Below are 71,437 nucleotides of genomic sequence, written 5' to 3' on the forward strand. Positions count from 1 at the left end.
ATAAGACGTAGCCTAAGCCCCTGCTCCCTGGCAGGTGATCTGCTGTACTCTATGGCTACAGTGTAATTCATGTGTGGCTTTGAGGACAACTGGTTCAGGTGGTAGAGGAGAGGACTGCTGGGAAAGGCCACATTGTAGGGTGTCAGGTTCTTACATTCAAGCCTGCGGAAGCATAGGAACTGCGAACTCCAGGTGGCTTGTCCAGGGAGAAGAAGCTAACCCCTAGGCAGGGAGGAAGGCACAGAAGATGAGAGAGCTAATTGGCTATCTCAGCACATTAGCATGAACACCACTTCCACGGATTATGCTCTTTATTGCACAAGCAGTAAAGACTCCCAACTTTTTAAAGAAGCTTTTGTTTATTTTTTTTAATATGTGCATTACAGGAAACAAAACACAAGAAGGCAAGAACAAAGTCACTCAGTCTCAAGCAGCTCGGCTTGATGTGTCGTTCTAGATCCTGCAAGCGTACATACACTTGGGTAATTGAGATTATATGGTATGTACCATGCTTTCCCCACATTGTGAATATTCACCGACTAAAAACTACACAAGAATTTTGATAACCAAGAATACACCATGCCATCTCAATCTGTCAGACAAAATTGTAATCCTGTCTTCTTGGCAACAGAAATTTCATAGAAGACAAAAACGGCAGCAGGCCTCTAGATAGATGTACTGGCAACGTTACAATTAGATTCTGCATTCACTCAGTCTCAGCTCACAAGGAAACACAAAGCAACAGACCACAGGAAGTATAGCATTCCTAAGCTTATCATCACATCTACACACTAGCATATGTATAAGAAGGGGTGTTCCCACTCAACAACTGTATTCCCAGGAGCAGCTGGGAGATGCACCTCTGGCAGGGGCTCTCAGGATGTCAGTCTCAATACCCTGTGAACCTCTCTGCCCCTCCAGTCAGCCTAGCAACATGAATTTCTCATACTGTCCAGACATGATTTAACAGTTCCATGTCCAAGAGGAACCCTTTTGTCGATCCTACCATATCCACTCACTCTTTTAACCATGTTCTCCTTTAGGATGTTAACAGATGACAACTGTGCATAGGGAACACGAGTATTTTACCAAGATGCACATAGGGCCCCTGGGTACAGCTGTCCTCTGGATGTAGTGGTACTAACGATCTTTCTCTCATCCATCCTCTTCCCTGCACAAGTCCTAAATGCAGATGATGCAAGTGAGAGGATTATCAAAGGCCACGCCCAGAAGACAGCCCTCCCCAAAGACTAGCCTAGCCTTTTGCTACTTTTAACATCCTTTAGGCACTGGGACTTACTACTTGGTGACATTAACTGAAATGCACACCTAACCAATGGCTAGACAACCTGAACCAACCAACAGCTACAGTGTCTTTTCTGAGCACTAATCTTTGCCCTCGCCCACCTCCATCACCTGGTAACAGTATCTGCTCAAAGGCCAAATTTAACCTCCATTTTCCCAGTGTGACCATTCCTATGAAAGAACAAAATCCTTAAAAAGTGGTGTCAGCCCTCTATTTTTACCATGGTGTACATTTTTATATTTATGCATTAGTGTATGCATGTGTGCACACACATGCCACTGCACTTGTGTGGACGCTTAAAGACAAGCTGTGAATTACCTTTCTCCTACCAAGTGGATCCTGGAAATCAAACTCAGGTCACCAGCTTGGTGGCAAGACCTTTACATGCTGAGCCACCCTACCTGTCCATTCGGCAGTTCCTGTTTTGAGAAAAAGTCTATATAGCTCTGGCTGACCCAGAACACAGAGATCCACCTGCCTCAGCCTAAAGGCATGCATTACCGCATCAAGTCTAGTATGCACTTAAAAGTCTAGTATGCACCAGATGTTGCGAATAAGCATTTGGGTTTCCCCAGCAAGTCCACTGCGGTGAGTCCACTGCACACCTAACGAAGGCTGTGGTTAGAAACCGCCTTCTAAACAGCAAGGTTCTGCTCTAGCCCTTCTTCCAGTTCTCTCCACCCAGGGGTCCTGTGTATGCATCTGTCATGTTTTTGTGGGATACTAACAATTTCACTTCCTAAGTGGTTTTAAGATTTTTTTCCCTACAAATTTTAACATAATTTTCACCAACTGTACTTTGTCATGCACTGGTACCTCTTTACTGTCTAGGAAGACTGGGTGCTGCAAACTTGTACATATGTTTCCTATACACTGCAAAGTAAGATGCACATACAAGGAACAACGGATAACCTTGCATTACCAAACTTGCATTCGCATTAGGCCCTTCGTTTTCTTTCTTTCTCCCTCCCAGACCCTCGCAAGCAAGGCTGCATTGCTCAGAAGCGGTTTCTCTTTCTAGTTCCAAAACACAGCACTTCACCAAGAGTCTAAACAGGACAGTCTACAACACGGATTACTATGTCTACTGTTAACATACTTTGTGCACTTCTAAACACCTAGGAGGACTAGATGTTTCAGATGGGGACATACATTTGTCCCCTATATACATAGTAGTGCTGAAACCACACACACGAAACTAGTTAGATCTCAAAGTGTCTTCTGGTGAGAACATTCTGGTGACGCAGGCACCTGTCACTTGGATGATACACCTTCACAACTCTTCAGAAGACAACCCTGCTATGACCTAACCGAGTATACAGAATGTGTGAGTTTACTAACTACTTTTGTCATACATTGGCAACCTCTTTAATAACTAGAGACTAGATGTCATAGGACTCTTGTCCAGTATGTACAGTATATACAGTATAGTGTAATACCTAGAGACTAGATGTCATAGGACTCTTGTCCAGTATGTACAGTATATACAGTATAGCAATGTTATATAAGATGCACACAGCACACAGGGTGATGGGTAAGCTAGAAATGTCTAGCACACTAATGGAATCATTTTGCAGTTTCTCCCCTCCCACCTCCTCACTCCACTGAACAAGCCCAGCCAGTACACTGTTCTCAGAGGTGGGTTAACAATTCTATTTCTACACACGATATTCCTCCAGTTTAAAAAACTATATACACAAAATATTATTCTACTACTTGTACCTTTAAACATATCAAGCACTTTCAAATATCTAAAAGACTAGCTGTTTCATGTAAGAACTTAACTGCTCTTGACAGGGCACTGGTAAATAAAACTATGCAAAGCAATGGTTGTTATCTGAGGTATCTTCTAAATATAATCATTTGGGCTTCCACCCACTTTCATCTCCCTTCAAACCGGTAGACAAATATAGGCATGTGTAATGCTCAGAAACAGCTGAACAAATTCCTAACCCCGAGCCGTTTACACAACATTTTCTATGAATTTTAACGTGTACACTATGTGCTAAATTTACTACTTTGTCATACATTGGCAACCTCTTTAACATCTAAAGTCTAGATGTTGAAAATTTAGACATTTGTCCATTATATACAGTATACATACAGCAAAACAAAATGCAAGTATATAGAAATGGCGTCTGGAAAGGTCCCATATACATTACTACATGACCGCTGTCACTGCCTCCCAGCACCTCCTCCAAACCCCTGAGCAAGAACACACAATTCTGCTCAGAGGGGCTCATCACCCCGTTCCCAAGAGACAACAAACAGTTCATGAGTTTTTGCAAAAAAGATATTTACAAAGTGATATTTTACTACCTCTACATTTAACATACGTTGGGCACTTCTAAACATCTAGATAGACCAGATGTTTCAAGTAAGGACTGTTGGTCACTATGTACACAGCAGTCCAGTAAACGGCACACATATAACAAAAGTAAATAAAAATTCTTTAACAGAAAATGCAAAAAAAATTGTTCTACTAACTCTACTTTGTCATACACTGGCAACCTCTTTAACATCTAGAGTAATCAGATGTTGTAAATTAGGACCCCTTTGTCCTTTCCATACACTATGTACACAGAGAAGCCAAGCAAAATGGGCTCCTGGCTCCTTTCCACCCACGGACCACGTGGCTTAGGGATCTGCATTTCCTTCTCCTGGGAACCAGGGCACAAACACAGTGTGGTCAACTCAGGAAAGGTTTGGCTATTCCTCTCCAAACACTATTTCAAATGAATCCTAACGAAAAGGTATTTACAGAATGTTTTACTACTTATAAAATATGTCAGGCACTTCAGAGCAGCTAGAAAGACATTCCCCAAAAAACCTGGCATTTTCAAACACACACACAGGCACACAAATACAAACTTGGTGGTGGGGGTTAAGAAAAGAGGAATAAAATGCATACACAATACAATAGAATAAAAGAGAGAGAGAGAGAGAGAGAGAGAGAGAGAGAGAGAGAGAGAGAGAGAGAGAGACGTCGTCTTCACACGACCAATCTGGCTCCGGACCTCTTCCTCCTCCTGCTGGATCCTCTAAGCTACGGAACAAACAGGGTCGAGTGTCGCTCCTGGATCTTTCTAGAGGCGACCTAAACAATTCCATCTCAAAGTCACTTGTAGAAGACGTGTCTACGATCTTCTTTTTATGGCGACTGGGTACACAAGTGATCCCCTACCTCTACTTTGCCCTGCTTCGGCAATCTCTTACAGCTAGATGTCCAGATTTAGCCAAAAGTCTAAAAAGGGTCGGGGGAAAGGTTGAGAGCAGCTTTTTCATATTATATACACAGGCCTTCTACGGCGGCAGGTTAAGTCTTCGCCAGCGTTGCCGACTGGCCGCAAGCGGTTGTCGCGTCTCGGCTTCTCTTGGGTGGAAGGAAGACTCGCGACCCAGCAATCGATCGTTCCTCTCGCCGCGATTCGGGGCCCCGCTCACCTTCGTCCAGGCCCACTGAGGCCTCTGTTCATCCAGGTCTGAGTGCTCGTCCATGGGCGGCCCCTCCCGGCGATGGCCGATGTTCTTGCGCAGACCCGCCGCCTCAGGCCGCAGATGCCCCGAAGGCCCAGCCTTGGCCTTCAAGTGGCCGCCATTCTTTCCGCCATGCCACGCTCGCCGCCACCCGGAGATGTCCACGAAGGCCTAGCTAGGGCTTCTCTGTGAGTCGGACCCTGGAGAGCAAGGGGCGGGTGGAGTCGTGGAGGCCGCGCACAGAGGCCGCCGCCATCCAGACGCCTCGTTGGCACGGAGAGTCGCTGTAGAATGGCCGCGTGGCCCGGCCGGTGGCTGCGCGAGGGCGAGGGCTCCTAGCGTCCGCAGGACAGGGACCGAGGCTGTCCCCGGGCCCCCCGGCTCACCCGGCACAAGCCGGGGCCGTGGGGGGCCCGGGTGGAAGAAGGCCGCACCACCGAGCTCGCTGCGCTCTCTGCCGGAACTGACTTGGCAGTTCTTCTCGCCCAGGCAGGAGCGGCACCGGAAGCCCCACAAACACCACCGGAGAGCTACCGTTCCCCAACTGCATGGTTCCGCCAGGAGCGGAGTGTCCTTTGCAACACTAGTGGAATAAGACGCGATGGGGGTGGGGCGCCTTTTATTTTATTTATTTATTTATTTATTTATTTATTTTTTTGGCTCTTTACAATCTTTTGTAGAGACCATAAGTCCAGGGGACAATAAAAGGCCAAAAGTGAAAATGAAAGGAAAAGCCCAGACTAGCAGACCCAGCAATTTGTGATGCATTATAAAAATAATTATAGACAAATAAGGGCCTGATGTACTACACTAGGAACAGCTAGTCTCACTAGAAATGATGTTATAAACTACCTAGTAAGATAATGAACTGCCTGCCTGCCTCTTATGTACTCAAATGCAACCCCATAATATTGTTCCACGAGGCTAAGAAAGCGAATCAGACCCCTCCCCCCACGTCATCCCTCTCACATTATTTCTGCCCACAGTGGCGTGTCTGTCTGTCTGTCTGTGTCTGTGTGAGACTTTTAGATGTCCTGGAGCTGGAATTACAGTCCTGGACAGCTGAGCTGAGCCATCTCTCCAGCCCCATGGAACAAAGTCTTGAAGGAGGCAAGGAATAACCAGTCACAGAGTGTGGGTGAAGGGCCTCCCTATCAGAAGAGCAAACAGTTAACAGGCTACAAAACTGCACCACATAGACCTTACCTGCTCCACACAGAGGCCAGGGAAGAGAGAAGGGTTGGACCTGGTCAATGTATACAAGACAGAAATGAGAGCTACTGAAGGGCTTTGAGATGTATCATGAAAGACAGCTGAAGCAGGGACAGAAAGGAGAGACCCTACAGCAGATGGTGACGTATGGTAGGGGCTTATACAGTAGTTCTCCCGACCCTGGTTTCCCTTTTCCGTTTCCGCTCCTCAGAGGTGAACTGTGCCCAGAGAGGCACTGTGTAAGTTTGACCTCGCCCACAGTTCATGATGCAGTGCTTCTCTGTCCCATACCATCCTTCCAGGACGTGACATGTCCCGTGTCCCATTGTTTAGTACCTCCACTCACTGGCCACTTAGTCACCCACCAGTTATCCCACTGACTATTATCAAACCACACAGCAAGTTCCAAGTCAGCCAAGGCTGCATAATGAGCACTCCCCTGTCTCATAAAACACACCACCAACAACACTATCCTTGGGCCAGGAGAAGGGGCTCAGCCGTCAGTACTTGCTGTATCAGTGGTCTAGAGTTTGGATCCCAGCGCCTACATCAGGAAGCACAAGATTCCTCTATAAGGAATCCAAAGCCCTGTTCACACTCACACATGCACACACACATACACACACGTGTGTATACACACACACACACTCGAAGGCTGGAGAGATGGCTCAGCAGTTAAGAGCACTGTTCCTCCAAAGATCGTGAGTTCAATCCCCAGCTACCACACAGCTCACAACCATCTATAAATGGGATCTGATGCCCTCTTCTGGTGTGCAGAAGAGGTGTGCATGCGGATAGAGTACTCATACATAAAATAAATCTTTGGGAAAAAAAACCAAAGACACACACAGAGAATAAAATGTCATAAAACTCATCTTTTATTTACTTTTATCCAAAGTATAATACTAGTGGTGTTAGCAAGTTAGATATTAGGAAAAAGCTATGAAGTGCTTCCTGTAGTGAAAATGGTGGGGCGGTGGTGGTGGTGGTGGTGCACACCTTTAATCTCAGTACTTGGGAGGCAGAGGCAGGCAGAGTTCTCAGTTCTGAGTCCAGCCTGGTCTACAGAGTAAGTTCCAGGATAGCCAGGGCTACACAGAGAAACCCTGTCTCAAAAAACCAAAAAAAAAAAAAAAAAAAAAAAAAAAAAAGAAAAAGAAAAGAAAAAGGTGAACTTTTTTATTTACTAAGGAAAGAAAAACCATGCATGTTGAGGTTGAAGAGAGTTATCATAAGAATGAGCCCTCCCCAACTCCTGTGCTGAGGACAGAACCCACAGCCATGGGCGTGCTTAGGACTTGCTCTACCACTGAGCCACTCCAGTCTAAACTTAAGACTCTTGGTGTAGACATACACAGGATCCCAGACAGTCAGAAAGACCTTTCTGATGGGAAGCTGGGAGAAGACCATGGACTCTTGTCTACCGTGATGACAAGGGCCTGAGACAGGGGAATGACTGGAGGGCTAGAAAACTGAAGCAAAGGTCTCTAGCATTGCAAAAGAAGTGCCCGGACTTAGCACCTGCAGAGCAGGAGTGGTCCCACAGGTGAGACTTTCAGACATGAGGGAGGACTGGGGGGGATAAGTGAGCACAGTGACACATCAAGGAATCAGCCATTGTGGTCCCTTTACTGAGCTCTGGTTTCCCCAACAGCCAAGCAAGCTGGTGTTCCAGGCACCCAGAGATGGCAGTCACACACATTTCCTTTTTGTGGTGATTTCTTTAAAAAAAAAATTATTTATTTTATGTGAGTACACTGTTACTCTCTTCAGACACACCAGAAAAGGGTATTGGATCCCATTACAGATCATTACAAGTCACTGTATGGTTGCTGGGAATTGAACTCAGGGCCTCTGGAAGAGCAGTCAGTGCTCTTAACCGCTAAGCCATCTCTCCAGCCTCTCCAGGCCTTGTAACAATTTATTTTTATGCACTTTATAGGCATTGGTGCTTTGCCTGCATGTGTGTCTGTGTGAGGGAACAGGAGTTATAGTTATGACCTGCCATGTGGGTGCTGGAAATCAAATCTGGGTCCTTTTAAAGAACAGCTAGTTCCCCTACCTGTTACGCCATGGCTCCAACCCCTTTGTTGATTCGTTTAGACAGGTTCTATATTGTCCTGGCTAGCCAGGAACTCACTATGTAAACCAGACCGACCTTGAACTCACAGAGACCCACAGGAGGATGTCTCCTAAGTGCCCGACTTGTGCTAACACACACCTAGCAGTGGTTCTTACACAGATAAATTAATTGAGCCGGACAGTGGTGGCGCACACCTTTAATCCCAGCACTTGGGAGGCAGAGGCAGGCAGATTTCTGAGTTCAAGGCCAGCCTGGTCTATATGGTGAGTTCCAGGACAGGCAGGGCTATGTAGAGAAACCCTGTCTCAAAAAACTAAACAAACAAATGAAAAAAATTCATTGGACTTGTACTGTGGGCCAGGCACCTTAATAACTGAAGACTTTATTTTTGTTTTATTTGATTTCAAAGCAATCCTGTGAGCTATGTTGTATTACTCTCCTTACAGTGCAGATAGGAGGCTATGTAATCTGCCTAGTTGTCAGGAAAAGCCTGTAGTCTAATCCAAGTCACCAGGCCCCAGAACTCCCTGGAAGCATTAAATATTTCAAGGCCTGAGCAAACACTTGCACACAGAAACTCACAGTTTAGACTCAAAGCAGGCAAGCTAATAAAAGCCTTTGAAGGACTTTCTATCTTGGACCAGGCTAGAGATAATGGGATGCAGAATTCTGCTCAATTGGGAGACAGCTTCGGGGCTAAATGTCATTCAATTCTGATTGTCTAAGGCCGGGGCACATGAGTCCAGAAACTCTGGTAAAGATTCTGAGGTCACAGGTGAGTCAGTTCTATCCATCCTGTCCTTGTGGCTGTCTCACATTACAGAGGATGACACGGGAGAAAGGGTCCTGAACGAGCACAGTGAATAACACTAACGCTTCTCCTTGGGAACCATCACATGTCAGCCCTGTGACACACAGCGGTGTTTATTAGGGCAAAAGCTCTAAGCTCATTAGCACAAAAGAGTGCTGAGCTTCAGGCCACCCACACAGCTTGCCAGAGAAACAAACAGTACAGCCTTCCCTGGACCTAGACACGCAATACCCACCTCCTTATCAACAGATCTGCACCCAGGCAGAGGTGTGGGGAGGTGTCCGTCAACTACCTGATCATATCCCTAGCTAGATCATTGCTTGAATTTAGGAATTTAATCTGTTCTAGCCCAGAATTTCTCCAGCTTCAATCATCCCCCAAAACAGCTTTAACAGTGTTCTGTGTGCCAGTGTTTTAGCCCCTTTAGGCTGTTATGAGAAAATATCATCAATTCTGTGGCTTATAATCACTGGAATTTGGCCAGGCATATGATGGTGTATGACTTAATTCCAGCACTTGGGAGACAGAGGCAGGTGGATCTCTATAGATTGTCTACCAGCCTGGTCTACATAAAGAGTTCCCAGGACAGGCAGGGTTATGTAGAGAGACCCTGCCCCAAACAAACAAATGAAACCCTCCATGCAACAATAGAAACCTACTCCTCACAATTCTAGAGGCCCAGGTGTCTGGAATCAGGGAGGCAGTAGATTTGGTATCTTGTGACTTGATTTCTGGTTCATAGATGGAGTGTTCTGGTTTCTGTCTCATGTGGTAGAAGGTGTCAAGAGTCTAGAGTCCCTTTTATAGGACATTGGTCCCACTCACAAGAGTTCTAGCTTCAAGACCCAATTTCCTCTCAACTTCTCTGCCTCTAAGACCCTGAGCAAGGAGAGTTGCATTTCACATGTGGATTTGTAAGGTTCCCACCTCTACTTAGAATCCCTTTGTCCATGTGAAGTCACAGTTGACAGGCTAGTCATAGTTTTCTAATATACACTGAAGTAAATATATATATTTTCTTCCTTTTTTTGGGGGGGAGGGTTCCCCTCCACAGAATTTCTGTGTGTAGCCTTGGAACTCACTCTATAGACCAGGTTGCCTCCTGAAAGCTGGGATTAAAGGCATGTGCCAGTACTGTCTGTCATAAGTATATAACTTTTAAAAAAAGTTTTATTTATTATATATAAGTACACTGTAGCTATCTTCTGACACACCAGAAGAGGGAGTCAGATCTCATTACAGATGGTTGTGAGCTACCATGTGGTTGCTGGAATTTGAACTCAGGACCTTTGGAAGAGCAGTCAGTGCTCTTAACTGCTGAGCCATCTCTCCAGCCCCAGTATATAACATTTTTAAAAGAGTTTTTTTAAAAAAAAAACAAAACAAAACAAAAAACATTTCTTTGGCTTGCATGTTAGTGCACATGCCTACAAGTGTTGTGGTCAGAGGACCACTAGCAGAAGTCTCTCCCTCCATCATGTGAGCCATAGGATTGGACAAGGGTGGCCAGCAGGCGTGCCAGCAAATGCCTTTAGTTGCTGAGTTATCTTGCTGGCTCAAATATACACTTCTTGAAAAGGTCCACCGACATCCCTTTTGAGATCAGGTTGTATCAAAGGGACTTATGAGACATGATTAAAGAGCTGCCAATGGCTGAAGGACCACCCGAGCAACGAAATAAACATCATAGTGCTGGAGAACAGGGCGAAGTATAACTAAACATCCACAAGTCCATGTTGACACTGATTGAGTAAGTAAACATATACAAATTTTATGGAATTTTATTCTTTTAGATTTTTTTTTATCAGTTTTTTGAGACAGGGTTTCTCTGTATAGTCCTGGCCGTCCAGGAACTCACTCTGCAGGCTGGCCTCGAACTCAGAAATCTGCCTGCCTCTGCCTCCCAAGTGCTGGGATTAAAGTCATGTACTGCCACTGCTCGGCTTCTTTTAGATTCTAAAAGATGTTGTTTTATGTTCTGCCAGCATTCCCTAGGACTGGAATTATGGGTGCTTTCGAGCGTGGGTGCTAGGAACTGACCCTGGGTCCTCTAGAAGAACAACCAGTGCTCTTAACTGCTGAGACAACTCTCCAGCTCAGGACAAATTATGCTTGTATAAGACTCTCTGGACTGGAGAGATAGCTCAGCAGTTAAGAGCACTGATTGCTGTTCTGGAGGTCCTGAGTTCAAATTCCAGATGGCTCACAACCATCCATAATGAGATCTGATGCCCTCTTCTGGGGTGTCTGAAGACAGCTACAGTGTACTTCCATATAATAAATAATAAAATCTTTTTTTAAAAGTTTGAACAAAGTATGGGTTTAAGTTAATTGGAACAAACATCATAGAAAGATGAGAGAGGAAAGTGACCCCCAAGGACTGGAACCAGATGTCTTTGGACAGCCATTACATAGCCTTCTGCAACCTGCCTGAATGGAACTGAGGAGTCTCCTGTCAGTAAGCCTCCTCTTCTTTTTAAATAATAAGCATGGTGTGGCATTTAAAACATTCTTTCGCTGGGCAGTGGTGGCGCACGCCTTTAATCCCAGCACTTGGGAGGCAGAGGCAGGCGGATTTCTGAGTTCGAGGCCAGCCTGGTCTACAGCGTGAGTTCCAGGACAGCTGGGGCTACACAGAGAAACCCTGTCTCGGAAAAAAAAAAAACCAATAAATAAATAAATAAATAAATAAACAAACAAACAAACAAAACATTATTGCAAGTTCGACCTGAAGTCATGTTGGTGTGGGTGTGACCCATGGGACACAAGTCGCATTTTGCCAACAGTTGATACTGGAGTCTGGGGTATCGTTCAGGCTGGTGCTGATCTGGGACTAGGCACTGGGCTCCATCAACAGTGACAGTAATTGTGGGTTGGGCAAAGGAGACTGCTCTGAGGTGCTGGAGGGTCTCAATTTGAAACCAGGCTCCACCTCAATCACCATGTCCCTTGAAGGGCCTTCCCTCATTGGTCTGAGAGGAGCACAAGGCCCTCCTCAGAGGAATGCTCTCAGAACTGCTGTACTGTGTGGCAGATGCCCAGCCAGCCTCCAGTCGGCAGCTTTTTCTTTCCTCTCCATTTATAGACCATGCTATACTTCCCATGTTTTCTACAGACAGAAATGTTTGATCAACATAAAATTTCACAGTGAGATGAAGTCTTCCTTCTTATTATATATATGGTGGAAATCAGACTCTGTGTTAACTGACTTAGTCAGCACTGCCTAACTAGAGGGCTAGAGATAGTGGGTGACTGAGGACATAACTTATTCATTCATTCATTCATTCATTCATGAGGTCTTACTATGTACCCTTAGCTGGTGTGGAATGACTCTGTAGACACAGGCTGGCCTTGAACTCATATAGATTTCCCCAGCCCCTGCCTCTCTAATACTAGGATTTAAGGGCTACAATTAAAGGCATATGTCACCACCCCTGAGGCATACAGCCCTTTAGATGGAGCGGGCTTGCTGGTCTGACCCTTGACCCATTGTGAAATCTCTTTACCTCTGTAGACATTTTCATTTATGACCATGTGTTCCTAACTCCTGCTTCACACAGCTAGAGCTTGATCACAGGTATCTGGACCTGGAGCCATACTCTTGGGTATCTGCAGTGACAGTGTGCCCACTCAGTTTTTCAGGGGCCCCCGATCTCATAGGCTTCCCGATTTTAGAGCCTTGCAAGATCGATTTATAAATTGTTCCTGATTTAACCTGAATTCCCAGCTTTTGGGTTTTGTTTTACTTTCTGGTGCCAGGGATCAAACCTACGGCCTTGTGCATGTTGGGCATAGTGCTCTACTACTGAGCTGCATCCCTAGCCCTCAGTTCTTCATTCTAATAGGCTTTTATACTAAGTTCTCGAGGCAGAGGCATGCAGAGGATTCAGCAGAGGGTCAGGGATTCTGGAGCAGAGCAGAGACCTGCTAATGGGAGAGTCGCGCTTTCAGGGGGCAGGCTCATCAGACAGGGTTTCTCTGTGTAGCCCTGGCTGCCCTGGAACTCACTCTGTAGACCAGGCTGGCCTCGAACTCAGAAATCCACCTGCCTCTGCCTACCAATTGCTTGGATTAAAGGCGTGCGCCACCACTGCCTGTGGTGGAGTTTTTTTTAACTTCTTTTTGAGTTATGGTGGTATGTTGCCCATGACAGTCCCTAAAGTGTAGTCTAAGGTGATTCTCTATCCTGCTAGTCTCTACAACCCAGCAGAATTTGGTTAAGGATTCACACCTCGACAGGTCAAGGATTGGGTGACCCCTCATCCTGTCTTGACTCTTGTACTTTGGGGCAGATGACCTTGTGCAAGACATGAAGCGCTGTTGTGCTTGATTTCCTCATCTGTAAAAAAGAGTCACTGTGGGAGCAATGCCACATCAAATGCTGTATGAAGACGGCTTTCCTCACAGGTTCGACACTCTCCCTTGTGGTAGAGCCCAGCGTTCCCTAATCACACCTCGGGCTGTTCTTGTGGGCATGTCCTCACTGTCCAGAGAAATTGGATCGTCCCTGGAGACAGTGCAAGCTCATGCTGTGCATCTGGGGGTTGGGGGTTTCTGCGTCCCTATCCTTCTTGTGGCGTAGCCTTAAGGGGGCCATTTCTAGTCATCCGCATGAGGGTAAAGAGATGCTAAAGTGGCAACCTGGTAGTGGAGACTGCTGTGCTACCTTCCGCCCCTGCACCAGTAGCTACTGCTATTGTGCAGTGCTTTGTTCAGGCTCTGGTGGTGCCGGGGCCAGGGAAGAGAATTCGGAACCAAGTAGCCCTGAGAGCAAGAGTAGAGAAGCCTGGTACAGCTGCAGGCTGAGATCAGGCCCTGGCTACCATGGCAACACAAGGAGGCTGCTGGGAAGGCACTGTCTTCAGGCCTGACAAGACCAGGCCCCGCCCTTATCCAGTCAAGGCTCTGCTCAGAACACAAGGAACCTGAAGCCTAGCACTTGACTGGATGCAGCCTGACTGGCCACAGCTGACTGGCCACAGATGCCGTCGTTGCCTGATAATCCAAGTGTGTCTGGCTGTCCCACTGAACACTGATTTCACCAGGTGCCTGACAGACCGAGGCAGTTGGCTCTGTCCATCCCTACCACAGTTGACTGACTTCCCTTATTTGGCTTCTCTTCTGCAGGAGGCTTTTGTCTGAGGTGATCTAACTGCAGCTGACCAACCAGACCCTATCCATGCTTGACAAACTGCATCTGATTGGTGTCAGCCACCTGTGTCTGAATGGGGCAGGTTACTGATTGAGTTCATCTGTGCCAACTGCCTGACTCCGCCTCCCCCTTTCACCTCAGCTTTATGAGATCAGATGGGCTGGCCTAGACCACGACTGGATCTGAGTGCCCTAACGGGCTTCGGAACTACAATCAGGCTACCCCTATGGGCCTCTCCACAACATCGAGATGGGTCAGTTGACAAAACCTTCAGCCTGGTTGTCACGGCTGCTGCTTCTGCCTCTGAGTGGATATGTATGTCATGGGCGGGGCATTCTATGTGACCTGATATCCTACCATGGCTACCTGTGTCTGGCCCAGTTTGATTCACAGCATCAACTACACCGGCCTGAAGGTCATAACGGCTGACCACTCTGGCTGGGTCTGTCGCTTATACAGTAGCCATTCAGTAAGCAACAGCCCAGTCCCACTGCTTGGCCAGTCAGCTGCATGAGGTTGAGTGGGCCCATGACACTCGTCCCCATGACTCACGATGGACGCCTGTCATTATCGATGTCCATGAGGACTTCTGCATGTTGTTTGTGCAGGGTCTGGGACCTGAACATGTTAACCACAAGACTCAACCTTGGGGGATCAAAACAACAGGGAATAGGGCTTAGAAAAGCCTGAGATGGAGCAGGCCGCAGGCGTAGAGTCCAGGACAAATGGTGGGCGGCTGCATAAAGCAGCAGGGCTGGAGACGATAAAGTGTCCAGTTCTACCTCAGGAATCTAATTCCGTGCCTAAGTCAAAATCTGGAGGAGCTGTTTGGATGTGTGAGTGCCTCCAGTAAACATGTGACCCAGTGTCATTTGCCCCTTCAGATATGGGAAATCTCTATGTGATCCTGCTCTGCGTGCGGAAGGAAGGGGCTTCCTGCAGACCTCCCAAATTTAAATCTTCCCTGCCATGTCTGTGCGCGCCTGCCGGGCTGAGCCCATGAAAAGGCTTCGTCTCTGGAAAGAAGCTCTTTGCTGTAAGAGAGGAGGAAGTACTGGCTAGAGGGTTTTATTTTTTTCAGTAAGTGTATCGATTGCATGGATATGCTATGAATTATATCTATTGCTATTAATGCTAATGAAATGGGCACATCGGACAACCTATCGTCTCAGCGGAACTCTAGCACGCTGAGATGTTGTCTCTCCATTAATAACCGGGGCCTGGCTGCCTCGCTGACTTCATTACAAGCCAGAGGAGTGTGATGGGCGGAAATGACCAGCTTTCTCCCCGGGGCTCTCAGAGCGTGACTTTGGATCTCAGCCAGTGTAGGCAGTGGGCTTCCCCAGGGGGGCGAGCGGGAGGAAAGGGCGACAACAAATTGGACAGAGCGCTTTGTACCCCGATTGTTCCTACATTCACTCCGCACGTATTTAAGGACTGCATGCCAGCTTCGCTCGAGATGCTCCTGCCCGGTCTCTGCGGAGCTTATGCATGGGCTCCGGGAAGTCTTTCCGGTGGGCCTGATGCTGGTCCCACCAAGGTTAGGCGCAGAGTACCGGCCACTTGCTTTCTGACCTACATGAACAGAGTGGGAGAGGTCAGAGAGAGCGAAGCTATCCAGAGTGTGTTTGCAGCATCAGGATGGCCTAGGAACTAATTGAGATACAAATCCTTGGGCCCCACAGTAGGTGACGGAGAAACTCTTCAGGGCTCGCCCTAGTCCTCTACGTTTATAGCAGGTCCTCCTGGTGATGCTACCACATGAGAAACGCTGGTGCAATGATTGAGTTCGTCAGCTCTGGTGTCAGAATTCCCAGAATGCCTCTCTGGGAATTTCTATCCCACTACATAGGAACTATGTGACTTGAACCTACCTAGTTGTGGAGTCCTTTTATGGCTTGATTCTCCTCATTTGTACAATTTGCATAATCATAGTTGCTTTAAGTTGTTATATTAAGTAATATAAAGGACTTGGCATGTAATTTCTATTCTGGGATCATATCCTGGAGACGTATCCCTGCACATGCCAAATAACATATGCACAATAATATATTGTTTACCATAGAAAAGAGACACCCTAAATATTCAACAGTAGGGGTGAGGGTGTTCAGCATTGTTTTGCCATATAAAGAGTAAGATATCTTTTTTAGTTCTTACTTTTAAGCTACAGATCGCATTCAGGACCTTGGGAATGCTACACACAAGGCTTACCATCTTTAAACAGGTAAGTGTAATGCTCATATTGCTTGATAATACTCATATGAAAAGAACTTCCAAATAAAATTTAAAAAGAACAGCTTGTGTTTGCAAAAAATAATAATAATAATTACGGGGGTGAGGTGCTAGGGAGATGGCTCAGAGCGTGAAGCACTTGCCATGCAGGCGTGAGGACTCAGCTGGGATTTCCAGCGCCCATGTGCAAGGAGAGTTACAAAGATGCGTATCTGCTTTTTTTTTTTTTTTTTTTTTCTGGTTTTGGTTTTTTGGATTTGTTTTTTTCGAGACAGGGTTTCTCTGTGTAGCCCTGGCTGTCCTGGAACTCACTCTCTAGACCAGGCTGGCCTCGAACTCAGAAATCCACCTGCTTCTGCCTCCCAGAGTGTTGAGATTACAGGCGTGCACCACCACCCTGCTCATATCTGCATTTCAAACACTGCAGTTGGGGAAGAGGAGACAGATAGGATCTTTGGAGTTTGCTGGCCAACCAGTCTAGCCAATCCAGGAGCTCCAGGGTCAATGAGAGACCCTTCTCAAAAGCTAAGACGGAGCCCACATATGAGTGTGCGCACCTGTGTGCAGAAGGCCACAAAGACGCAACAGAATCTTAAAATGTTTAAGCAGCTGTAGGTTCATATACACGTATATTCTCTCCGAAATGAGAGCTTAAAAACTGATGATGGGGGCGGGGAGGAGGCTGGAGAAATGGCTCAGTGGTAATGAGTATTGGTTGCTCTTTGGGGACCCAGCACCTGCATGGCAGTTCACAATTGTCTGCATGTAGCCCCAGTTCCAGGGGATCTGACACCTTTACATAGACATACATGCAGGCAAAATACCACTGCTCATGAAATAAGAATAAATAATTTTAAAAAAAAACTAAAAACTAATAATGTTAGAAGAGATGTGTAGCTGAAAACAACTAAAGGGAAATATATATCTCTATCCCTATCTATCTATCTATCTATCTATCTATCTATCTATCTATCTATGGTTTTAAAAATCCGATCTTAGCCAAAAGTCTGAGAAGTATTGAGAAATTAATTTTAAGGTACACATATCTTTTTATGACCTTAAAATTTGGCAAATATGCATGCATTTTCTATTCACAAAAAAATCAAACTTTAAAAGGATAAGAGTACTTAGCATGGGGGAGTGGGGTGGGGTGGATGTGTGTCCACGCCTTTAATCCAAGCACTCGGGAGGTAGAGCTAGGCAAATCTCTGAGAATTTGAGGCCATCCTGGTCTACAGAGTGAGGTCCAGGACAGCCAGGGCTACACAGAGAAACCCTGTCTCGAAAAACAAACAAACAAACAAACAACAAGTAAACTAAGTGTGCCTAGCCTCGTGCCTGGGGGGCCAGGGGTAGTTGGGATGTCTTTCCCACAGTTCAGCACAGATGAGTCCATGCAGAAGACCAGCCCAGAGTTACTGGGGTGCGACCGCTTTCTAAGCTGCTCTGCCCCTCTCCTCATTTGATATGATCTATGCATGTCCATATCAGAGACAGAAAGGGGTTTCAAGGTTTCCTCTAGTGTCCAGCTGGAGGGATGGCTCTGGGGTTAAGAACACTGTCTACTCTTCCAGCTGGTCCTGAGTTCAATTCCCATCAACCCCATGATGACTCACAACCGTCTATACTGGGATTTGATGTTCTCTTATGGCTTGCAGGTGTATCTACATGCAGATAGAGCACTCATATACGTTAAATAAATCTTTGTGTAAAAAAGATCTTCTAGTGTTGTCTTTCTCTTTTATTTACCTTTCTTGGCACTGGTGACTAAACCCAGGTTCATCACTGTTTGGTTTTGATTGTTTATCTAGATTTATTTTATGTGTATGCGTGTACATGCACTATGTGCACTACATATGTGCCTGATGCCTGTGGAAGTCAGAAGAGGGCAGCAGATGCCCTGGAACTGGGGTTGTAGACACGGGTTGTAAGGCTGACTGCTGGGAACCTCACCCAGGTCTTCTCCACCAGCAGCAAATGCTCGTAACTGCTGAGCCAGCCCCTACTTTTATTTTTTTCTTTTTCTTTTTTTGGTTTTTTGAGACAGGGTTTCTCTGTATAGACTTGGCTGTCCTGGAACTCACTCTGTAGACCAGGCTGGCCTCGAACTCAGAAATCTGCCTGCCTCTGCCTCCCAAGTGCTGGGATTAAAGGCCTGTCCACCACTGCCCGGCCAGCCCCTACTTTTATTTTTTCATTTTATGTCTGTGTGTTTCTGTGTGTGCTGTTTAAATGTTATATATTCTTGTATGTACATGAATACAGAGGGCAGAGGTCCACATCAAGTGTCTTTCTCAAGCACTCCAGTTTTTTTTTTTCCAAGACAGGGTTTCTCTGTGTAGCCCTGGCTGTCTTGGAACTCACTGTGTAGACCAGGCTGGCCTCAAATTCAGAAATCTGCTTGTCTCCGCCTCCCAAATGCTGGGACTAAAGGCAGGCGCCACCACCGCCAGGCCACTTCATTTTTTTTTTTTTTTTTTTTTTTTTTTTTGGTTTTTTGGATTTGGTTTTTTCGAGACAGGGTTTCTCTGTGTAGCCCTGGCTGTCCTGGAACTCACTCTGTAGACCAGGCTCTGGCCTTGAACTCAGAAACCGCCTGCCTCTGCCTCCCAGAGTGCTGGGATTACAGGCGTGTGCCACCACCGCCTGGCCACCACTTCATTTTTTTGAGACAGGATCTCTCCCTCAACCTGAAGGTCACCAGTTAGCTAGACCAGCTTGCCAGTAAGACCCCAGAATCTTCTTATTTCACCAGCCTGTGCTAGGATTACAGGCACGCCCACCACGCCTAAACATTCTCATGGGTGCTGGGAATCCGAACAGGCCTCACGCCTGTGCAGCAAGTGCTTTGCTGAGCACTTGCCCAGTCTTGAATACTTTTATTTTAAGGATGAAGAAGTCCAGCCGTGGTGAGAGTCCATTGCCTCAGAGAAGACATAGGTAGCCCCAGGCTCTCCAGAGAAGCAGGGGGTTAGTCTAGAGCTTTTTCAGAGTATCCTACATTCTCTAAATTTCTGCTTTCACCTCATTAATTGCTTTGCTTAGGACTCCTCAGCTGGCTCAGACTCCCTGTGGTTTAATTCCCAACCAAACTTTCTAGACTAACTTATCCTGCCTTATGAGAATTCTCTACTCTAACTTGGGGTCACCTGCTTTCCCGAGGCTGCGAGTCGCCTGTGCAGCCTGCCTGAGATGCCTTCCTTCTTCTTGTCATTTATGAAGACTAAGTTTATGTTCCACTCTCTCCAAGAAGTATTCCCTGACTTCTCCAGCTCACAAGACTCTTTCCCCATCTCTGAGCTAATGCACCACATTCATGTAAAGCCCTTTGCACTTGACAAGAACGGCAGGATGGTGCCGTGTGCAATGTCAAGTACCAGGGAGGGTTTATCTCTGGTTCGCCAGTTCTGCAGCCATCCAGTCTTGCAGATGACCGCAGCCTATAGCTGTCTTTATTGTCTCGGGGACGTCCTGGTGAGCGAGCTCTGGGGCGGCCTGGAGCAGCGGCGAGCTAGTCTGCACAAACTGCTCTGCCTGTCCCTTCCCTGATGTTTACTTGGCCCAGAGGCCTGGGTTCATGAAACCCAGCCCTGTTACTGAGCACCTTGGGAGGCCTCCTTCTAGGCTCCCTCTGTGCTCAGACAGTGACCCTTTGTGGAGGAAGGGGAGTGGATTGAAAGAGGAGACTCTGGAAACCCTTCCCTCCCCCTGCCCCCAGCAGCCTTCTGCAGAGGCTCTGAGCTACCCTGGGCCTGGGTGGCCTCTGCTTCAAGCTGGAGGCTGGTGAGGTGAGGCAGGGCCTCCAGGCTGCCAACTAGGCGGGGAGAGTGAGGAGGGGTCCCACAAGGGATGGCCTATGGAGCCAAAGCCTAGTTTAACTCTCTGCGGGCTGCTTCCTCCAGGCTCTCTAAAGAGGATTCTGTCCCCACCCCTACAGGCCAGGGGGACACTTCCTCATCCTCCCAGAACCGGGAGGCTCCCAGGATTCTGGCTAGTGTTGGTATTCTGTCTCAGCTCCACCCCACACTTACCTGGCAATAGCCAGGTATGCCCCACCCCATAGACCTGGCCCACTACAAAAGGGGCTACTTGCCCCTCTTCTCTCTCTCTCTCCACTCTCTCTCATCCTACTTTCACCTTTCTGCCCCTTGGGCTCTCCTCCCCTCCCCCCTCTCCACGTGGTCATGGCTGGCCTCCACTACTCTCCTCTCTCTCTCTCTCTCTGCCTCTCTAACTCCTAACCTCTACCCTGAATAAACTCTATTCTATACCACGCCTGCGTGCGTGTGGTCCCTCAGGGGGAAGAGGTGCTTGGACATGGGCCCACCTGGGCACCCCCTTCCCCCACACAGCCATGCCACATTTCTCTGAACCCCCGCCCCCTTCTCTCTTTTTAAGCCCCCTTCAGCTAGGATGGAATGTTATGCTTTGTCCCTTTTGTCCAAACCTTAGGGACTCCTATACCCAGAAAAAAGATGGGGAATCTTACCATGGAATGCCAAACCTGGTATAGTAGGAGTCAGAGAAAGGGGGGACCCCAGTGTATTGGCAATGTGGTAGGGAAAGAAGAGCCCCCAGCCAGGTGAGGTGGCAGATCCACAATCCGTATCCTAGCACTTGGCAGGTGAGGGCAGAAAGACTGCGAGTTTGAAACTAGGTTGTGTCACAAGATGCTATCCATCTCAAATCCCCCCCCCCCCCCCCACACACACACAAAGGGCCAGAAAAGTGGCTTCGAGAGTAGGACCACCAGCTGAGCAAGAGCAGCTACCTGTGTGGAAAGACAGATGTGCTGTTAGTGTACATCTCTAATCCCACTGGAGAGAGGGAGAGAAGGGAGGGGATGGGGGAAGAGGAATGATCTAGGAGTACTCATTGAAAGAGTGGGAACAAGAAAAACCCCGCCTCAAAACAAACCAAAAAGGCAGAACTACCTTCCCAAAGGTGTCCTCTGACCTTGAGTATACACACACACATACACGCATACCATCTACATCACACACATTCGCTCATGCATGTGAGTGCACACACACACACACACACACACCTACGCACCACCACAACCCACAAACAAACAATTAAACCAAGCACAAAAGGATCAGTCAGAGACTTGGATTCCAGTCCCCGCTGAGCCACTTTCTGGGTGACATCAACCAGTGACTTCCCTTTTCTCTGCCTCAGCTTCTCAATGCAGAATCACAGAGGTGGGGGAGATGGTTATCAAGGATTTTTGCAACCCTGATTTGTTTTCCCCTTAGTTCTTTGATCACTGGGAAGAAAGGGAGGAGCAGGCGGGCTGGAAGCAGGTGACTGGCTGTGGATGCCCCGGGGATTTGCCAGCGGTCGCTAGGCAGCCTGGGCTCTGTTGCTGGGATCCCCTCTCTCTCCAATGCTCCCCCTCTCCTTTCCAACCCACTCTGAAGGCTTCCAGTAACGAGGCCTAGGAGCTGCTGGGTTTACATTTGTCTTATTCTAGCTTTTGCTCCCACAGAGAGGTACTCTGAACAACCATGGGCGTCATTGACAGGTCCTGGGTGGAGTGGAGAAAGGAAAGGAATCAAGAAAATGAGGAAGGAAGGTAGGATGGGAGAGGAGGAGCCTAGGGAAGAAAGAAAGGAATGTGAACAGGGAGAGGGAGGGGCAAAAAGAGCCAGGTGTGGCCATACACAGAATTTAGGAGGCAGAGGCAGGAGGGTTAGGAATTTAAGGCCAGCCTCGCCTACTAGTGAGTTTGAGGCCAGCCTAAGCTAAATAACATTCTGTCTCAAAAAGGGAGAAGAGCTGGCGACTGAGGAGATGGTTCAGTTGGTAAACCACTTGCTTTGTAGATATGAGGATCTGAGTTTGATCCCAGGACCCATGTGAAAAGCCAGATGTCATACGTGTTGATAATCCCAGCACCAGGGACGCAGAGTCAAGTGCATCTGTGGGGCTGGCTGGCCTAGAATACTTGGTGTACAACAGACCCTGTTTCCAAAAAGGGGTTGAGAGTCCCTAAGGAACAATACCTTGAGGTGTATACACACACACACACACACACACACACACACACACACACACACACACGGGGGGGGGGGGGGGAGCACACACCCTGGTGACACGTGCAAGTAAGGGCAGCTTGGGCTGTTCCAGGACCACAAACAATTCAGTTTGTTGGAGATGAGGGTGTAGACAAAGCCACCACTAGACTATAGGAAGTCAGCAGTTCTCAACTGACAAGTTCAAATCTTTTATTTTCTTCTGTTCACATCCAAGAGTTAAACTTGGTAAATCCCAGAGGAGTATTTTTATCCATCCAAACCTTCAACGAGGGATGGCGTCGCCTTCAGCTCCACATCCCCAGAGTGGGACACAAAGTCCGCATCTAAGAGGGAGTCAGTAAACACTGAGTTCTCATGGGAAGCCGCTGCCAGGACCTGGCCTCAGAGAGTCAAAAGCTCTAGGTTCTCTAAAAGAGATCCTTAAAGGAAATAGAGAGCCAGGCGTAGTGACTCCCACCTTTAATGCCAGCCGCTGGGAGGCGCAGGCAGCTGGATCTCTGTGAGTTCCAGGCCAGCCAGGACTACATAGACCCTGTCCCAAACAATAGCAAAAACACCAAGGATTATGGGAGACCAGAAGAAAGTAGAAGAGGATCTCTGCTGCTTTAACCAGGACAGCTCAGGTGAAGACTGTGGTGTCAGTCAGTCTTAGTCGCTTGAACAGATCCCAGTGGCCTGGAGGAGAGCTTCACAGGGTTCTGTGTGTGAGTGAGATGCGAGGTTCTCTAGAAAAAGGGGATCCTTACTAGAAGAAGGGAAATTGACCTTTTGGTATTTTAAGCAGAACTTTTAGAGGATTATCTTATTTAGAGGATATTCTTGTTTTATGTGTGTGGTTGTTTTGCCTGTGTGTGCATGTGTGCACACGTGTGCAGTGCCCACAGAGAAGAGGATCTCTGGAACCCGAGTCACAGATGGTTGTAAGCTGTTTATATGGATGCTGCGAACCAAACCCAGGTCCTCTACCAGAAAAGTAAATGTGCTTAACTTCTGAGGCACTTTTCCAGCCTCATGCTTTCTTTTTATTGGTGACAGGGATCCAACAACCCAACTCCTGGACTCAGACAATGAACATGTGCTATACTGGATATTTTCCTTTTTTAAATTTTTTTTTGTTTTTTTTTGTTTTGTTTTGTTTGTTTTTGTTTGTTTTTTGTTTTTCGAGACAGGGTTTCTCTGTATAGCCCTGGCTGTCCTGGAACTCACTCTGTAGACCAGGCTGGCCTCGAACTCAGAAATCCGCCTGCCTCTGCCTCCCAGAGTGCTGGGATTACAGGCATGCGCCACCACCGCCCGGCTGCTCCTTTTTTAAATTTTAATTGATGCTAAGGACCAAACCTAGGACTTTAGATACAGGAGGCAGTTGTTCCACCATTGAACCATAACCCCAGACTGGAGAAAAGGATATTACAACTATGGATTCTTCATCCATCCAGGGCGGAACAAGGGAGGCTTGCATAGGAACAAGGAATGTAAGGATGGGTTTAAGAGGAGTATGAGGACTGGAGAGATGGCTCAGTGGTGAAGAGCATTGACTGCTCTTCCAGAGGTCCTGAGTTCAATTCCCAGCAACTACATGGTAGCTCACAATCATCCGAAATGGGATCCGATGCCCTCTTCTGGTGTATCTTAAGATGGCTACAGTGTACTCATATAATTTAAAAAAAAAAAAAAATCCTTTTTATAAAAAAAAAGAGCAGTATGGGCTGAGGCTAGAATGTTTACACAAGGCCCTGGGTTTGATTCTCAGGTCTGCACATATGCGCTCACACAGAAGGTGGGAGGAATGGGGAGCAGATGTGGCACAGATGTGGAGCTGTGGCACAGAGAAGCCTCCAACTATGGACACAGGGTTTGCTCTTGAATTTGATAGGCTCCTTGCTGGAGCTGTGCTGTGGAAGAACCAGTCAGGATGCAAGGTATAGAAGGGACAGAGGATTTTCTGTTTGCTTGCTCATTTGTTTTTTGGTAGTGCTGGCGACAGAACCCAGGGCCTCACACACGCTAGCCCATGTCCTTCTAATGGGCTCCAGCTCTAAGCCTCCCCGAGTTTCAAATCTAGGGGCAGAACTGCTGTGCCAGAGAACTTTAGCCACTTCCATAGAGGGTGCTTCATGTCTATAGTGAGGCGGAAGGGTGGACTGGCCTTTTTATTTTTATTTATTTATTTATTTTATTTTATTTTATTTTATTTTATTTTATTTTATTTTATTTTTTGGTTTTCCCGAGACAGGGTTTCTCTGTGTAGCCCTGGCTGTCCTGGAACTCACTCTGTAGACCAGGCTGGCCTCGAACTCAGAAATCTGCCTGCCTCTGCCTCCCAGAGTGCTGGGATTACAGACATGTGCCACCACCACCCAGCTCGGACTGGCCATTCTTACCTCTATTTCTGTGAGTTTCTTGTTCATATTCTTTGCCCATTTGCTTCATATCAATGATTAGGAATTCTCATACATTTTAGATCCTTGTCCTTCGTCAGCCAAAAGCATCGATGACCTTTCCTCCCAGTTATCGACGCATCTTTTGTTTCATGACATCTTTTGATGCATAGAGTTTCTGCATGGAGTGTAGTTGACTCTATAGGTCAAAAGATTTGAATTTGTGATGGCCTTTGTGTGTGTTAGTAGACACATGCTCACGTGTCAGAGCACTCACAGAAGTCAAGGAGACTTGCAGGAGTCTGTTCTCCTTCCCATCTATGGGGCCCGGGGATGGAACGCTGGTCTTAAGACCAAACACTGTTACTTGTCAAGCCATCTTGCTGTCCCAACTATATAGTTCTTTTCATTTCATGCAATGGTGAATTTAATGTGTCAGTTTGGCTGGGGTGCCTGAATATTTTGGTTTTTCCAAACATATATGTGAGTCTGTTTCTAAATAAGAATGATGAGAATCTATTGGTTGAATAGAACAGATGGCCCTGCCCTGTCCATCAAAGGCCCAAAACAGAACAAAGGGTGGTGTTAGGAACACGTCTTTTTTCTGACGATCTTTGAACTGGAACATTAGTTTTCTTCTGACTTAGGGTTTTCCCTTGGACTAAAATTTGGACAACTGAATCTCTTGGTTCTGATGCTTTTAGGCTCAGCCTGGGACGAAGCCACTAGCTCCCCCGCCCCAGTCCCAGTCTGCAGCTTGCTGGCTGGAGATCTTTGGACACTGTGGAGTAAGTAATAGTATGTGCCCGTTGTTTCTCCAGTCCCTTTGTGCCATGTAACCCACGGAGGGCACCAAATTGTTCATCTTCATGTCCATTATAGGAAATATGAGAAATATAAGAAATATCTATCTCTCCCATGTTTCTTTGGAGAATGCAGAGTAATAAAATTTTTAAATGAAAAGATTTGCTCTTCTTGATGTCTTGGAGATAAATTTTTGTTCTAAAAAAGGATTTTTTTTTTTTTTAAGATTTATTTTATTTTTTCCACGAAATTCTTAGGACATGCTATATTTTTCCCCATTAAAAGACACGGCAATTTCTTAAATGTAGTAAACCTCAAATGTGTTTCTACAGAAGCAAGTGAGTATTGTATAGTAATGCTAACCCTCAACTTTAAGAACTAGTGTTACGGCCTCACACTGAAACACGGTGCTGGAGATCTATAATCAAAAGGCAGGATGGCACAGTTGAACCATGCAGTGTGTGACTATTAAAAAACAATCCACGCTACTGCCAGCTTGGCACTGGCCGGCGGTCTCGGTCTGTTCCCAGCACAGAACACAGCCCAGGACCAAGACAGCGTGTTTCCCCCAGCAATGCTTTTCCCACCGATGCTGGATCTGCCTCTCCAGAACTCTGAACTAGCAGCTCTCTTGGTACCCACGGGCAGCTGGGTGTGCTGTCTCCAGCCCCTGCTCTGCTGCGGTTACCTTTCCCCCTAGAGCTCAATCCTTGCCCAATCTTCCCGTCCCAAAACCTGGCTGAATTCTGCCTCGGCTACGTTCTTTCCCTCTGGCCCACCTGAGGTGTTGTGAAATGGAAAACACCAGGCAATTTTAGCTTAGAATCAACAGATAACACAACCTCTGGGTGCAGAATCTATCATCCTAAACTCATCAACTATTCTAAATTAGAAATCTTCTGCCGGGAGGTGGTGGCACACGCCTGTAATCCCAGCACTCTGGGAGGCAGAGGCAGGCAGATTTCTGAGTTCCAGGCCAGCCTGGTCTACAGAGTGAGTTCCAGGACAGCCAGGGCTATACAGAGAAACCCTGTCTCGAAAAAACCAAATCCAAAAAACCAAAAAAAAAAAAAAAAAAAAGAAAAAAAAAAAAAGAAAAGAGAAAAAAAAAAGAAAGAAAGAAATCTTCCCGTGGCAGATTCTGATGGATTCATGCACCAGACCTAACAATTCCCAGTCTATATTTTTCCTGCTTTTGCTCCCCTCATGGTCCAAAATGAAGTGCCCTCCTTCTGTGTTCTTTCTTCCTATCTATTTTATTTATATGAGTACACCATTGCTTTTTTTTCAGACACACCAGAAGAGGGCATCAGACCTCATTGCAAGATGGCTGTGATCCATTATGTGGTTGCTGGGAACTGAACTCAGGACCTCTGGAAGAGCAGTCAGTGCCTTTAACCATGGAGCCATCTCTCCAGCCCAATTTGTTTTATTTGATCTCTCTCTCTCTCTCTCTCTCTCTCTCTCTCTCTCTCTCTCTCTCTCTCTCTCTCTGTGTGTGTGTGTGTGTGTGTGCCTGACTGAAGTTGCCTCCAGAAGAGGGTGCCAGATACCCTAGCCTTACTGCTGGTTGTGGGCTGCCTGACAGGTGTTGCAGGCTGAACTTGCATCCTCTGCAAGCACAATTCACACTAGACCTCCAAGCCATTTCTCCAGCCCCAATTTTCCTGTTACTTCTAAAAAGTTTAAAGTTTTACTTTCCAAATTTAGGTTTCTAATACAACTGAAAGTTATGTTCATGTTACAAGGCAGGATTCCAGTTTTATTTTTTTCCAAATGAATACCAATTGTTCAAAATTATTTTTAAAATAATCCATCTGTACCAGTTTTTCAGGGTTGACATAACAAATTAGTACCAACTTGGTGACTTAGAACAATTGGAATTGATTTTCCCATAGTCCAGGAGGTCAGAGGTCAAGGTATCATCAATGTGGGTCCTTTTAATGAATCTGAAGGGAGACACACCCAGTGGTTCCCTCCTGACTTCTGATAGTGGCCGCCATCTTGGCATTCCTTGGCTTGTCTGTGGATATGCCTTCTGAGTGTGTCTCTATCTTCACATTGTTTTCTCAGTGTGTCCCTTTTTCTTCTGAGGAGACTAGTTCTTGGATTTAATCTTTTGCAGTCCACCCTAAATTCAAGATTTGTTTTATTTGTTTTTATTGTGGTTTCTGAGACAGTAAGAAACAGTCTCATTAGCAGGGTAGTGGTGGCACATGCCTGTAATCCCAGCACTTGGGAGGCAGAGGCAGGTAGATTTCTGAGTTCGAGGCCAGCCTGGTTTAGAGAGTGAGTTCCAGGACAGCCAGGGCTACACAGAGAAACCCTATCTCGAAAACAAAAAACAAAAAACAAAAAACAAAACAAAGAAAGAAAGAAAGAAAGAAAGAAGGAAAGAAAGAAAGAGAAAGAAAGAAAGAAAGAAAGAAAGAAAGAAAGAAAGAAAGAAAGAAAGAAAGAAAGAATCTCGTTATACGGCTAAATTGGCCTCAAACTGGTCTTAAATCAGCAATCCTCCTGTCTCTGCCTACTGAGTGCTGTGACATGCCCTTACTGCCATGCTCAAATTAGTGCCTGGGCACACTATCCATAGAACCCTTAACTAACTGCATCTGTAAAGCCCCTGGCTCTGCTTCGTTTCAGAGGTCTTGCTGTGTAGTCTGGGCCGGTCTGGAACTCGGTATGTAGTGAGTGTGCCACAGTTCTCTGGCTCCCTCCTCCTAAGTGCTCAGATTCTAGGTGTGAGCCACCGTGTCCAGCTTAGACCCAGTTACCAAAGAAGTTAATAATTTTAGTTTCAGGGAGGACACGAGCTGGAGGTGACACTACTCAATACATTGTCACATCTTTTACTGCCCTTTTGCAAATACCATTTCAGCCACGAGAGAGGGGTGGAGAGAATCACATACACACACACACACACACACACACACACACACACACACACACACACGGAGGTGAGAGGCTAGTTTTCAAGAGAACTGTCTTTCCTTTTACTTTGTTGGGGCAGGGTCTCAGGGTCTCTCTGGTCATTTCTGTCACTCTGTCCCCGAGGCTGGCTGAACCTCAAGCTTCCAGGCAGTTCTTGTGACCCTACCTCCCATTTCACCTTAGGAGTGCTGAGATTACAGATGAGGCACCACATGTGTCTTTTTGTATGCTCCAAAGCCAGAACTTAGCATATCAGTCTTGTGCATTGAGTCATCTTGGCCCTGCCCTGTCTTGTGTTTTGAGCGAGGGTCTGTCTTCCTGTGGAAGACCTTGGCCTCCAACTCTGCCTGTGTTTGCCTCCTAGATGCTGGGGTTGCAGGCAGAGGGCCCTTGTCACACTAAGAAGCTCTGATGAAATGGCTTTACATTTTTCATATGCTAATCTTATTTAATACTTGCAATAATACTTCAAGGTAGATACTTCTAAAGCCACCCTCATTGCAAGGGGATGTACCTGTCAGCATTTGCCAGCTTATGATATGATAGCAAACACACATTCCCAAGCCTTCAGTGGCTTACAACAGTTTTCGTCTTTGAGTCCACATCAGTGGCAGGCGGTTGCTGGTCTTCTTCAGCTCTCTGCCCGGTGTGTCTTCATTCCTGGTGCAAATATAGGCATGGCTCCTATACAAGATGTGTTGTTCCTCTGGCAGAAACAATTAAGAGTAAGATTTTAGACCCAGGCATGCCTTGGCCTTCTGCTCTCCAGTTCCTATTTCACTGGCCAAGGCGATTCTTGTGGTCAGCCTTGACATGGGCTGGGGAAGTGCAATCCTCCTAGAGAGTATCTGAGTCACATGGCAACTCCTAGACCATTTAAGCCATCCCCTCACTGGAAAAGAGAAAGGGTAAGGGATGAAGAGGAATACTTGACTGTAGGGGTTGGGGAGGCAAATGGGAAGATGCAGAGTCTGGATTCACACCTGGTCCTCTAGAGCTATGGTTTGCACAGTTTCCGCTGCCTGCTGGATGGGATGAACCCACCATGTAAGATGCAAATGTGCCCTGGCTCAGCCTCTTTCCTTTCGTGGGTGCTGAACTTACTCTTTGAGGCACCAGATGCCAGAGGTTAAGAGCACCGACTGCTCTTCCAGAGGTCCTGAGTTCTAATCCTAGCAACCACATGGTGGCTTACAACCATCGGTAATGAGATCTGACGCCCTTTTCTGGTGTGTCTGAAGACAGCTATAGTGTACTTACATATAATAAATAGGCCAGGCAGTGGTGGTGCATGCCTTTAATCCCAGCACTTGGGAGGCAGAGGCAGAGGCAGGCGGATTTCTGAGTTCGAGACCAGCATGGTCTACAGAGTGAGTTCCAGGACAGCCAGGGCTACACAGAGAAACACTGTCTCAAAAAACAAAAACAAAAACAACAAAACAAAACAAATACTAAATAAATAAAACAAAAACTCAAGCAAGCAAATACACATAAATAAAATAAATCATAGATCATTAGTTACTATTAAAAAAAAAAAGGCACCAGCCCATTCTCAATTCTTTTGAGAGAATTATTACCATGTGCTACACAACTCTTTGTAAGCATACTGTCAGCCCCTCGGATTGGGTGGGTGGGTGGGTGGGATCTACACCTACTGAGAACCGATGCCCTAGAGGATGTCAGTATTAGTGTGCCCTTTCTCTTACCCCTCTGAAGGGTGAGGCTACACTCTGTCATGGGTGCCCTCTGCCCCTAATGCAGTGTTCCCAGAGTACTGGGGCAATAAGGTGGGTATGGAGCGCGTGCTGCGACTGGATCATTCTCTCGAGGATGACAACACTTGACCTATTTCCCACCTCTCTAAACTGAGCTTAGCACCTTGTGCTTAGGTGGCTCTGACAGGTCAATGCCACATGACTCACCTTGTGAGCCGTCACCACCGTCACCCAGGCCCTGGGTTGGGGTGTCTGATGTGGGAGCAGGAAGACTCCCAAATAGCTTCCAACCTTCTGGAAGTCTTTCCCCTCCCCCAGGAAGAATACAGGAAGTCCTTCCCTCAGGTGGACTGGGCAGTTTCCCCCTAGGAGGAAGAGAGGTCCTTAAGTGCAGAATCAAGAGCTGGGAAGAGGTATGGCCTCTCACTGCACCCTGAAAGCTTGATTAACTAGTCCAAATGGCTGAACTGAACCTTCGTGCATCCACTTTCCCTGCGGAGAACTGACATTAGCAGTGGTCACGTTCTTCCCCCAGTTACTTTCAAAACACACAGTAAAGTGCTAGGTGTCTTTAGGAAAGCAGCCTTGAAATCACAAGAACCTGAGCTGGAATCTTCCTGACAGACCAAGTGGTTGCAGAAAGATTTGGAATTTCTATGAGCCACGCCACAGTGTCCTCATCTATAAAACGGAGATGATAATTAGAGCTATCTCCCAGGATGAGAAAATTATGGAGGTGCCTAGCGTGTACCAAGGCTTCAATAATGTTGGTTATTTCCAAACGAGATAATGATGCTGTTTATGTAAGGGAAAACCCAGGATTCACTGGTGAAAGGTGGTGGGCAGGCCTGGGTGGCGTGCAGCTCACTTGTAGACTGTGTGCTTTGAATGTGCAAGGCCCCAGGGTTCAATCCCCAGAAATGAAAGGAAAACAGAGCAACAGACTCAAACTTCTTAGAACTGGCAGATTCTTTCAGCCAAGTGTAGGGTGTGGTTCAAAGGAATGAGGAAGCTGTCCCGGAGGTGACAGGGTGCACAGTACAATTTGCCTTTAAAGACCTGGGGGGATGGGCAACGTTTGCTGACCATTCCAAAAACTGAGGGCCCCTTGTTCCTCATCTCTACAGACTTGTCGGCTCCTCCTCTTCTCTGGCCTCCCGACTAAGTCCCCAAATCCTATTGCTGCTTCTTTGAAATGATGATAACAACAGTAAGTAAGGAGACAACTGATACTTCGAAAGTTGGACAGGTTTTCTCTTATACACTATCCCAGGAACTTTCCATTCTGTCTCCCATTCAAAGGAGCCAAAGTTGGGAGATGCCTGGAGCTCACACTGCATGCCACACCTGGAAACACTGAAATCTGAAAGAAGGCGGCCACCACAGGCAAACCATAAACTAATGGCAGAGGCAGGACTAGAACCCAGGGGTCCTAACTCTAGCCCCGGCTCCTTTCAAGTCCTTGGGTTCCTATTTCTTTGACCACTGGAGTCCTTATTTACATTTCAAATGTTATCCCCTTTCTTGGTTTCTCTGCCTGGTGGTGATTTATACCTGTAATCCCAGCACTCTGGAAGGCAGAGGCAGGTGGATTTCTGAGTTCGAAGCCAACCTGGTCTATAGAGTGAGCTCCAGGACAGCCAGGGCTATACAGAGAAACCCTGTCTCGGGGGGGGGGGGGGGGGGGGGGGGGGGGGAACAAAACAAAAAATCCTGGTTTCTCCTAAAACACCCTATCTTACACACACACACACACACACACACACATGTGTTCACCAACCCACCCACTCCCGCTTCCCTGTCCTGGCATTCCCCTATACCGGGGCATCTGGTCTCTCCTTATGAATTTGTACCAGTGTGACAGGGTCCCCATAAGAATGTGTAGATCCTACAGAGGTGAGGCCTGTAATCCAGCTGTGGTCTATCCAGGACAGCACAGACCACCATACCATGGTCTAGCAGCATGACCTCAATCTTGACTTTTCCCTCCTGTTAGAACTGGCTTGTTGTCACAACCTGATTCCTGGTTGTGCCTCTCACTGAAGATGTGGTCTCTCTCTGAGTAGTTATTGACGGGAAGTTTGTCAGAGTGACCCGTTCCGATCTGGGGTAGCTCTGAGCATTAGGGAAAGTTTTTGTTTATTCATTTTGGCTTCCCTCTGGGTGAGACAAGTGTTCTGCCCACTGAGCTTCATCCCAAGCTCTAGAGAGTTCTTCATGGCCTCACCCTCCTGAATGTCTACCCACCTGGAGCTAAATGTGCTTCCTTCAAATTCATCCAACCAGAAAATGTGTAATCATTGTTTCATATGAGCCATGTCTTGGGTGGACTAGGGGCTGAGGGAGACGGACAGATCTGTTCCATGGAACCTTTCTTCAGAGGTGACCTAAGGGTTCATGCTCGCAGATGATGCTGTCTTGCTTAGTAGACATAAATGCAGTAACAGGGAACAGATCACATCTCCTTTTTGGGTGGCAGTCTGCAGATGGCTGGAGATAGCCACCACACCCTTCTCCGGACCTCACACACATCACATCATGTGATGTCCAGGTCCTCAGCATGCTGGCCCCCTCCTTCAGACTTGTTTCAGTGTGAGTGTTTCTCTCAGACATGGGGCCTAGAGTTGAGTCCTTCGGTCTATCTTGGATCTCTCTAGGGCAACTGGAGAAGCGGCTTTTGCCTCCAAGTTTGGTTGATAGAATGTATTCACCATGCCCCACACCATTGCATTATTGGACTCAAGGCCAAGTAAAAATCTTTTTTTTTTTTTTTTTTTTTTTTGAGACAGGGTTTCTCTGTATAGTCCTGGCTGTCCTGGAACTCACTTTGTAGACCAGGCTGGCCTCGAACTCAGAAATCCACCTGCCTCTGCCTCCCAGAGTGCTGGGATTACAGGCGTGAGCCACCACCGCCCGGCTAAAAATCTTTTTTTATCTTTTTTTAAAAATGATTTTTTATGGAGACTGCTCTTAATCTAGATTCTTCTATACCATGTTTTGAGCATGATAATCTCACAGAGACACTCTCTCTTGGTACCAGCCCCTCCCCCAGCCCCCATGTGACTGTTAAGTGTAAAGTATGTAAAATTGGGTGGGAAGTTCCTCAGTGCACCAGTCACATCCTAACTGCTCGGTAGCCACAGGCAGCCAGCGGCTGCAGACATCGCGATCATAGCAATTTCTCTCAGACGCCTCTGGTGTGGACCTCAGGACCATACTCATTCTGCATGGCAACTCCTTTTGTAAGTTCCAGCTTAGTCTTCAGGCCTGTTGAGATCTTCTGGAAACTTATCCTGGTTTCCACAGTGTTCTCTCCGCCTCTCTGTCTCCATCTCTCCCCCCCTGTCAGCGGCAGATCTGATTAGAAGTTCGTATTTCCTCGGCTTCATCCAAAATCACTGATAACCACCCCTCGCCGCAAAGCAAAGGGCGTCTGAACCACGCCCACGCCATGGGATAGCTGTTTAGTAAATCAGGTCTCTGAATCAGGAAACTACCTGCAGACAGAAAGCACCCATAAACAGAGTCCCATCATGGCGGGTGCTGGCTCTAGCAGGCCACTTACTATCACCTCCCACTCAGGGCCGACCTGACAGTTAAATAAGGGAGTTCAAAATCAACTGCCAGGATCCTGCCTCTGCCACTTTTCAAGTTCCTCAGTGACTTTGTGCCAACGTCTACCCTCTGGGGCAACTGCGGAGAAGAAGTGAGACACTTACGTATTTCCTCCACGCTATGGAGGAAAGCTAGGTGGGCTCCGCTGAGTCCTGTCCAAGGGCCTTGATTTCCTTAGTTTTGCCCTCTTAGTTTGTCAATGGCCCTGGAGGTTCAAACTAGCCCCCCACTCCGGATTTATCTATTCCAATCTGCTCTTAGCATCCTGTGCTGGAGCGGAGGGGACAGGGAGGGGGGGATGGGACCGCAGTGAAGAACCAGAATTACTGGCCTAGCCTTTGATTCTCTGCTACCTGGGGCAGCCTTAGGTGGATCCCAGTTACCACTTAAGATAAGGCGAGGTCATGGGAGGTGAGGGTGTTTACATTTTGGAGTCCTTTGCCTATGTTGTTACCCATGTCTTGATCTCTAATAAAACCTTCTAAGTTCTTACATAGTTCTTCCTCCTTGTCTTCCCTTCAAAGTCTAACAAAGGAGGCCTGGTATTCCTGGCCTTGTGAGGCCTGGCCCTTGCTCTGGGAACCCAAACTCAGTTTCTTCAGCGCTACGCTAACCCCATAGGCACCCCACCTTCTCCGGATGCTATTCTAGGTTCACTGTTTTGGTTACTTTGCCTTTTCCTATACTTGGCTTTACCTGTGTGTACAAAGCAGTACCTTCCGGCAGAAGCCTGGTAAGGTGCGGGGCGGATGTAATCCTAATTGAAAGAAACGCTTGACTTTGGGCATGCTTGGGCCTGTGGGTCCTAGGGTCTTGGGACCAGGGGCTCGGCCCTCCACTGAGCTCCCAGAGAGTGCAAAAGGACTTCCACCTGAGACTGGTTGGAAAGGGCTGCTTGGCCCTCCACAGCTTCGCAGCTTAGGCCGACCGAACAATAGGAGGGGGGCTGAAGGGTGGTGGGCGTCGGCCTGGTCCCTGCTGTAGGGAGAGGAGGGCAGTGGTGCTGCAGGTCCCCCGGGTTATCCCAAGCTACCGGCCTGAACGCTAAGCTTTTGGTCAAAGGCGAGGTAAAGCGGACTCGGTGCCGGCGGCGACTCTCTAGGAGGTGGAGTAAGGCCGAGCCCACGGGGCTGGGACCTGGAGGGAGAGGAGGCTCCGTGGAGAGCCTCGTCTTCGTGGTCCCGCTGCTCGACCCGGCCTCTGAGCTCTGCCGAGGCTCAGGTGGGCGTCTGGCCCACGTGGGGAAGCGAGCGGTGCGGGCTCGCGGGGCGCACACCCCTCCGAGTTCCCCTCCCCGGGACCGGACGCGCCTGCTCCCGGGCAGCTCGGCTCTTGGGGCCAGTGGGTCGCGCTCGCTGCTCGCACACCCTTCGGACGCTGCCTGGCCGGGATCGTTGCTGCCTCCTCCCAGGGAGCCGCCGGGGCGGGGCAGAGGGGGAGAGGGGGTGTGCGGAGCGGGCGGGGAGGGGGCTGAGCGCCGTGGGAGGGAGCGAAGGAAGGAGCGAGCGAGCGAGCGAGAGAGCGGGGCATTTCTGCGCAGCTCCTGAGCGCCTTGGAGCCCGCCCGGGGCGGCCACTGGACGAGGCGACCGTGAGACAGACAGACGGCTCCCGGAAGCCTTGCCGCCGCCGCCAGGTTAGCAGGGCGCGGAGACCGCGCAGGCTGTCGCTACGTCCCGAGCGAGCCTCGCGTGCTGGAGGACGTGCGTGGCCGAAGCCGGAGCCGGAGCTACGATTCGTGTCTTTGCTGGTACGTGTATCGGGGTCCACATCTCTCTCCGGGTGTGCGTTGAATGTGAACGCGCGTGTGTCTGTGGATCGATGAAAGTGGCGTGTACGTGCGTGTGCATCTGAGTAAGGGGCTGGGTGGTGTGCTAATCTGGGTGAGGGTCTGTGTGTCTGCTTTTGCTTATCCGCGGATGTGCCTGGAGAGGGTGTGTCCCAATGTGTAACAGTGTGTACATCTGGATGAGGGAGTGTGCCTACGCTGATGGCTTCGCTTATGGCTGAAGCCTATGGCGGGTGTGTGTGAGTGTGCATGTGTGTGTTTCACTGCGTGCACGCCAGTGTGACTCCCCGTGTGTGTGTGCGTGTGAGGGCGGGTTTGCACCCGCGTAGCCCCTGTGTGCGTGTGCTCGGCTTTGTCTCCGCACTGCCGGGAGGAAGGGGGTGGGGGCGGCGGCCGAGGCGCTGGCGTCGCCCGGGAGCCCGGCACTGGCCGAGGAAGTGGGTAGCAGCAGCGGCGGGGGCGTCTTAGCTGAGTGGAGACTCCCCGCTGGCAGGTGGGCAGCCACACCCGGGGTACGGGAGAGCCCTACTGACAGTGAAGCCTGGTTCCCGGCTGAGCTGAAGCGGAGGGCGTGGCCAGCTCAAATCCCGGGTGTGTGTTTGTGTGGGGTGGGGTGGGTGATTAGGTGTGAAGAGGGTGGGTGTGTGCAGGCATGGGTGTGGGTAGAAGCAACAGCGGCCCCTCAGCTAGTAACCCAGCGGGTTCTAAGATATGTTTCCTTGTGGTATAAGACCATCATCCTGGCTAGTTGCAGCCCAGCCTGGTTAGATACCCCTCCCACCCTCCCCTTGGACACTGGGAAGGGGAGCCTAGGCACCCTAAAAAGGCTGATCACTATCTTAAACGGCCAGCGCCCCGCGCCGGGGAATCCCCTCCCAGAAGGTCTTGGTACTTAGAGATATTCATCTGTCTCTTCCCCCACGTATTGGGCACTGTGTGCATGTCTAGTCTGGGTGTATGGGTGTATGGGTGCATCCTCCCTGCCTATTTCTTGTGCATTTAGGTACATATGTACATTTTACTGAGGAAGACTAAATAAGATATCTCTGGATGTATATGTGCATCTGTTTTGATAAGTTCTGGTTTATCTGTTTTTATGATTGTGTAGCTGTTTGTGTATTGTCAAGACTGGATGTGGGGCAGTAAGAGAAGTGCCATTTTGCTGCTAACTGGAACAGAATAGAAAAACAAGATTACAAGGAAGTTTGGGGATTCAGCCTGTCTGCTGGGGTTCAGATGCTGGTACTGAAATGTAGGCAGAGGAGGTTTGACAGGGATCTAGAGAGACCGAGAGTCTCCCAGAGGGAAGGAAGGAGGACGTGCCAGCTCCAGCCTTCTCTCTAACTTCACTCCTTGCTGCTTGGCTTGTGTACAAGGATAAGTGTGCAGGATTTGGAGTGGAAAGGAAGTGTGAAAGGGAGGCCAGTGGATAGTGGGAGGAGAGCCCCCAATGGCAGAATTCTGCAATTCTCCAGCTGCTTTCCTGCCAAAGGCAATGGAGACAGGGGAAGCTGGGATTCTTCTCTCTCTCCCTGAATACATATCTCAGGAGAGCTGCTGCCCTGGCAGGTCACAGGCACTGAAATCCGGTCCAGGGGTCTCCTTTTGACAACAGCCCCCCTTTTGTGTTTACTCTTATTAAGCTTCTTTTCTTGTCAAGACTTTGACCTTCCCATGCCTCAGTTTCTCTGGTTAGGTGGCTAGGGAGCTCAGTGTTGTGTCTTTGAGGCTGGACTTTGGCTCAGAGCTCTAGACTTGTCTTATTACCATGATTTAGGAAATCACTGTTTTTTAAGAAAAAAATATTACACTTAATATGTATGTGAACATCAGAGGATAACTTGTAAGAGTCAGGGATTGAACTCATGTCATCAGACTTGGTATGAAATGCCTTCACCCACTGAGACATCTCGCTAGCCAGGAATTCAGCCTTCTTGTCCCCAGAGATCCTGGCTATACCCCCTACTTTCCTCACTAGCACACGGAGCACCAGTTCCCTGTGTGGTCAGCTTACCCTCTGCAGCAAGGTTACCAGTTTATTAGAAATGCAAATTTGGAGCCTCCTGGATACACAATGCAAAAATCTGGGGATGGGGTTTAGCAATCTATGTTTTAACAAATACAAATTATTCTGACCTGTTCTACAACCCTTTAGAGAAGCCAGGAATTTCTACCTTGAACCAAGAGGATATCCCTTCTTCCTTGCAGCCTGACTGCCATACATGTTCCTTGAAGTAGCCCCAAAGCCTGCCTTATTAGGTAGGGGTTCTGGCTTCAAAGCCCCAGGTCTTCCGTGGCCTTAGACAGATAACTTCTTTGCTGACCAAAGCAAACTCGGACTCTGTAGCTTTCTCGCTAAGCTCATTTTCTTACCTTGATTGACAAGAAGGCAGGGCCAATCCAGTCCCTGCCCACTTGACTCTGGGATTTTGGGCCTGCAGGCCCCTCAGTTTAGCACATTCCCCTGCTTCCTCAGACTTCCTCAGGGCAGTGTCTTTTGGCGGAAAGGGTGGGGCTTTGCCAACACCCTAGGTTAGGCAAGTATTTTCCTTCAGACATTCTTAGAGCTCTGGCCTCTCAGGGCGTGTGTGTGTTATACTTGAATTTGTTAGCTGCTTGACTGTGTCCCCCAACTAGCCTGTGAACGCCCTCTGGGCAGGAACTTGCTTGTTCATCGTCCTAGTGTCCCACAGTTTCTGGCTTTTGAATTGTGCTCCATAAGCCTGTCACATGAATTAATGTCTAAAATAGGAGACAGCGGGGCGGGGGGGGGGGGGGGTTGGTTGGGAGATGGCTCAGTGGTTAAGAGCACTGGCTGCTCTTCCAGAGGACCCAGGTTCAGTTCCCAGCATCCACATGGGAGCTCACAACTGTCTGTGATTCACAATTGTCTCTCCCTCACACATGCAGTTGTGACTCCCTCACACATGCAGGCAATGCACCGATGTACTTTTTTTTTTTTTTTAAGTAAATACATTTAAGATAGGACATGATGCTGAAGGATACCCTTTTGTAAGTGTCTCCTTCAGCTTTGATGGTGGACCAGTCCAAGCAGGACCCGGGTTGTTTGAGGCAGCTCATCTTTCTCACTCCTGCATCTCTCCCCTGCCCTAACTGTGTAGACTTGGCTCTCACTGTACCCCTGCCCCCGCTGCAATGGCTCTGCCTGGGAAAGGCGGGAGGAAAGCTCTTGAGAGACATGGTCTCTCTTGTGTTCCGGGACCTGCTGAAATAGGGCCGTGCCGAGGATAGGTGAGGAATCTAAAGTGCACACCTCGCTTTCCTTCTTTGCATGAAGGTGTTGGGCTGAAGGCTGCCAGCGCTAGTCTCTCTCCTGGGCCAGTGAGGCTTTAGAGCCTAGGGGAGCTCTGAAGTGAGGAGAGCTAATCATGTGCCTACCATGTTTATTTCGACCTGAGCTGAGAACTTGCGTCTTTTCACTTGGAGGGAGAGCTCTGAGGCTTTTCTGGTGTTATCTACATTGCTCACGTCACTAATTCTCACGCATGGGAATTCTCTGCTGTGTAAAGCAAGGGTTGGATACATGTGTTGGGATTCTAGTGCAGTAGTCGGTCTATAACCGTGGAGCCTATTGACTGACTGGCTGACTGGCTGACTGGCTGACTGGCTGACTGACTGGCTGACTGACTGACTGACTGACTGACTGACTGACTGATAGGTGGCAGATACAGGGCAGACGCATTGGACAAGAAATGATTAGTGTCTTAAGCAGATCAGAGCAGGAAAAAAGATGGCTTCATCATGCTACTCAGAAGAGTCTACAACTTAAAATGCAGGGATTGTGTTTTTCTGGAATTTTACATTTAATATTTCCAAACCATAGTTGATAACTGAATCAGAGTTGGAGGGACTCTTCTGGTAACTGACACCGGTGCTAGAGCCATTCGGACGTTGCCATATTCCAGTGACTCCATCTCTTCCTATGTCATATCTCTCTGTACCTGTGAAATGAATCGATGTGAATCTCGGCTTCACAGGGTTGATTTGAGAGTTAAATGAGACTCCACATATGGAGTCCTCCGCACAGTGTGGGCACAGAGTAAACATTTGGTAAATGTTAGCTGTTGTTACGCTCATGGCTACTGCACAGTTTCATTCAGTCTGCTTGAATGCCTTTGTGTTGGGCCCTGGGCCTACAGAAAGAGAAATGAGTGCCTCAAGGTTCACGGCCGGGGATGGCAGTAGATGTGTAGGGTTGTCTTAGCATAGGGATGACACCCAAGGCGGGAAGGTGGGGTTGTGGGGAAGGAAAAGACAGTGATCGGGTTCGAGATGGTCTTGTGGTAGTTGGACCAGTATGTGCCGAGCCACTGTGTCTCATCCCAAAGAGTTTCAAGTGGTTGAAATAAAAACTGAGGGGTGGTAGAGGCAGAGCCAGTGGCTGCAGAAGAGGCAGAGAGAGGCTCCGCGTCAGTGCGCAGAGAGCTTGACCTAGTGTTGCTGGAGACTAGGGAAGAGAATTTAAGCCAGACCCGGGAAGATTGCATTTGCATTTCAAAAACCGCTCTCCAGGTGGTGGGAGCTGCTGACGGAAGGTGGAAGAGAGGGTTGTGGAGTTAGACTGGGATAGGGTTGGGCCTGATAAACAAACTCAGTGGGAGCCGTCAGCTCTGTGTGTGTGTGTGTGTGTGTGTGTGTGTGTGTCCAGAAGTCAAGTGGCCCAGAGGGTGGACTGACCTCTCATGGGATTTGAGACCCTCTTAACTCCATGGATGTTTGGATGGGGAGGGATCTGTAAATAAGAACTCCGAATTCCGGGTCTGCTACAGGGTTACCTTCCTGAAGTGTGTTGTCGTCCTTCCTGAGGCCACAGTCCAGGGCGCTCACAGCCACAGACCTCAGTTCTGGAAGCCTGCTGCCATCCACTATGATCAGGTGGTACCTTCTGCTCCGGAAGTCTGCTCTCTGGTCCCTTCTGGCTTCTGGTGTGGCCTTGACTGGCTACCTGGTCTGCTGTGACTAGCTCTTTGTGTGTCACGTGACTTTCTCCCTGTGCATCATGTGACTTTCTCCCTGTCTTTGTGGTTCCTTTCTTTTAAGGTTTAGGACCTGCCTTAATCTTCTGTGTTCTCATTTTAATTTAACTGATCACATCTGCAAAGACCCTATTTCCAAATAAGGCCATATTCTGAGGTTCTACTTAGATGAGATGGGAAAGGGGTGGGTGTCACTACTCAACCCATGGAAGACGGGGAAGAGCATAGGTCTTAGAGTCCTTAAGCTCAGGTCCAAATTTGGGCTCAACCGTGTGGCATGAGCCTTAGGGTGGGTCAGTTACATCTTCTCAGTCTTAGTTCTTTCCTCTATGAAACAGGGACAGCGGTACAGCCAACCCTGATCAGGATGACGTACCGTGCATTCATTGAGGTGGTACACCACACTCGTTCTTACTCCCTCTGGGCCCCCCTCCTCCCACCCCCACACTGAGTCGCTTGCATTTACCTTGCTACATTTTCAGATGTGAAGAATCATCTTCTGTAGTCTAGAATTGGTCTAGAATCTGGACCAATCCTGCCAGATTCCCAATCCCAGGAGATAATGAGAAAGCTCTTTGTGAATTACTTAAGGGTCTGTTGCTGTGATTTTTAATTATAACCTTCATCATCCTAATGATCCTTGGCCATTGCCACATCCGCTGTACCTCAACAGAGCCCCGCCCACTCTTCTCCCAGGGAGGGCCTCTCCTTCTCTCCCTCACCTAGAGGCTTTGCATGAAGTATTATTATCAGGCCCAGAATTGTGGAAACCACGGACGTGATTCCTGTTGCTGACTTCCTTAGCCTGGGAAGGGAAACATAGACTAAGGCAGAAGTGACATCCCAAAGCTGCCCATTGCAATTGAAATACCTGATCTGTGGTTCCTGGACAGCGTGCCTTCCCCAGTTGCAGCTTCCATTCCAGAAGCAGGAGCTGAGGGCATGTGGCTGCCTAAGGAGGGCTCCGCCTTAGATAGAGGTGAGGATGCAGCTGGGAGGCCCCAAGGTCTGACGAGATGGCTCAGTGGTAAGAGTGTTGGTTACCCAGGTTCCATTCCCAGCACCCACATGGTGCCTTATATCTGTAGCTGCAGCTCCGAGGGATTGACACCCTCCTCTGGCTTCATGGGCCACTGGGCACACACATGGCATGCACAGATACACGCAGGCATGCACTCATACACATAGCATTTCAACAGAAAAGAAAGTGGTCCTTGGTGCCTGTGTGAGCAAGCGGTGTGACTGACCTGTGTGACTGACCTGGTAGGGTTTTGTTACCAGCCTGGAGGTAACACTCTATACGCTGCAGTGGAAGAGGAAGAGGCTACCATAGGCAGCAATGTGGGATCCAGCACCTAGAGGCGCCTAAGGCTCCAATACACCGCCATTAACAGTCCAGGTCCTTGGAGGGCTCAGGAAAGGAGTTAAGGGGAGGGAGCTTATCCTAGCTTGGCAGTTTCCAGTTAATCATGTTTCCCCCAAGCTGGGAGGCTCCACCTCATTCTCCCCCTTCCTTCCTCCTCTGGGTTTTCTCTCACCCCCTCTGCCTCTCTATTTCCCTCCCCACCTTCTCCTGAGATTATAGGTCTAAAGACAAAGTCTGCAGAGCCACTTCAGGTGACTGATTTGGGGCTACCTAGAATTAGAAAGCCTGGGGTTGTCACAGGCTCACTGTGGTGACTTAGAAATCTCCGCTGTCTCTTATCGGCTTCTGCTTCGTACCAGGTGCTGTGCTAAGCGCTTCCAGGGACTTCTGTCTCTTAATCCTTGCCACTACCCAGGGACACAGACTACAATCCCTGTCACATCAGAGGAGGCTAAATAACAGGCCCACGGCCTACCCAGTACTCAGCCAGCAAGAGGCACAGCTGGGGTTTAAGTCTTGATCAGGTAAAAGCCCACAGGTACTTTTGAGTCTTGGGGCCTGTGAGAACATTTAGGGCCACAGATGTTGCATATATTTGTTTAAATTCTAAGAGCATATTTTTCATTCTGCGCACAGAGACTTCAAGCCTGTGCTTTGCCACAGTGTCAGGGGCTTCGAACCCCAGGCCTGGCCACACCTCACTTATACCTTGTTCTGGGCAGCTGCCTGCTCATCTTTGGGAGAGAGATGACATTAGAGGAAGGTGACACAGGTTTGAAGGTCCTTTGATTTTATTTTTAACTTATCTATTTATTTTTGAGACAGTGTCTCATTATCTGGCCTTGGCTGTCCTGGAACTTGCTATATAGGCTGGCATCAAACTCAGAGAGATCCTCCTGCCTCTGCTTCTGAGTGCTGGAATTAAAAGTGTGAGCCACCACACTTGACTTCCTTTGCTTTTTTCCTAGTTCTCTCTCTAACCCCCACCTCACCTTCTCACAGTGGATGTTTGAGTCTTCCAGTTAAAGCAATTCATTGTCTGCAAATCTGCTGCCGGGCAGTGGTGGCACACGCCTGTAATCCCAGCACTCTGGGAGGCAGAGGCAGGCAGATCTCTGAGTTCGAGGCCAGCCTGGTCTACAGAGTGAGTTCCAAGACAGCCAGGGCTACACAGAGAAATCCTGTCTCGGAAAACAAACCAAATCCAAAAAACCAAAAAAAAAAAAAAAAAAAAGAAAAAAAACTATTTAAAAAAAAATCAGTTAGCTGTCTACAGAAGGGCCGTGAGGACTTAATTTAAGGATTCCATGGAGCCGGGATGTGGTGGCACACGCTTGTAATCCCAGCACTATGGGAGGCAGAGGCGGGCAGATTTCTGAGTTCGAGGCCAGCCTGGTCTACAGAGTGAGTTCCAGGATACCCAGGGCTACACAGAGAAACCCTGTCTCAAAAAAACCAAATCCAAAAAACCAAAAAAAAAAAAAAAAAAAAAAAAAAAAAACAAATCCAAAATAAAAAGAGGATTCCATGGCTGGCTTAATGATCGCTGGGATCTGGAGGAAGTGAAGGGGGAAGTAGAGGCCAGAGCCAGGAGCCCCTTTACTGGAAGAGAGAAGGCAGAGTACTGAGGCAGAGCAGTGAGAACTGCCTCTCCGTGCACGTACAGCTCAGGGTCCAGACTCCCACACAGGCCATGCTGTTGACCTTCGGATAGTACCTTAAACACTGGGCAGATACGGTCTCATGCTGGATACCCACCCCTCTTGCCCGTTGATTACCATCTGAGTAGCCCAGGCCAGCTCAGCCACCACCTACCTCCTTGCCTGAGACCTTGACCAAGGAGTTTTACAATGTCTAGCCACAGAGCAAGGTGCAGAAACGGACTATGAGAAATCATTTATTTAAGGAAAGTCTCACGCCCCTGAGACCCTATAGGGTCTCCAAACAGCAGGGTCTTTAGACATTGTTCTTGCATAAAAACAATGCAGGAAGGATGGTTATCCTTCCAGGACTCACATCAGCAACATCTGTGAACTTGCGAAGTAGCAAGGGTACTGAGATTGTGCACTGTCCCCAGGAGAGGATGCCTGTGAATTCCCTAAGTCTCTATGTCACTCATGAAAGTTTATGGTCACCTCTTCGGTGCTGTTTGTTTGGTTTTTGTTTTCTGAGACAGGGTTTCTCTGTGTAGCCCTGGCTGTGCTGTACTCACTCCGTAGATCAGGCTGACTTTGAACTCAGAAATCCACCTGCCTCTGCTTCCAAGCGGTGGGAATTAAAGGCGTGCGCCACCACCGCCTAGCTTATTTGTTTTTAAGACAGTATCTTAGTCTTTGCCCAGGCTGACCCGGAACTTGAGGTATTTCTCCTGCCTCAGCTTCCCAACTGCTAGGATAACGGGTGTGGGCCACCAAGCTTTAGCTTCAGGATTTTTATGGAGTTAAAATTAAGATCTAGAGAGGGGTCAACAGGGAGCTAATGGCGGGGCTATGTAGAGAGAGATCGTTTCCATCTAGCGTCTTGGTACACCGCTGGCTAGTTTTGCTATGAAGGTGACAAGTGACCGTGTATCATTCCCATCCTCTGTCTGAACCTCGGTTTTCCCATGGAAAGTGGGGGCCGAGCAGGGTAAGAGCAAGGATCCGTGCAGCTTCGATCTGTAGTTCTGGAAGCCATGTGTCTTCCTGCTCAGTCTGGCAGACCTGCTCTCCTCCTTTTGTGCCTCTGCGTCCGTCACCTGCCCCGACCTGTCCTCAGTATCACTGCCTCCCGAGAATGGACAGAGCCAGGATTCAGGTTCCTCTTGTCCCCTCCCACGGGTCCAGCCACATCCTGGGCGGGCAGGTCCCCACTCCGCATCCCCCACTAGGCCCACTCACCAGAAGTGCAGCAGGTGCCTGTGGGTCTGGGCAAGTTCAAGGTGGTTTCTCTGCGGGGCTCTCTGGAGACCTGGACTGGTGCCCAGTGGAGAGTGTGTAGCACTCCTCTCCGGAGGCTTGTGGGGCACGCCCAGGGCTCACCTGGGTTATTCTTTGCCCCTGCTCCTCTCTTCCTTTCTGCCAAGAATGCCAGCCGTGCCTGTCAAAATCCTGTATGTCTTTTTTAGGGCTCTGCTTCCATGCCAGCCTCTGGCCACAAAGCCTCAGGGGCCCTCCTCCACCTCCACCTCACAGTGAGCTTTTCTTTACCTCCTCTGCGTTCCCATAGAGCCGTATCTATTCCCTTCTAGGCCAAGTTCTGCTGGGTCTTAGCTTTATCTGAGAGGTGTCAGGTCTCTTACTACTGGGGAGTCTCAGGTCTCAGTTTTTGCTCCCCAGGACACTGCACAGGGCTGTTTACAAAGCAGGTGCTTAATCCAGACCTAGACGTTTAATTCGTAGAGAATTGCCTGCAGCCTTGAGCTGGGCCTGTTTCTTTGAAACCCCCGTGGCTCACATCAGTCACTGGCTGGACAGGACTTCTCAGGAGGACTGCTCCTCCTTTATTTGTGGGTTGAAGAGAAGCCAAGCAGGGCAGAAGCTAAGAACTTAAATTCCACTCCCGAAGCCTCCGTTTGCGGGCAGTGTGACTTTGGACAAATCACTTTCGCTCTGCATGTCTCGATTTTCTCAGGTTAAAACAAAGGATCAGGCTGGGTGTTTTAGTAGGTGCACACCTGTAATTACAGCACTTGTCCGACTGAGGCAGGAGGATTGTGCATTTGAAGCCAACATGGACTCTATAGAAATCTTGTCTGAACCTTCCACCCTCCCCCAAAGCAAAACAAAACCTACAAGCCAAACAAAACCAATCCAAAGAAGTAGAAATGGGGGTGTGGAGATACAACGGAAGCTTTGTGTACCGTGCCTGGAGCGCACAACCCAACATGGGTATAATCCATCATTTTTAAATTAGTGATTATTGCCCGTACTGTTTCAGAAAATAAAGGATTTCCTCACGGCTAGTGTGAAAGAGATTGGAGGTCTTTGGTCGTGTAGGCATCTAGCAGAGATGTGGCTGAGTGAGCGAAACAGTGGGTTGAAGGGAGCAGACGTGCCGCTAGGCTGGAAGGACATGAGGTAGCGGAACAGGAGTCTGGAGGCAGGTGCTTCCGGTGCAGTGTGGGGCTGTGGGGGAGGGGAAAGGTGGGGGTGAAAATGGTGGGGGGTGGGGATGAAGGGGTGAGGGGGTTGGAGGTGTGTGTGGGAGAGGATTGTAGGGGTGGTGTTACATGTTTATATGCAGGAAGGAACCGAATGGAAGCACAGCTCCAGTCTCCGTGGGTGTGAGGGGCTGGGGGCTCTGGAGGAGGGGAGTAGTAAGCTTCATTTTTGCCAAGAATAAGACTTTGTATGATGGCTCTCCATGCCTCTGCTGAGGGCAGCAGGAGTGGGAGGGGTCTTGGGAAGCAGGCCTGGAGGGGAGGCTTACTTGGGTAATGAGGAGCCAGGAAGAAGGTGACTTAGTAGAAGTGGCCATAGATATTGGTTCCTCTCTAAAGTGCTAAGAACTGAGGTGGTCTTCAGTTCTGTGCCTTTGCAGAGCTGCCTGTGTATCTGGACAAGATCAGGATTTGAACTCCCGTTCCATCTGAACTTAAAGTGGAAAATGACACCAGAAATGTCAGGATCTTCAAAGATCAGAGAAGAAAAGGTCTACACTCCTAACCCCCCACCCCCATTGGACAGATGGGAATCAGAGGCCTGCAGCTGAGAGCCTTGTGGCCCCTGAGCCTGTGGTGGGATTGGATCTAGGTCTCTGTTAGAGGTTGGGGAAGAGGGTGAGGTGGGTGCCAGAAATTCAAGGAGAATTGGAATGCTGCTCTAGTGTCAGGCTGGGAGCCATCTGTTGCCAGGGGTATGGGACCCAGGTGAGTGGGATGTGTGGGCGGAGCCTTCCTCTTTCTGGGCCTCCCTCCCAGAGAAGGAGAAAGGGCTGGTAGGTGGGAGCTGGAGGCGTGTTGTGATGTGGGGGAAGTCAAGGGATGGGCCTTAGGAGAGGAGGCTGTTGCCAAGCAGCCAGAGATGTGGAAAACAGCAGATCGACTGGCAAGCTCTGCCGGAGGCTTGGCCCTGTCTAGCCTGGTGCATGGCAGGATCTCACCTCTGCTACTTACAAGGAGTCAGAGCTCTCAAGGTCATGCACGATTGGAAGACTAGATCAGGAGTGTCTGTTAGGGCTGAAGATTTCAAAGCCATGTCCCTGGCATGTCCTCTGTAGGTGCTGTCCTAGGATTTGTGACATCAAAAGTGTCAAGGGGTACCCAGGCCAAGATAGTGTTCCTCACCCCTTCTGCCAGTCTGCCCACCCAGCTAGGCCTGTTTTACTCCACTTGACCTCTCCTCTTTATTTCCTTATTAAAAATATTTATCGATAAACCACTAACTGCGCTTCAGGCTCAGGCGTTGCCTCTGACGGGTGGAGGGAGCTGCACTGGCCGGGACAGCCCCTTCCCTCTCAGCTGCAGACTTCTTCCAAGTCCTCTTAGCTCCAGGTAGGATTTTTTTGCTGGACTTACCTTCTGCTGAACTGAAAACCAGAGTTAATTGTTAAACCTAATGGCGGCTGAGTTTCACCCTTCTGGGCTGGCTGGAGGGGGCTGTGCTGGCCTTGTTTCTCAGGAGAGGGGTGGAGCCACCCAGGTTTTTCTGGCCTGTGCCTGCTACCTCTTCCCCACTGTGAGGTCTGTCTCTGGGGCTCCTTCCTTCCCTGGGGCAGCCTGTCACTTGGACCTTCCCCACCTCCTCCAGCAGAGCTGACCCTGGGAGGTAAGTATGAACTCTGGCCCCCATTCAAGGGCTTCTGCCTGAGCGCTCTTGGGAAGACAAGAAGGAAGAGAACGCTCCCAGGAAGAGGCCAGAGTGGCCCATATCCTCATTACTATAGTCTGTAGGGATGCCACTGAAGGCAGCTGTGTAGTGTGTGTGTGTGTGTGTGAGGCAGCTGTGTAGTGTGTGTGTGTGAGGCAGCTGTGTAGTGCGTGTACGCCTCTCTCCTGCTCACCTTCCCCTCTAGCCTCTTTACCTGGTTTCTTGTTCCAGGCCCTACACTGGAAGAGCAGGCCTCCCTGAGAATAGGGCAAAGACTTATTTTTTCTCTAGAAGCAGAGCCTGGGGCAGGCCCCTGACAAACATTGGGTCTAATTCAGCTCAAACTGCTAGGTCATCAGGCCCTGTCAAAGCTGGTGACCACTCTCTGAGCCACGCTGTCATCCTCTGAACTCTGGTCCCTCTATCACCAACGTTGACTATGACAGACCCCAGAGGTGGATATTAATGCTGGGCTCAGCAGGGGTTGTGAAATGAGCAGACACCATTCGGTTCTGGTGCAGCTGTGCCTCTGAGGCTTAGCTCTGGGCCAGAGCCAAGGAAGCGGCTGCCTTATACCCCAGGGCCTGGGGTAGATGGAGGGCCTACAACCAGAGCCAGTCACGTGCGGCTACTGAGCTTTCCAATTGTGGCTAGTGAGGCCAAGGGACAGAATTTTAAATTCTGTTAACTATTTCATTTTATTTACCATCTAGACATTTAAACCAATACTCCGTTCAGTTGTTGACAGACTTCAGTGACGATTTAGGCAGTGAGATGTGTGAGTGTGGTTTTTCAATTTAAAAAGCTAGATATTTGAAAATACACACTGGATTTAGAAGACTTAGAATGAAAAAATAGATATGAAAAAAAGAATGAAAGATATCTAAATAGTATACATTGATTATCTGTAGAAATTTATATATTGGGTTCAAGGGATTATATAAATGAATTTCATGAATTCCTTTATCCTTTCTTAAAATGTGTATAATTAATTTTTTTATATTTCATGTTTAGATTACACTATATTTTTTTAAGCGTCTCAAGTCTTGGGTTTCCGTTGCTGTGATGAAACACCATGACCAAAGCAACTTGGGGAGGAAAGGGTTTCTTTGGCTTACACTTCCACATCACTGTTCATCATCAAAGGAAGTCAGGACAGGAACTGAAACAGGACAGGAACCTAGAGGCAGGAGCTGATGCAGAGGCCATGGAGGAGGGCCGCTTACTGGCTTGCTCCTTTTGGCTTACTCAGTCAGCTTTCTTATTTGGCCAGGATGAATTATAGAGCCCAGGGATGGACCCACCCACATTGGCTGGGCCCCCCTCACCAATCACTAAGGAAATGCCCTACAGGTGATTTCTTTGTTGGGGTTCCCTCCTTTCAGATAACTCTAGCTTGTGTCGAGTGGAATTGACATAAAACTAGACAGCACATCTCATTCTCTCCTCCTGCCTCAGGCTTCCGGGTAGCTGCGATGGCAAACACCTGTTCCACCTTACGTGATATTTCTACTGGACAGTGGTTTTTTTTCATTAATTAATAAATTATTTTACATTCCAATCAGAGCTTTCCTTGCTTCTCCTCCTCCCAGTCCCTCCCTCTCACCGTCCCTCCCCCCCCCCACTCCCCTTCTCAGAGAAGGGGAAGGAGACCTTCTGTGGAGATCAACCGGCCTTGGCATTTCAAGCTGCGATGGATTTGGGTGTCTCTCCTCTTACTGAGGCTAGACAAAGCAGCCCAGCTAGGGGAAAAGGACCCAAAGGCGGGCAACAGTGTCAGAGACAGCTCCTGCTCCTCCTGTCAGGAGTCCCACATGAAGATACAGCTACACATCTGTTACTTATGTGTAGGGAGGTCTATGGACAATGTTGTTACAGCCAGTGTTGACTTGGGCACATTCCAGTAACAATCTAAGGCACTAGTGTGAGGAGATTTAGTGAGACAGAGCAGGCCTGATATTCCTCACCTCATCCCCTATCCTGGAGGAATGTTCTTCTGGAGGATGTTACCCTGGATAATCCCATAGCCTCCAGGGTAACAATGCTTCTCATTTTGGCCGTGCCACCCGATGCTGTGTGACATTGGGTCCATCCCTGAGTGAATCACGGAAGAAACTTCAAGGCAGGAACTGAAGTAGAAACCACGGAGGGGCGCTGCTCACTGGCTTGCTCAGCCTACTCTCTTATACAACCCAGGACCACGTGTCCAGGGGTGGCACACCCACAGTGGGTTAGGTCCTCCCCACATCAATCATTAATCAAGAAAATGCCCCCAGTCTTGTCTCAGGCCCATCTGATGGAGACAGTTCCATAGCTGACAATTCCCTCTTCTGAGATGACCCTAGCTTATATCATGTCATAAAAAGCCAACCAGCACAGTGTCTTTTTTTTGTAACTGGTGTATATCCCTGTGTGTGTTTGTGTGCTTGCACATATTTAGAGGTTAGAGGATAGTCTCTAGTGGTGTTCCTCAGATAGCGTCCCCCCCCCCCCTCTCTCTCTGTCTCCCCTCACATCCCACAGCCAGAGTCTCATTAGCGTTGGCTGTCCTGGACCATGCTTTGTAGAATGTTCTGGTCTTGAACTTCCTGCCTCTGCTTCTGGAATGTTGTGGCTACAGGCTTCCACCCCCTCTTCAGGCTCTGAGAGAGACCCGACACTGTCTAGTGTAGCTGTGTCCATTCTGGAGCTGGAGAGACAGAGGAGGGAGGAAGCAGGGAAGGGAGGGTGGAGGTGTGGGAAGACAAGGTTGGGACCATAGCAAGATGGTGGCCAGTTGGTGTTTCTGTTTTTTAGAGCCAGCCCTGTGCTCACCCCCGGCAGGACTGTGGCCTTCTCTCTTGTCTAATCCCCAGAGAGGGCAGCTAAGAAAGAGGCTTTTGTTCTGCCAGCGACTTCTGTTTTCCTCTTAAGGTAGTTAGTTGCACATGCAGGTGCTTCAGGGCGCATGTGCGTGCGGGTGCTTCTGGGTCCATGCAGCACACACAGCCACAGCTGCCTGACGTCATCTCTTGCCGTCCAAGCCTTGAACCCAGAGCTTCTGTGTAACCGTCTGTGCATGGCACAGGGAATCACAGGCTTTCTCACCAAGGAGGTCTGCTCAAATCCCTCTCCTGAAGTTCATTTTCCCTTAGGTAGGTCATTTGAAATTTTTTAGCCTCACTTCCTTTATCCAAAAAGCAGCAATAAAATGCTGTACAGATAACCTAGTAGTTAAGAACCTGGGTCTGGGCCTGGAGAGATGGTTCAGTGGTTAAGAGCACTGGTTGTTCTTCCAGAGGGCCTGGGTTCAATTCCCAGCACCCACGTGGCAGCTCACAACTGACTGTACCTCTTGGATCTGGCCCCCACACACAGACATACATGCAGGCAAAACACTAGTGTACGTTAAAGAAAGAAAGAAAGAAAGAAAGAAAGAAAGAAAGAAAGAAAGAAAGAAAGAAAGAAAGAAAGAAAGAAAGAAAGAAAGGAAGAAAGAAAGAAAGAAAGTGTGTATATATATATAACCTGAGTCCCAGCTCTGTGCTGTGGGGCACACCTTTAGTCTTAATATTGCGGAAACAGAGGCAGGTGGGTCTCTGTGAGTTTAAGGCCAGCCTGGTCTACACAGTGAGTGTTAGGTTAGGCAGGGTTACATAGTGAGACCCTGTCTCAGAAAGAAGAAGCAGAGGAGTTCAGGCTCTGGACCTCAGGATTTCCATGTGTCCTGGAAGCCGGTTTATGAACGTGGGTTCTCTAATCAGAGAAGGCATGCGGCACAGTGTCCGCTTCCAGAACCAACAGAGGATTAGAGGAGATGATCCTATTGAGAGGTCCATCTGTCAGAGAGGATGGGATTCTAGATCAGGAGGGGAAGTGAGCTGCCCAGGCCACAGAACTCCAGAGCCCACATTCGTAAACCACTGTATGCTTCCCTCCTCTTCACCAACCGCTATGTTCCTTATGATGTGGAAACAGGAGACTTCCACGGGCTTCTGAGTGCGTGAGCCTGAGGAGACATCTTCCCAGCTTCACTGCCCGTTGTTGCCAGGCCCAGCTAGCAGCAGAGCGCAAAGGAAAGGGGCTTAAAATGTGGTGAGGGAGTTGTACCTAAACAGAGTTCCTGTGTTAGAAAGGACCAAGCCCAACCACATTTATGTCACAGATGGGGAGACTGAGGCAGAATAGTCTGGTGGAGACCTCGATGGACGCACTTTTCCTAGGTGCTGGAAACCACTGGACTGATGTGAACAGAATCTGTGAGGAGTGGTGGTGGGGGAGTGGAGGAGGTGGGGGTGGGGATTGCTGTCCCATTCTCTGTCTCTGCCCAGTACACTGCGAAGTCTGTGTCTCTTAAGACTGCCCACTTTGCTTCCTGTGTGGCTGCTCCGGCCTAGGCCCCCTCTCCCTCATGACTTCCTTGCAGTCTCTTCTCCAGCCTGTATGTTCCCTTCTCCTCAGAATGAAGGCTCATCCCCGCCTTAGCCTCCACAGCAGATTCCTTCCCTGGCCTCTGGCTCTCTGTGGCTTCCCAGGTTCCCTGGACTGTCCTGGTGTGCCTAAGGGGCTATAATCTTCTCTTCTCTTTCCAGGTGCCTGGCTGAGGACGTCCTCCCTTAGGAGCCAGTGTGCAGAGGAGGGGTGAGTGCACCGCAGGCTGTCTCCTGCTTCAGCTGAGGTTGGGCCTGCAGGTTCTAGATTGTTCTGTTACCGCTGGGGCAGCACGGGCCTTTGTCTAGGCCTCAGGGTTGTGCTAAGGCTGACAAAGGGGACAGTGCTGAGGCTGTCCCTGTGGAGGAAGAGACGAAGGGTTCTTCCATTAAGCGCTCTGTTGATGCTGCCTGTGCTGCTTGCCCGCCAAGGCTGGAGACAGCAGCAGGCTGCAGCAGGATCTAGCTACATCTGTAGGCTCTGAATCTTGCTTTCTTTTGCTCAGTCTTAGGTGTAGATCAGGCTAGCCAGAGGGTGGTTCTGCTGAACTTCATCATTGAGCACAGTGGAGTCTCATGTTCTGTTGGCCCTAGACCTGTATAGCCATGGTGCAGGCAGGCAACGGGGAACCCAAGGTTCAGGGCGAACGACATGTGTTCAACTTTCTGGCAGGAAAATATTTTTCTTTCTTTTTTTACTTTAATTTCTCTCTCTCTCTTTTTTTAAACTTTTCCTTCTTTTTTACATTTCTTTCCTTTTCTTTCCTTGTTTAAAGACAGGTTTTTAAGACAAATACTCATTGGAAATAAACGTCAAAGAATCTCAGCAGACAGGATAGCTAAGTGGGTCAAAGTTGAGGTAAGGCTGGAGACTGTAGCTGGCTAATTCTTCAGGCCAGGCGATACCACAAGGCTTTCTTTGGTTTTACTTTGACACTATGAAAACCACTGGCTAAGTTAGGCCAGGGACACATGCCTATAATCCTGTCACTAATGACACCGAGGGGATGTCCCAGGCCAGTATAGGTTACACCACCAGGCCCTGGTTCACAACAGCAAACTAAGACAAGATAAATAAACAAACAGAAAAGAGAAAACAAAAATACTACTGGCTCACAGCAGGGTAAGGTTACAGAAAGGGCAAAAACCAGTGACCAACACTGATTGGGAAATTGCAAAGTCACATGCAGATGCCACTGTGCGGTTGTTAGTTAGCCAGGCCTGCCAGATTTAACTTTAAAATCTTCTGGTTTAGTTTTGGATAGATGTGAGGTACCTCTGTGTGTGTGTGTGTGTGTGTGTGTGTGTGTGAGTGTGAGCCCGCTCATGAGCGGTCAGGGGCTGTGGGGGAGGGGCTGGCAGTGGTGTTGAGCTGGCGCAGGTAGAATGAATGGATAACAGAGCTGGCGTGTGTTATCCCTGAGTAGTGGGGGCAGGGGTGGCTTTAACTCCATGTAAGAGGAGCGATTTGGCTCCTTCCTGCCAGCACTCGGGCCCCATGGAGATCTCTGGGCAGGAAGCACTGGGAACAAGGAATTCTCTGTCCACAGCCAGAGAGCAGCCAGGACAGGGGAGGTGGTTTAGGAGTTCCCAGGAGGGGGTCTGCCCAGCAGTTCCCTGACATTTGGGCAAGCTCCTGTGTGCACGGGGAGGTGGGGGCACAGTAAGGGGAGGTAGATCTCCATCTCTGTTCAAGCATTCATTCCTCACATTCAAGCCCTCCCAGGAGCAGGCTCAGAGGCCAGCAGCTCTGCAGGACTCAGGGTGGAGAAGGAAGAGACCGTGGGTATTAGTCACTATCTGTTTACTGAGGAAGCCAGGGGATGTGAGAGGGATTGTTACAGGTAGCCTGCTGCTGCTGCAGCGGAGGCCACAGGCCCGCCTTATGCTTACTCTGAGGCTGTGACTCCCGCCCACCCCCTTTTCTGGGTCTCTGCTCCACATCACTTAGAATGTGGATGAACACATTAGACTTGCCCAAGTTGTTCCCAGATGGGAGAGCCTGGGCCCAAATGTGCAGGAGCAATTTCCACAATGGAGGGCCACAGAGAGGCCTGCTCTTGGTTGACCTGGGGCAGATCCTAGGACAGAAGGGTGAAGAATCAGGCTAACTTGCCATAAATTCACAGAGGCTGTCCTGTACCTCAGTTTAGTTGTCCCAACTTAAAGAATGGACTGTTTTTCTTCTAGGGTCTGTCAAGTGAGAGATCTTGATTGGTCCCGTCCTTGTAAGACAGGGATATTCTGAGTTGCCTGGCATAGGTCAGGTCCCCGCCCATGTGTCTACTGGAGGGGTGAGGGAGGCTACCCCAGACCAAGGGGGTGGTGACTGCTGGACAGACACCCCTGGAACATACTAGTTGTTTTTTGTTTTGTTTTTTTTGTAGTTTCCTGGATATAGGAAAATGAACAGTTCATAGCCTGCAGGGGGGCAAAAATGCCCCTCTTTATGTTGGGCATAGAAACACGACAGTGATAACAGCAGTGTAATGACTGCATTACCCCTGCATGTGGTCCTGCGGCAGCCCCTCTCCTCTCCCAGTTTACTTCCTGTAGCAAACGATGTGACGATGGCGTAATTAAATGAGGGACCATGTCCAGCAGAAAGCCTTCAAGGAAGCAGGGGGCCCGGTCAGTAATGCAGTTATATACAGAGAGCCGCTTTCAGGCCCCACTGCCGGCGTGCATTGGCCTCATGACAGCCCTTTGGTAAGCACTGTCACCGAACCCCTGTACAGGAGCAGAAACAGAGGTGCAGCTAAGGCTGAAGTCAGAGCCCAGCCCTACACTCCAATGGATCATCCTGCCAAGTAGCCTCCACGCACTTGCTTACGTACTGCCAATGGCGCGGTTCATGACCTGTAGGGGTCACTCACACCAGGCTGTACTGTTCTGGCCTCCTGCAGAAGCACCGCACAAATCTGTCTGTCGGGCAATTTCAGTAGCGAAGAAAAACCACCCATGAACCTATCTAAAAGGTCTCCAGAACGAAGCTGTATCATTATGCTTTCGATTTCTTTAAGGACCCGTGCCTTATCACATATTATCTCACCAAATTACAGCAGTCCATCTGCTGAGGAGGTACTGTTATGGCCCCATTTGCCAGAGGTAACGTGCTCAGAGGGGAGAGGGGCTGACTCAAGGTCACAGGGCGGGGAAACCACAAAGCTGTTCAGTTCCTATCTTCTGGGTTTCAGAGCCTGTGCTAAAACAAACTGTCATCCTCGTGTGCTCCAGAGCGAGATGAAGGTATGCGGCTGTCACTGTGTCACAGTGTGCAAATTGCCACTGAGAGGGACAGGCAAAGCACAGTGGGAATTCAGAGGAGTGATCAAGGAAGTCAGGGGTGGAGGAACAAGGAGGGGGACCTCGGATCCAGTTGAATGGAGCTGGGATCTGAATGTTTGATTCTGGAAGGCTCTCCGTAAGAAAGGGGAACGCTTGAGCACTGACCAGGAAGGGAGAAGCAGGGGTCGTCAGGTCTCCCTAGGACTGGAGAGCTGCTGGCGGAATTGGTGGGCAGCTGTGATTTCAGCCCCCACCGAAAGTGCCCCTCCCATTTTGTTTTATTTAGTCGTGAAAGAGATACCCAGTTGCTTCCCCTCCCTCCAGATATGGGGAGGGCAGCCCCATCTGGATGATGGACCCCCAGGGCATGCTCACTGGAAGACTTTAGAATCAGCCTTCCTTCATTCCTCCTTGTAGGGGATGGAGGAAAAGTTTCTGCTCTTGGTCCACTGCCCAGGGTTCTGAGAGTAGGGTGGCTTCTGGTAGCCTTGCTGGAGAGAGGGCTCCCTAGCCTCCCTCTGAACTCCAGGCTGAAGCAGGTGTCTCTGATCCTGCAGAAATCTCTCTTCCTGCTTGTTTGGCAAGCTGGATAATGCCCCAGAGGCCTGGGCTTGGTCTCTAAAGTGTCTCTGGGACCAAGGAGAACTGAGGCATGAGTTTGATTTTGGTGACTTGCTGAGTGGGACTTAGAGCACGTTGGGTCACTGTTGTCCTATTTTAAAGAGGAGGATCCAAAAGCTCAAAGGCAAACAGTGATACATCTTTGTCACATGGAAGGTGGCTGTGTCGTTGTCCTCTGAAGAGGGACAGACGTATGGAAGACTCAGCAAGGACGCCTGACCTTTTCTCCCCGCCTTTGGGGTCCATCATCCTCCTTCCTTCAGCTGCCTTGACTGCTCCCCAGCCTTGTTCCCGTGCAGGAGTAGGTCACCCCTTGACTTATTGCCTGCATGTCACCTGAGGGGGCTACCTGGGGAAGGCCGGGGGCCGAGGAATGTTCCCCCAGATAAGGCTCAGATACCCAACCTTCCTTCTGCGACTCCATGTCTCTGCAGTCTTTGGTTTCTCCGTGCTTCTCTGGGTCACATGAGGACTAGAACACAAGTACCTGAGGCTTTCCACAAATGGGTTTTCAGTCCTTCATAACTCTCTCTCCCTCTCCCTTACTCCCTTTCTCTGACTTTCCTCCATGATCCTGAAGTATGAACAGAACGGGAAGGGAAGTATTTTGTTTTGCTTCGTTTGTTTTGTTTTGGGACGGGATTTTGTGGATAGCCTGGGCTGTCCTTGAAATCATCATAAAATTCAAGATGACCTTGAACCTCTGGCCCTCCTCTGTATACCTTTTGAGTGCTGGAATTTCAGGTATGCACTGCCACACACACACACACACACACACACACACACACACACACCCCTGGTTTATGTAGTGCTGGGGATTGAACCTAGGCCGTAGCACATATCAACTGAGCCACATCCCCAGCCCTAAATGTCCCTTTTTCAGGCAGCTTAAATGAGGCTCTGGGAAGGTGAATAATTTTTCCAAGGACACATGTCTAGGGGAGCAGAGCTAGACTTCAAGGCATAGGATCAGGCTCTTTTTCCCCATTGCCTGGTGCTGACAGCTCTGGGAGCTTCTGGGGTCTTCTCTCATTCCTCCCAGCTGCCAGTACTCGCTTCTAGATCCAGGTCAGTGTGTGTGTGTGTGTGTGTATGTGTGTGTGTGTGCGTGTGTGTGCACACACATATGTGCTCGTCATGCCTTCCATCCAGAATCACCCAGACTTCCTGAGATCTGCAGCGTAAAGCCTCCTGTATTTTCAGGTTCTGCAGCTCCAGCTCCAACCCCCTGCTTGGCCCCTCTTAGCTGACGTAATAAGACTGGGCTTCCTTCTGACAAGCTGAACAAGCGTGACCTTGATGGTGGTGGTGGGGGTCTCCTGCTGTGAGATTCTAGAAGCATAGGCAGCCTGCTACCCAGGGAGTAGATGGGGACACGATGCCAGGATCAATTCAGTTGCTGCCATCCTGTAACTAGAGAGGCACAGCCGAGAATAGGCTAGGCTTGGCCTGATGGGAATGGGCTCTTTTTGCCCCAGGGAAGCCCAACTCTCTGAGAGGAAGAGAGTGTATTCTCTGAGAGGGCTTATGTCGGATGTTTGCTGTGTGCACTTTGGTCCCAGAGAAATTCTCCTAAGAAGCTTTGGGGTTTGCAGAAAAGTGGTACCTGGTGTGATCCAAAACCAGAGGTTCGGGCTTCTGAGAGTGCTAGGGATGCTTGCTAAGCATAGCTGTGGATCCCGGGATTACTGATACTGGTAACGCAACACTGTAGATGCACTAGAAGCCTTTAAGTTACATGCTTTGAAGTGATAAGCTTTGTGGCAGGTGAATGACCTCTCTTTTCTGTCTCATAAAAAGGAGTAACTGGGGTGTGGAAGATGGCTCAGTTCTCAGGAGCACCTCTGATCTTGTGTAGGACCCTGGTTAGAACCCTGTACCTACATGGTGACTCACAACCACCTGTAACTCCACTTCCAGGGGATCCAGTACCTTCCTCTAGCCTTTGAGGGCACCAGGCATGTCCACAGTGCACATACAAACATGCAAGCAAAATACTCATGCACACATAATAAACATGTCTTTTTTGTTTTTTTGTTTTGTTGTTGTTTTTTTTTTTTTTTTTTCCCCGAGACAGGGTTTCTCTGTGTAGCCCTGGCTATCCTGGAACTCACTCTGTAGACCAGGCTGGCCTCGACCTCAGAAATCTGCCTGCCTCTGCCTCCCAAGTGCTAGGATTAAGGGCGTGTGCTACCACTGCCTAGTTTTTTTTTTTTTTTTTTTTTTTTTTTAAGAATAGTCTGGATTAGGACATACTCCTGCACGTTAGGGCTCAATGCATTGCCGATTGAGTGCATTAATGAACATCACATCTGTTAAAGCACATCTGTTTGTTCCTCACAGCAGCCTTGAGAGAAGGTAGGGCAAGCAGAATAGTCTCCATTTAACAGGTAAAGAAACGGAGGCCAGGGAAGATGAAATGGCTCATCTGGAGCAATGGAATTTGAATTTTATAGAATTGGCATAGATTGTCCCCCCCCCCCCCCCACACACACACCGTTTAACCTTTGCTTCAGGAAGGCTTGACTGAATACTTTTTTTTTTTACCATTTGCACTGCCACTGGGGATGTGTCATTTAACACGAACAACCGTCTCTTTCTTCCAGCAGTCTAGAGACTCTGACAGACAACTGAGATAATGTGCTTGGTGATGGGGTTTGTTCATATGGTTTGCACCATATGAAGGGGTCATAAAAAGAGAGAAAGGGGTTTAGAGAATGTGGCACAGCAGTGTGGGGGAGAAGAGGGTGCCCAGGCAGGCCCATGCTCAGACACCTCTTCCCCCCTCCCCAGGGACCAAGCACAGGCACACAGACATGGTATAGAATAGAGTTTATTTAGGGCAGAGGATGGGAGGCAGAGAGAGAGCACGAGAGAGTAGAGAAGTAGAGGCCGGCCATGACCACGTGGAGAGAGGGGGGAGGGGAGGAGAGCCCAAGAGAGGCAGAGAGGTGAGAGTGGAGAGAGAGAGAGAGAGAGAGAGAGAGAGAGAGAGAGAGAGAGAGAGAGGAGGGGCAAGTAGCCCTTTTTATAGTGGGCCAGGTCTATGGGGCGGGGCATACCTGGCTATTGCCAGGTAATTGTGGGGTGGAGCTTAGACAGAATACTAACATTTTCCCGTATTTTAAATTAAAATAATTAAATTAAATTAAAATTCCCGTTTAATTAAAAAGAAAAAAATTAAAAAGAGGTGACGGCGAAGCAGGAATAGGGTTGTCGTTGTGGTATCTGGCTGCTTCATGCTGACATTGGGGGCAATGTGTCTCTGGGGAACCCAGAGAAAGGGTATGGGGAGTGTTTGTCCAGTTTTAGGAGGATTTGACTGCTTCCTTGTTGTCCAGGGTCTGTGGAGCCATCTGAGGATAGGTCAGGAGAACAGGTTCAGTAGAAGCTGTCTGTGTCTAGAGAAGCTGAGAGGAGATTGGAGCATCTGAAGGTTGCTTCTCTGGAGCTGTCCTGGATATGGCAAGGGCCTGGACTTGACAAGATGCTGAAACACATTAGTATAGGTAGGGAATAAGATTAAGTATATTTGGAAAAAAGGAAAAAAAATTTAAGTATACAGTTGAAACCCAGAGAAATCCCACCCTTTGGAAAGGTAGTAAAGTGGGAACTTGGGCAGATGTACTTATCTGGATGGAGCCTATTTGGTTCGTGAGCAGTAGATCTGGGTGGGTTTCCTGTAGCTAATAAGTTTATTAAAGAGATAACAAGAGCTGGGAGGTGCATGCAGGGACTGTGGGTGCCCATGTGGGAACCCAGACCTGGGGAGAGCAAGGGAACTACTACTGTCCAGGAGAAAGACAGCTAACTGGGCCTGGACGTATAGAAAACACAGCCACATTGCCAGCCTGGTGTTCAGTGGACCAGCTGCATCTACCCAGCTGTGTCCTCTTCAGCGGTTCCTATTGCAAGAGTCAGTGAGTGCCCACATTAGCGCAGGGACATGTCATGCTAGAGGGAGTTATTTCAATGCAATGATGTGCTTCTTTCTGAGAAGTGGACTATGGACCGTGTGCTCCGTCCAGACCCAGGCCTACGTGGAGACCTCATTCTGCTACTGTGAGTTTCTGTGAGATGCTTTTTCCCTCTAGGCCTTGATTGGACCATCTATAAGTGGAGTCAGTGATGGTCCTTACTTGAGTGAGAACAGAGGCAACTGTAAAAGTAACTTCTATTTGTCTGATGTAATTGCCATCTCTGCGGTTTTGGCCTCAGTCTGTTAACCTAGGCCTAGCCCTGGAAGCTTCCAATCTCTGAACAATCTTACCGAGGCCTAGCAAGCCTCTGAGACGTACTGCTGAATAAACTCACCCTTTTTAGCTCTTTCTGGCTGGCTGCTTCAACTCAGTTGTTCTGGCTCAAGTTGACTGATTCAATCTGGCTTCTGACTTAGTTTCTGACTGAATTGCTCTGCTTGGCCTCATGCTAACTCTGACAATATGTTCGAATCTTCTGGCTCCTTCTCATTCTCTGGCTTGTTCTGTCTTCACCTGTGCCTAGCTTGTTCTCTCTCTGCAACCTGTCTCTGTACAACTGTCCCAGTAAAGCTGCTCTCTGTCTCTCTCTGTCTCTCTCTCTCTCTCTGAACTGCTCCTTGTGTTGGCTTTCTTTGCTCAATACTGTGCCTGGCACATAGTAGGTGGTGATTCATACTACTGTGTAGTTAGAACCATGATGGTGATTGATATTTAGATATTGGGGTCGGGTGGGGCCAGTGATGGCCGTGTTATTGTTGGTAATTTCATGTGTTCGGCACTTGGCGGTTCATAGATCATGTGCCTATCCAACACAGCACGCGCCCATCTGAAGAGCCGTTAAGGGAAACGGAGGAGGCAGCATCTCCGCTGTACAGAGGGTCAGGCTAGTGGCTCCTCATGGTTTCAGTTCGGGTCTCCCTGCCTTGAAAGCTCTTGTCAGGGGCTGAGGGACCTGCTTGAGGGAACTCCACAGGGCAGGGTGATTTTCACCCCGTGAATGTTCGAGAGTGAGTGAGTGAGTACTGAATAACAGAAGCACCCCAGGCCGGAAGTGCATGTGCTCGGTGTGGCTGCGGCAACCAGGCTTTCCTGGATCTTAGGAGCTCTGCGCCCACAGTGTCTCTGGTTGTTCCATAGCCAGGCAGATTTTTTTTTTTTTAATTTGGTTTTTTTCAAGACAGGGTTTCTCTGTATAGCCCTGGCTGACCTGGAACTCACTCCATAGACCAGGCTGGCCTCGGACTCAGAAATTCTCCTGCCTCTGCCTCTCAGAGTGCTGGGATCACAGGCGTGTGCCACCACCGCCCAGCTTTTTTTTTCTTTTTTTTTTCTTTTTTCTTTGCCAGGCAGCTTTCAACACCTAGATTCAAATTTTCTTTTCCTTATCTATTTCCTGCTTTCCCACTCCAAACCCCATGGTTGTGCTTAGGAAAGGACCCTGTCTCCGGTCGCTCCTTCCCTGAGCTTTAAGTCTCAGTCACATTCCTTGGCCTTTTACCACACACGAGTGTCCCGTACGCTGGAGTGCAGGAAGTGAGCGAATGAGTAAACACATGCTGTATTTATGTCCCCAGGAGTCAAGTGCTGGCATCGGAGCTCTGGGTGCTGGCTTGAAGGTGGGGCCTTTGGGGGTGAAGTCTCCTCCCCTGTGAATGGCACGCCTGCCTGTGCTTAGGAAAGATCCTGGAGAGCCTGCTTGTTCTTCTGTCATGTGGGGACATGCTGGAAGGTGCCAGAAAGTGCCAGAAAGTAGAGTCTTAGCAGACACTACATCTGCTGCCACCTTGATCTCAGACTTCCTAGCCTCTGGAAGCGTGAGGCACAAAGCCAGCCGTTGATGGTATTTTTGTACAGCGGTAACCCTCAGGGACTGGCAGGGCCTGGGTGGTAAAATGAATAGAGCTTTCTACTAGTCTCTGGAATTTCGGGGAATATCGAGGAAGGGGTCTCTTGGTTCCTTGGTGTGAAGAGTGATTTTTTTTAATTTGGAAAAATACCTCTCCTGTGAGCGTTGGGGCATTCTGGGAAGGCAGTCTTGTGCTGTGGGCCTATCTCTGCCATGGTCTTGCTGTGTGACCTTAGTCTAGTCCATGCTTGTCTCTGGCTTTCTCTTCATCTTTCGTATGAGGATTTAGCTTGAGATAGGAGACAGCCCCAGAAATCTGTGAGACACACATGCTCACAGGAGCCCAGCCTTTTAATAAAGCCTTTCTTACCTAGCAGGGGCTTCTTGGTCCCACAGGGTCTCAGGGTGGTTCCTGTCCTTTTTACCACCTTCCCTGCCTTCTGTCTTATTTCTCAGACCTACCTCAGGTTTCTTGCTTAGTGACACAGCTAGACAGAAGGTTGACTGTCCCCAGCAGGAGGGGCGGGACTGCAGGGTTACCCTGGCTAATCCTGATACACAGCATTCCTGTGATAGAAAGCTCTGTGGGGCGGAGAGCACCAACCTGACCCCAGGCAGTGAAGAGACCTCTGGGCTGGGCTGGCAGGTTGGGCGGAGCCTCTGTGTCTTTCCGGTCCCAGACTCCTGCTGTGTGCTGCCTGCTTCTGCAGCTCTGGGCTCTGCCTTTTGGCCCTGACAGCAGGACTGGTTTGGCAGGTTTCACCACACCCGTGAGCACTAGGAGGTTGTGACTAGGGCAGGCCAGGCCAGAGGAAGCAATGCTGCCCTGCCCTTGACACCCCCCCCCCCCCGCCTCCCCCCCTCCCCCCTTCCCCCCCCCCCCCCCCCCCCCCCCCCCCCCGCCCAAACCCCAACCTCCCCTCAGCTACCTTCTCCACCTGGGCTGGGCACTTCCTCAGTCTGTCACTGTGGGTAAGTCTAGTCTTTTCTTGGACGTGGTCTCTTCATCTGTATGGCTTTGGCCTCAGTGATCTCCAGTTAAACTCCTGCTTATTCTAGCTAAAGCTTTGCCATGTCTCTCTGTTCTTGGACAAGCTGTGAAGTGTTGCTGGTCCTAGGTTCCTAATGAGACAAAAAAGGTGTCACATCTCACTGGCTTCCGGCAGATTGTAGGATTAGCTGACGTCCTAGCAAGTACTAAGTGTCTTTGAGAGGTAGCTTCTTCCAGTCCTGTGGCCCTCTCAAAACAGTTGGGGGGGGGGCATTCCCTATGCCTCTCCCCTACTCCGTTACCAGCCCATAATAGCCAAGAGCCAGGCTTTCCGAGAATCTCCATGGTGCCAGGTCCTGATCTTCTGTCAACCCAGTTTAGGGGGAGGTTAAGAACAACCCATCACTGCTGCAGCCCCCAAGAAAGCTGGGCCCCCCCTCTGGACCACAGTTTCTCTGTCTGACAAGGCAGAGTATACAGATTGCCTCTCCTGTCCTCAGAAAATTTGGGTTTTGACAATATATAGGTTGGAAGAAGGAATAGGCATTAGAAGATATTCCTGGCCTGCTACAGAGAGGAGGAAGGGGAAATTGATGTTTACCCAGCATTCCCTCTGTGCTGGTACCATATTGTTACTTTGTACACATTACACCCTGACGCCTGTCCATGTGGCTGTGGGAGGGAAGCTTTATAAAACACAAACCTGGCCTCTTCTTCATCTTTTTTGTTTGTTTTTAGAATAAAATTTAAACATCCCGTGAAGAAAAGGGCTACTTACACACACACACACACACACACACACACAGACACGCATCCCTGTTTGTTTGTTGAAACAGGGTTTCCCTGTGTTGCCCTAGCTGTCATGGAACGCCTCTGTAGACCAGGCTATCCCCCACTCAGTCAGAGATCTGTCAGCCTTTGTGAAGTGCGGAGATTAAAGGCATGAGTCATTGGGCCTGGCTGCTTCCTCTGGTTCTTTATAGCCCCTTGCCTTTTATGCCTTTTATGGCATATTTAATTCCCCCATCCCACCCACCCCAGCAACTCTCTCTCCTGGGCTCCTATTTATGAGAAATGCTGTTATGTAGCTCTGGTTAGCCCTGAATTCATGACCCTTCTGTCCAGACTTGGGGTTACAGACATAAGCCACCATGCCCCATTTCTCTCCACATCTCCCTCCCTTGCTCATCACAATTTGTGGTTGGTTTTTTATTTCAAATATTTCATGTCTGCTCTTACTTCTACACTGTGGAACACAAGAGAGGCAGTATGTGGAGGAATGAGAGGTTTCTGGTGGCTGCCTGGCCTGCAGCGTTACCCTTAGTAGATACTTGGTAAATGGTGTTTTTTAGGATGAATTAACATGAAAATAAGTTAATACCCACTTGTGCATGGGTGAAGATGCAGCAGCGGCTGCAATTGGAAAGCCAAGCTAGCATTGGAGCCGTGTGGTCCCTGATGCCCAGCTGTGGTTTAGATGATCAGAAGGTCAGTGCCCAGAAATCATCGCTGATGGGACTAGAGAGATGGCTCAGCAGTTAAGAGCACTTGCTGTTCTTCCAAAGGACCTGGGTTCAGTTCCCAGCATCCATATGGTAGCTCACAACCATCTGTGACTCCAGTTCCAGGAATCCAATGCCTTCTTGTGGCCTCTGTGGACATCAGGACATACATACCAGCAAAATATTCATGCACATAAAATAACAAGAGATAGATATTAAAGAAAGAAATCATTTAACATATTTATTTATGTATTTTCTACTTATGAGTTCTCTGTTTGCATACACGCCTGCATGACAGAAGAGGGCATCAGATCCCATTACAGATGGTTGTGAGCCACCACCTAGTTGCTGCGAATTGAACTCAGGACCTTGGAAGAGCAGCCAGAGCTCTTAACCACTGAGCCATCTCTCCAGCTCCCTGGACAACTCTCTTGAAAGCCTAGCTGCAGCCGCTCTTATTTAGAGGGTCCATGCTGTGCCATGGTGTGGGGTAGATAAAGGTCAACCTAGAGAGGAACAGGCTAGACCCTTGCTGACATGGCTTTGCCAGTTCAGAAGAACTCAGTGGGGCACGTGCAGTTCTTTCTGGTTTCTGCAGTTCCCGCAGTGTCCTTGAGGGGCAGGGCATGGGGCTGCCTAAGAGTCTGATGCTTTGATTTATATTTCTCTGCACATGGCCTGTGTGGCATCTGCTGGGTTCATTCATAGCTCTGGATTTGTTTTTTTGTCTATATGCTGGTTGGAGTTGGTGTCTGCCTCCTAGGGTCTGAATCAAGGTTGGAGAGGTAAGGCAGACGAGGCTGAGCAGAGACATGGTGGCATTTACTGTGTCCAGGGGTCTTTCATTGAGCGGTGGCCCATTCAGAAAGCACCGTGCCCCCAAAATAAAAGACTGTCTGTGTTTGGGTCAGTATTGCTGTGATGAGACACTGTGACCAAAAGCAACTTGGGGAGGAAAGGGTTTATTTCACTCACAGTTCCATATAATAATTCATCATCAAACGCAGCGAGGGCAGGAACCTGGAGGCAGCCGCTGATGCTGAGACCATGGAGGGATGCTTCCTACTGGTTTGCTCCCCATGGCTTGCTCAGCCTGCTTTCTTATAGAAGCCAGGACCGCCAGCCCAGGGATGGCACCACCCACAGTGGGCTGGGGCCTCTCCTGTTGATCACTAAGAAAATACCTTACAGCTGGATCTTATGGGAGCATTTTCTCAATTAAAGATGCCTTCCTTCAGATAACTCCAGCTTGTTTCAGGTTGACATAAAATGAGCCAGGACAGAGAGCCAGCCATGGAGCAAAGGAGACAGTGGGAGAAGGGCCTTAAACAGGACGAGGGTCTAGAGAGGTCTGAGCTTGCAAGGCATGCTGGGGGCAAAAGAAGGAAAGTGACACAGCGGGGGGAGGGGTGTAAGCGGGAAGGGTGCAGGAAGAAGGGGAGAGGGGGTGCAGGGAGTACAGGGGTGTGTGTACACCCTGGGCCAGGAGCTAAGACTCTGAGGAGGATCCTGCAGGACACTGGGTTGGGAATGAGTCAGGCGAGTGACAGTGCGATGGATTGGCCAAGCAGGGCTGAAGACAGGAGTGAGGTGGACAGTGGCAGGCTGCTGGTACTGGGTGAACCTCAGGTATATGAGGGAAAGAAGAGGCGCTTTAAGGAGAATGCTGGGGAAGGGAGGAGAGGAAGGAACCTGGGTGGGGGACAAGTGGGTTCCCAATGGCTGGCTGAAGGATTATGGTGACAGTCTGGACACGCCCATCTTGATGCCTGATTTGACTTTCCTGGCTAATGAGATGTTTTCTGACAGACCCTGAGTCAATTTTCTTTTAATTTAATTTTATTCTGTATGGTTGTTTTGTCTGTATGTATGTGTCTGTTATGGATGCCTGGTGGCAGGAAGGCCAGAAGAAGGCATTGGATCCCCTGAAACTACAACTGCACAGGGTTGTGAGCTGTCGTGTATGCGCTAGGGATTACACTCAGCCCCTCTGGAGGAGGGTCGAGTGCTCATAACCTCGGAGGCGTCTCCACAGCCTTCATGTTTGTTTGTTTGTTTGTTTTAAATTTCTTTATTTATTATATGTCAGTACACTGTTGCTGTCTTCAGGCATACTAGAAGAGGGCATCAGATCCCTTTACAGATAGTTGTGAGCCACCACATGGTTGCTGGGATTTGAACACAGGACCTTCGGAAGAACAGTCAACGCTCTTAACCACTGAGCCATCTCTCCAGCCCAGACACGGTCTTAGGTAGCCTGGGTTGGCCTTGAACTTGCTGGGACACCAAAGTGACCTTGAACTCTTCTTCATCCTGCAGCCTCCAGCTCCCAGGTTCATTTTACAGGCGTGGGCCACCCTGCTTAGCTTTGTTCTGGCTACTGATGTGGAAAATCCTTCCAAAAGGTTGATTCCTCCTCTGGAGTCAAGAGAGCCCTCCACGGAGCACTGCACATGGCCTGGAGACCTGGCACGGGAGGAAAGGCCATTTGGCTTGTTGGTGGCAATGCTGGGACTCTATCTGGAAGCTGTTTTTCAGAATCCATCAGTTTTCTTCAAAGCGTGTAGAGGCAATTCCATTTAGCAGAATGCGTTGTGTGTTCCAGATCTCCGGATGGGGCTGGGCAACTTTTCAAAGGTAGTGGGAGGCAGGTACCTGCCCACTTCCTTTCTTGCTATTTATTTAAACTTTCTTGGGTTTTCAAGACATAGTTTCTCTGTGTAGTCCTGGCTGTCCTGGAACTTTACTCTCTAGATCAGGCTGGCCCCGAACTCACAGAGATCTGTTTGCCTTTGTCTCCTGATTGCTGGGATTAAAGGTGTGCACCACCAGCAGTTTTCCTTTTGCTTTTTGATGAGTATGGGCTAGCAACCAGGGTCACAGATGCTCCAGTAATTTCTCCTAAGGACAGCCAGGGTGGACATGGGAGCGGGAGTGTAAGACAAAGGGGAGGGCACTTGCTCAGATCCAGGTGGGCATCAGCACTGAAGCTGCCTTGGGCAAGAAGGTTTAGGTGATGAACCGATGGACAGCCCCAGGCCCAGGCCCACCTTAAGGCACAACCTAGTTGTCAGTGGATCCTGAAAGACTGAAGAGGCCTCGCCACTGTCCTGAGCCTCTTTGGCCCGTTGGTCCCCTGCCTCTGGGGATGGACCTGGATGAACTAGCGTTCGGGAGTTAGAATGAAAAGTACTTGTCCAGGCTCCTGCTTCTAAGGAGAACCAGATCTGGTCGGATGGAATCCAGTCCACATCCCTCCTCCAGCTGCTTGGTGCTGAGGAGAGAGGCTTTTGTGTGTGTTGCCAGGGGAACCAAAGTTTCTTCCTCCTTCAGAGCCCCTATTGGCTGCTTGTTGAGCTTGAGCATTGGTGAATGGGAGGGCCTCCCTCCTTCTCACACCTTGCACAGAGCAGAGGCCACAGTGGGGTTGGGATCCCCGTGGAATGGAGCACCGTGTGGGTGTTTGCACTCTCCTTGCCCCTGCACACATTCATCTTTCCCAAGAAGACTCTGTCATCTGCTTCCAGGAAACCTAACCCAGAAGTCGATGGAGCTGTCTTCTCATCCTGATGTTTCCATGCATTTATTCCTGGTCTTGAAAAGGTCTCATCTCCATGAGCCCCGGGCCCCCCTCGCCACTTCCACCAGTCTCAATTTCCCTTCCTATAAAAATGAAATGACTGGGATAAAAAGTCTCGATCCTTCCAGTTCCCTCTTCCCCAACCAGGCAGCTGAGGTCCTCTCTTCTCCAACTTTCTATGGCCCTCATCTGGTCTCTTTCAAAGCTCTGGGTTTCATTGTTTCTCCCGGGAGATGCAGGTCAGAGTGTAATGCTAGGTATCATGATATGTGCCTGTCATCCCAACACTGGGGAGGCAGAGGCAAGAGGATGACATTTCTCTTCCTGGGCTTCATAGTAAGACCCTGTCTCCAAACAGGCTAACAAGCTTAAGATTACTGCATGGCAGGCACTCTGCCCTCTGTATGGGCTGGCTGGGTAGCACACAGAGCTGAACTTGTTGGAGCAGGAGGGGCTCAGCTGTCCTGGGCTCCGGGCCTTCCGCCGCCTAGGTGATCCTGGGAGGACAGCGTGGCTGCAGTTTCCACATTGGTAAGACGGAAGTAATAGCGGCACCTGTCAGGGTTGTCATCTGGTCTGACAGGATGGCAGCTCTGAATGCCTTTCTCCGGTGTCTCTCCTGTCAAAGGCTAGGAGAGGAGAAAGCAGCAACTGGGGAGCAGTCTTCTGCAGGACCTGTGGTGCCCCATGGTTAGGCTTAGATGCTGCTCATTTCTAGAAATGTCGAAGAGCAGGACAAGGAAAGCCTTGTCTCGCAGTGATGGTGTCTGGCGTCGGGAGGCCTGCGTTGGAGCTGATGTTTGAATCACACTTCGGATCTCGCTTAAGGATTCCTCAGCGGCACAGAAAGAGGAGCAAAGCACTTCCTGCTGGCAAATGGGTAGCTTAGCTGGCGGTGACCTTGTCTTGTCCTTTCGAGGCTCACTCCCACAGGCTGGCCTGGAGGGTGACCTTCACATCCAGGCTGTGTGGTATTCAGTATGCCACGTCAGTCGTCTTAAAATGGGCTTAATGGGGTCACATCTGGGAGTGACTCAGCCCTGTTTCTTCTTGACTCACCAGATTGAGGGTCAAAGGTGGCCACAAAGGTCATTGGCCTTCAGAGCATGGCTTGGGTTGAACTCTGAAGCCCAGCCTCCCACTACCCCCGGGCCTGCAGCAGCTGCGTGTTGGCCGCCGGCCATCTCCCATGTAGTGGGAAGCAGTAACAAGACACTGGAATCAGGCAGGATGTGCTGGAGGACCTTGCTCCCGTGGTGCTCCCAGTGGGCGGGTGTGGGAGGAGAGGAGGGAGAGAACCCTCAGAAGAAGACAGGAGACTGGTGTGGGAGGGTGGATGCTTGAGCGTATGCAATGGACAGGTCTCTGGGCATGTTATGTCGCTTACATCAAGGGCAGAGGCTCATGTCTCAGTGACACCAAGGGATAGGCCAAGGAGTGTGTGTGTGTGTGTCTAAGTGTGGTGTTGATGGCCCCCTAGGGAAACACAGATGGCGTGACCATCCTGGAGACAAGTTCCATGGTGTTTGTCATCCTAGGCCTTTTTCTGTGAGGTCAGGTCTGTTTGCCTGGAGTGGGCACGGGCAGCTGGGTGTGGCCATCCACCCAGGTGTTGTTGTTTGTAGACGGGGTTTCCCCATTCAGCCCTGGCTGTCTTGGAAGTCACACTGTAGACCAGGCTGGACTCAAACTCACAGAGATCTGCCTGCCTCTGCCTCCCAAGTGCCAGGATTAAAGGTGTGCGCCACCACCTCCTGGCGGCTTGGGTTGAGTTGTAGATGCCACTCCTGGGCTCCACACTGGTCACTGTGGGGCCACTTTCTCAGACCCCTGAGTGAGGACTGGAATGGGGGCTTTAGAGGCTCCTTGGCATCTGGTTTGCTCGTGAGTATAGGTGGGAGCAGAGGCGGGTGTCCCAAGTCACCCCAACCCATTCACACTCCCTCTGCGGCACCCCTGCTTGGTCTCCAGAACATGTACCCATCTTTCTGTCTCTTTCTGAACCCCTCTGGCCTTCTCTTCCCTTTCTGCTCCTCCTCTTTCCTCATCTGCCCAGTGTTGGGGTTCCTTGGGGCCCTGCTGCAGTTGTTGCTGTTTCTCTAATACCTAATGAAAGTAATAACACAATATTGAGATTCCTGAGACCAGAAGGGGGTGGGAATCACTCCTGAGGGTCATTGGGAGTTCTGTGTATTTCCTCCCAACTCTTTCTTTTCTGGTTCCTTACGGAGCTGTAATGCCATCTGTGCTGTCCTGTGGTTGGCACTGCAGGGCTCTGAGATAGTCTGTGTGGTTACTGAGGGTGCCATTGGCACACAGTGGACATACTCCTTTCTTGTTGATGGCCTTGCAGTTGTGTGAGTAAAAGAGACCCACTAGGAACATGCTGCAGACATTGCACTTTGTGAATCCATGGAAGGTCTCTTGAGGTGGGCCTCCAGGAGGGGGATTCTGGGGCAGAGGCTGAAGGCACCATACATGGTGACTCGCCATATTGGGAGGCATTCAGTTCTCTGTTCCCTGGGCCAGGGGGATAAGCAGAACCTGCCTTAGACTTCCCTTCCTGTGATGAGGATCTGCCCCCACCATACCCCTCCTAGCCCTCACCACTGCCTCTGGTCTTTAACTCAGAGGGGTGACTGGGCATGTGGATATGGTGTTATGCACTGAGGTTCAAACCTCTCCCCTTACTGCCCTGAGTCTCTTTTCTTAGCTCACCCTGAGCCTCGCAGAGGTGAGTCATTTCACAGGACACAAACACCACAGAGGTTTCCTGTCCACAGCAGGTTTGGCTTGACACTGGAGACACAGTGATCCATGATGACAAGTGGGAACCCTATGACCCTGGTGACAAGGGGGAGACCCTGTGAGAAGACCCTAAGAAGACTGCTGCTGGCCCTTTGTCCTTAGTGCAGCCTCAGCTGTGCCCCATTTAGTTTATGGGGAAAGTGACTCTCAGTTGTAGATGAGTTAGGGGGTCACCACCTAGTGCTGGAGTTCTAGGCAAGCCTCGGTCTTCCACCCAGAGCTGTCACTTTCTCTTGGCCTCTGTGTCTCCAGTGGAATCTCTTTGGATTAGGAGCTTTGGCCCCAGCCCAGGCGTCTTTCGTAGATATATCCAGGAGCTGTCAGGCATCAGGAAGTCTCTTTGACCCTGCAAGAGTTTCAGCCTTGGGGGACAAGGGCTCCGGGACTGGTTCAGGAGGCTCATTGGTTCCTTAGCACTGCAGCGAGCAGCCATGTTCTCATGTCTGGGTCTCATCCAGGCTGAGCTGGCCGCAGGTTTTTTTGTAGCCAAGGATACCTTGAACTTCTGATCCTCCTATCTCTCAGGATGTTGGGATTTCAAGTGTGTATCACTTCCAGTTTTATGTTGTGCTGAGAATCGATTGAACTCAGGGCCTCACCTATTCCCTGCCCTTCCTGACAAGTTGCTACATACTTAGGATCTATAGTTCTGGAATTTTAAAAATCTGAACAGGTGAGCCTTATGAGACAGAGGTCAAGGGTTTGGCAGGGCTGT

The 71,437-nt window shown here is 49.2% G+C and overlaps 1 long non-coding RNA gene across 1 annotated transcript; it reads right to left on the minus strand.

The window, feature by feature from the left end:
- Window positions 1–340: 340 nt before the first annotated feature.
- LOC127686161 (uncharacterized) lies at window positions 341–5,286 on the minus strand. Its single transcript, XR_007977990.1, has 2 exons — window positions 2,746–5,286; window positions 341–2,681 (listed from the first exon to the last, which is right to left on the minus strand). It is a non-coding gene; the product is annotated as an uncharacterized LOC127686161 (long non-coding RNA).
- Between the last annotated feature and the right edge of the window lie 66,151 nt (window positions 5,287–71,437).

The sequence above is a fragment of the Apodemus sylvaticus genome, chromosome 5, assembly GCF_947179515.1.
Source record: "Apodemus sylvaticus chromosome 5, mApoSyl1.1, whole genome shotgun sequence".
In the NCBI taxonomy this organism is placed as follows: domain Eukaryota; kingdom Metazoa; phylum Chordata; class Mammalia; order Rodentia; family Muridae; genus Apodemus; species Apodemus sylvaticus.